The sequence below is a fragment of the Delphinapterus leucas genome, chromosome 13 (assembly GCF_059928025.1).
Source record: "Delphinapterus leucas isolate spDelLeu-1000000601 "Yukka" chromosome 13, BTC_Dleu_Yukka2, whole genome shotgun sequence".
In the NCBI taxonomy this organism is placed as follows: Eukaryota; Metazoa; Chordata; class Mammalia; order Artiodactyla; family Monodontidae; genus Delphinapterus; species Delphinapterus leucas.
In genome coordinates this window covers 29,604,577-29,676,665 of record NC_143141.1, presented here as the reverse complement: position 1 = coordinate 29,676,665, position 72,089 = coordinate 29,604,577, and the positions used below count along the sequence as shown (strand labels likewise).

The window sequence follows — 72,089 nt, the reverse complement described above, 5'->3', positions numbered from 1 at the left end:
TGAGAAAAATATATCAAATAAAATGCAAAGAAAAATTAAGAGAATATGGAAACTGCAGTCAAGTTTAAAACATTTTCCTACTGAGGTAAGTCCAATTACAATTACAAAAGAAAAGAAAAATGGCAAAAGCAAAGTTTCAAACTTACCAGTAGAATAAAGTTTGGAACCTTGCCTATGTACGTTACCTCTAACTTTAATGAGTATGGGTGTTTTCTGACTCATGCGTTCCATGTATTAATAATGGATAAGTGCAAAATTATAAGCAGTACCAAATAAGCAAAAATGCTAGGATACACTTAAATCTCTTAAGTATTTATAAAGGAATTGTTATAGTAATTTCATTAATTGAAAGTCAATTTATCCATACTCCCACCAAATGAATTTTCAACACTATCAAAAGACTATGAGTTTGAATTAGGATTTTTAAACTATTGTGCTATGACAAAGTTAACTCATAGTATGTAATCCAGGAAGCTCATTGTTTCTATGAAATACTTCTTGCCTACAGCTCCCACATTATAATGAGAACTACAATTGCAATATTCCTCTTACTTATCCCTTGTCATCTATACATGCTTATTTTTTCCCTATGAAAGTGATGACTTCTTCTGCTGGCCTAATCTTTTAGTTTGTTTAATTTGATATGAATGTATCTTTCCTTATTAGATTGCTCTAAAAGACGATATTTTATGTTACATTTCCAAATTGTGTGTGTGTGTGTGTGTGTGTGTATGTCCTCAATTATCCACATAATTTCTAAGGCCAGCAAACAAACCCTTGAGTCATCATCTGATCCAAATTCTAGAAACACCTCACTGTCATTTGATGGATCATAATATTTTATACCAATGACTATAGGCTCTTTTGTTGTATATGTTTTATTTGTTATATACATTATGTGAAGTATGATAATGATTATAAGAAGGCATGATAATTTTTTTATTAAATGGACTTTTCCAAATGTCATCATTAATAAATCAATCTAGATTTAACACAATCTAAATTAATACTGCAGAAAAATATTTATTATTTTTGTAGCAATTGACAAGTGATTTTATATATTTTATGAAAATGCAGAGGACCTGGAAAAGCCCAAATGACTTTCAAAGAGAAAAAAAAAGTTGGAACACATGTACTACCTGATTCAGAGATTTACTCTAAACATACTTTATCACATTGGTATGGTATTGGTGTAAGTATAGAAACATAGATTAATGTAACAGAATATCAAGAAATAGATACACTCATACATGGTTAATTAATTTCAACAAAAATGCCAGTGGAGAAAGGGATGCTTTTAGAACAAATCCTTTTGGAACAAGTAGATATCCATATGAAACAATAGGTAAATAACCTCAACTTTTACCTTAATCAAACAGAAAATTAGTTCAGAAGGGATCATAGACCTAAACAGTAAACACTAGGAATAACAAGTAACTTTCTAAACTGGATAAGCTACTGCTAATATTTTATGTAATGGTGAAATTATAAAATTTACTCTTATGTTTGGGCACAGGAAGGTTTTTCCACTCTCACTAATTCTATTCAAAAATAAACTAGAAATACTAGTTGGTGGAATTAGGCAAGGGAAAGAAATAAAGACTGTGTAGATTGGATAGAAAGAAATACAACTCTTCATTCACAGCTGACCTGTTTGTGTACATTGAATACCTTAAGGAATCGATTTAAAAAGCTACTAGAGCTTGCAAATTTGTTTAGCAAGGAAACAGAGTACAATATTAATATACAAAAGTCAATTGTTTTTCTATATACTAGCAAGGAAAAATTAGAGATTGAACATTTTAAAAATACCATTTAGAGTAGCATCAACAAACATGAATACTTTGTGATACATTTGATAAAATATATGTAAGTGCTGAGGACTAGAAATTATAAAACATTGCTGAGATAAACTAGAGAAAACTAAAATAAATGGAGAAACAATATTATGAAGTTATCTCCAAGTTGCTCTATAGACTTAATGTAGTCTTTTTACAAAGAAATAATCAAACTGATTCTAAAATTTATATATAAATACAAAAGATCTAAGTTAGCTAAAACCATTTTGGAAAAGAACATACCCTACATAATTTCAAGATTTATTATAAAGCTACTATAATTAAAATAGTGTAGTATTAGCATAAGGATAAACAAACAGAATAGGGAGTCTAGATATAAACTCATACATATATGGTCAAAAATGCTGAGATTGTTCAGGGAGCAAAAGATGATGCTCTAGCACATGTGATGATGGAAGATAGGAAAATGCAAAACACACATAAAATAGGAACTACTTTGAAGCTGGTAAGATATTAACATACATTTTCGGGAGTGAGCTTTTCAGACCTTTATGTAGGTGTCAATGCGGCAGGCTGGAGGGATTCGTAGGAGGAGAAGCACATGAAGGACATGGAGTAACAGAAGAGTTAGAATAAGCTGCCTTTCAAAAAGGAACAATACTCTGTGTCAGACCAAAGGCACTAAAGGCATGGTTTGATTATTTCACAACTTTGCATAGGATTGATACTCTGTAAAGGTTAACATCTTTAGGAAGAAATCAGATAAGCAGTGTTGCAAATACCACACCAATCTACAATTTACTGACTACAAGCTCTGTGTTTGTGGAAGCGTGTGTGTGTGTGTGTGTGTGTGTGTGTGTGATTGAGAGAGAGAGAGACTATCTCTGATATTCCCTTCTAGCTACTTAGAAGACATCTTAGAAACTTTGGGTCATCTCTTAGGAGTATATATACCGTGGCATTGGCAGCTAGAGGGTAATGTGAAAAAGAGGTCTGAAAGATGAAGCTTTCTCCTGAGAGCTAACTTTTTCAGAACAAATTGGGCAGCTGAGAAATATTCACTCTCCAGACCTCAGAAGATAGTTAAAATCAGTGATCTCAGGGTGGTCAAAGAAAACAAATACCAAAGGCTGACTCAGAGCCCAAACATTTGTTGTGACTCTCTTCAAAGAACTCTTGGGTGATATTTTTATTTAAATCAATGTTTACAGATTTTGTCAAGTTTTCTGAATTTGTCTGCTGAGTACACTCATGTACTTTTTCAATAAATAATTGGAAAATTATTTATTTTCAATGTAAATGAACAAAAATAGTCCAAGATAAAAATAGAAAGAATAAAGCATGATTTGAATCAAATCCATATATTCTTTAGTACCTGGCATGTATAGTATATATAGTTCAGATTGTTTATTCTTACTCATATATTTTGTTTTATTTTATTTCACTGAATTCTTGCAACAACCACTCTGCTCTTTATCAATAATTATTTTCCATTCAATAGGAGAAGGAATGATGAATTTCTAAATATAATCTTATTTATCTGCAAGTTCCCTACTCTTCAAATAAAGGAGTTTGTCATTTTTCCACTCATGTTACGTATTCAGGTTTAAGAACACAACAGAGAGGGTACTGAGAATAAATATTTAAGAATATTTATAAGATTTCTAGTAAGTTTGATACTCTTGGAAAAATAAATTTTTATACCAAATGGCATAGCTTGAATTCATAAGTGGAAGAACAATGAGAATTTGAAGTGTTGTTATATTTGTTCAAGGACATTACTCTTAAAAATTTGAGAAACAGTATTTAGTGTAATTGTTAAGAGCACAGATTTGAGGTCAGACTATTTGGGTAAAATAAATACATCTGCCTTTTATTGGCTGTGTTTACTTGAGCAAGCTATTTAATGTCTCTGGGTCTTTGTTCTTCATCTGTAAAATGGAGATAATATATTCATATCTGTTGTCAAGAATAAATAAATACACGAGAAACACTTCAAATGCAGCCTTATCTACATTAAAGTACTGTGTGTTAGTGATTATATTTAGTCTATTTTCCTATCCAGTGATAAAAATTTTCATTTCACATTTAATTTCCTAGGGGCATTTTATAACAACTAGAAACCACAATAAAAACAAAAAAGTTCTCAACACAATTATTTTCACTTCCGCAACATGCTTTCCGTATGTATGTGTTTCCCCCTTGATTGATCTACATTCTATAGTTGTTTAACCTACTTTACCGAAATTTCTCCCTGATGATATTGTCCTCTCAAATTTCATTTCAGACATTCCCTCCTTCATCCTAAAGCCCAACTAAATCCCCTGATATAAATGATCATCTCTCCACCTTAAGTCCCATAATTATTATCACCTCGGTTGTAGCAAAGATTGTATTCTGCTTTGACGTTTTTTCATCCTCATCCAGATCTTAAATAACTTATCTATGAGCTTTGAGTTGAATCATTCTCCATCACATGTATAACTTGAGCTTTTTCTTTGTTATTTCATAGGTAATTTTTAAGTTATAAAAGTAATGACTTTAGAATATTCAATGTAACTTAATACTTTATATGTATATGTAATACCTTATGTAATGTATAGTTAGAATTAAGATTCAATTATTTTCCAAATGCTTTTATTTGTGGGTATCTATATAAACATTTGCCTTTGCTCTGTTTTCTAATTTTAACTTTAAGAAAAGGTAGTACTTTTCCTCTGTATTTACTAGTGGTTTTACAATATTTTAAAATGTATTTTTCTCACATAGTGCTCATCCATAATATTACAAACATTGGGTATTGCATTAAAATGACTAAGTTGCTGTAACTTAGTTTAACAAGAATATATTTCAAGAAGTATACTGTCCAATTAGTTTTCTATTTGAATAATTTACAAACCTTCTGAAAATGGATAATAGTGAATAATAAAAATGTCATACAAACTAGTAAGACCTCTCTAATTATATAACTATATGATATATTCTAAACCTTTGGGCCTTAAACACAAGATAAATCTAAAAAACCTTATAATTTAGATAAAATACATAATAACAAAAACAATAGCAAAGACAAACATTCCTATAGTTCCTACTATTTATCACACAATTTAAGAACTTTACTAATGCATCTATTTGACGGCAAACAAAAGCTTAACACTGACTATTTCTAGTGCTATTACATGTGATTATTTCTCCTTATACTTTTTTGTTTTGTGCAATAATTTTGTTAACAAATATGTTACTTTGGGGCTGAAAAATTTTGCCTTTTATGCCTTTTCTCTTTATTTTATTTTTAAGAAGTTACTTTCTGTTTTTCCAAATAATTGTACCAGAGTGGGTTTTTCATACATTCTGATATTCAGTGGAAGAGACTCTCATACACAAATGTTTTTTAATGATTTTATCTTAAAAAATCTTATAGGATTTTTAAAAATTTGAAATATAGTTATTTATTTCTAAGTTAATCTCAAGAGAAAGTTAAAATAACTGCAACTATAAGATGTAAGAAATAGGTATACATGAAATGAAAGAGAAAAAGAAATTCTTAAAATCAGCAACTATCAAAAAATCTTATATATTTACTATATACCATTTTCAACATACATATAATCATATGCCTCATTTTATGGAAAAAGTTGGCAATATTATATATAGTAAAAATGTAAAAGCAGCAGCGAGTTCAATGTGAGTCTTCTTTATTTATAGAAAAATTTCAATGAAATGATTTCAATCTCATGATCTATCCCTTTAAAGAGGTTCTCTGGTACCACCTTATCCCCACCTCCATCTGTATAAGTGTGTGTATTTGAAAAAGTTTTAGATTTTTATTTGGAAATAATTAAAATGGCGTGATGTGTCTCTCTAATATGGGTCTCGTTTTTCAGACTTTTGTATACTTCAGTTTGAATGCAAGAATTAAGGTCACTGGTGTTATACTTTAAGGGTTTGAGGGCTTATTTTTGGATAACCGTGAGACTGGGCCCATTTTCACATTAGCAGTGACTTGAAAATTATTCCACTGGGTAACAGACATATTCAAAAGCTACAATCAATAAAATTAATATTTTAGATACGATCATAATAAAATCTTATTAATAAGTGATTAGGTGTGGGGGGCAATATTTTATGTGCATTTTGTTAATAAACAAAATACAACATGCATTCACTTTTAAGTGAATAGCCGATAGCTCAAAGTACTGCCAGTATTGCAGTTTTGAAAGAAGAATTTCCCTTCACCAAATAAATGTTAGTCCTGGTATATTTCCTGAAACAATCTAACTTTTTATTTTCCAAGTTAGGTTTTTAGCCTATGAACTTCAGCATATTTTTGAATGTTTCTTTCTTTTTTTTTTTAATTTTATTTATTTAATTTATTTATTTTTGGCTGCATTGGGTCTTCGTTACCGTGCGCGGGCTTTCTCCAGTTTTGAGGAGCGGGGACTACTCTTCCTTGTGGTGCGCGGGCTTCTCATTGTGGTGGCTTCTCTTGTTGCGGAGCACGGGCTCTAGGCACGCGAGCTTCAGTAGTCGTGGCTCGTGGTCTCTACAGCACAGGCTCAGTAGTTGTGGCCACGGGCTTAGTTGCTCCACGGCATGTGGGATCTTCCCGGACCAGGGCATGAACCCGTGTCTCCTGCATTGGCAGGAAGATTCTTAACCACTGCGCCACCAGGGAAGCCCAAATGTTTCTAATAATGGTGTACCATGAACTAATTCAACACCGATCATTTTTACATACTGGATTTTGTTGTTTAAAGCAACGAAAGCCACTTAACCACAAGGACATCCTTTATTGAGAAATAGGATACCACTTAGAAATGCATCACAATAGTTGCAGAATATATATTATCTAATATTCACTGGGCTCACTGTGAAACAGACTTGAGCTAGCAATAAAACAACCTATTTTATTAATTTTCATTTACTTAAGGGTCATTTAGTCCAAACTAAATATAAATTATCATTAATTCATTCAACAACATTTATGGAGCACTGATTTAGGGGCAGGTCCTTCTCCAAGCTATGGAATTTCTGTAACTTTCCAAAAGACATCAGTCCTAAACTCATGGAGCTCAGTCTTATAAATCTTAATTATATTAAAAAGTCTTTTGTAAAGAACTTTTGTTGTTGTTTCTAAAACAGACTCAATTCAAAGAATTAAAGATAAATTATATACTCATATAAAATTTCAGGTTGATTTAAGTTAAGAAAAAAAAAACAAGAGAGAGAAAGTATATCTTTCAAATTTCAAAAACAAAATTATCCATTTCTCATTAAAGCATTTACCTTGTGTAAAATAAGGATGCTTCAGCTTTTTCTCTCACTTCCATAGGAAGGGATATTTCTTCTTTCAAGAGAGAATTTCCTGGCATTTTCCTTTTTTTACTAAAAAGAAACTATTCTTATATGTTTTACCAGATTTTCATAGCACCAGGACCCGGGGTAATCAAAGTCATTCACCAGAATGACCGTGCATTGTAACAAGGCCTTCTACTGCTGCCGTCTGTCAAGAATGGAATCTTTTTTTTAATGTAGAGAAGCCAGGAAGAAATAAAATGAAATGTCTGCCCTTTAACATTTCAGAACTGGGAAACTGATTCACTCTGCCCTATTCCAGTTAAATGTAATAGATGTATTTTTGTACTTGTTCAAACCACAGAGCTTCTGATGGGCATTCTTTTAAAATACTCCTATAGATAGAATATATTCTTCCTCTCTGTTTATTTTCTTTGGAATGGCAGCTGCCTCAACTTAATGAGATTGAGACCATTTCTCTGAGGATCAGATGCTAGTTCAGTGAGATTAATGAACAGTGTGAAAGCTTAGTTTGATATTTGAAAAACTTATTTGTTTACTTATTTATGACCACTACTCATGGAATTCTGCTCCATAACCAGTGAATTCTAGTTCCTCAGGCCTGATTCAGGGTAACATGTAGACTTTAAAATATGACCAATACTATCCTGATGATATTTTGACATCCTTGACTCTCTAGTAGAATCAGTAGATTTTTAGCAACATTTATTATTTGTTCAGAGATTTAGAGTTCATTCATTTGCATCATCTGTCTTATCACAGTGCCTGAGTGAAGAATGATGGTGATGGTTTCTATAAATACACATTCTCAGTTGAAGGAAACATTTTTCTAATCCTTTCCTATGGTCATTAAAAATATTTTGAAAGTAAATATTAAATATTTTCAATACCAGTTAAAATTAAAGTATTATATCTCTGTGTATCTATTAATATTGTAATTGCATCGTAGTAAGCTGAAATATGTCTCCCCCCAAAATAGTCACAACCTAATCCCTGGAGCCTGTGAATGTTACCTTATATTGCAAAAAAACAGGGGTATTTGCAGATGTGATTAAATTGAGATCTTAAGACAGAAAATTATGTTGGATTATCCTAAATGCCATCACATGTATCCCTATAAAAGGGACTCAGATTTTACACAGATGGGGGAGAAGGCAATGTGAAGATGGAGCAGAGAGATACTTAAAGACACTGGAATGATGGGGCCACATTTGACGGGATGCCTGCAGCCACCAGAAACTGGAAAAGTCAAGGAAAAAATTCTCCTAAGAGCCTCTGGGGGGGCCATGGCCCTGCCGCCACTATGACTCAGATTAAGTAATACTGACAGAACTGTGAGAGAATAAATGGAACACATTTTGCTTGTTTTAAGCCAAGTATCTGCTGAATTGTTACAGAAACTTTTTATGACTTGGAAAAATTATTCTTATGTTATCTTCTTGATTGAGGGCTTAGCTAATTTATTTCTTGGTTTTTAGTTAATTCTTGAAACATCAATGTCTTTCTGAGAACTATTTTTATCATATTATATATTCATCAGCCCATAGTCCATATGGTTGCCATTTAAGCACATTTAGTGAGATTTTTCTTAGTGCCCATATTCTATGTCTGTAAAACATTATCGATGTTTGAATAGATTGAATGTTATTCATATCGTAGACACATATATTATAGGTTAATATATAGAGGGGTATGGATAGATACTTTATAATATCAAGTAAAACAAGTTTTATTATGATATAATCCCTTCTTTGTTTTTTCCTCTTAGTTTTTTGCTTGCTTTGCTATATTTGAACAAAACTGTTTCCTATTGACTTATTACTTACACGTCATACAGTTTGTAATGACTTCCTGTGAATTTAAAATATACATTGTTATATCTTTAATTAGTAGACCTTTAGTTAACCAGTTTCTACCTATAGGTGATATGTTGTTTCACCTGTCATATAAGGTCTTTAAAACTGGCCTTAAAATGCCCTAAGGCCAACATTGTCACTGTTTTTTTAGCTAAAGACTTTTCTCTTGTGGTGGAAATAAAGGGGAAGCATCAGGATGCATATACTTGTCCCACCCACATGGCTGTGTTCCCCTCTCCAATCTGCATCACTAATAAGCATTTCTAGTTGATCTTTCAGACCTTTACTGTGAGAGACCAATGGATTTAATGAAGAAAGAGTCCTCCAGGACATGCAGACTCCCCCAGTTTCTTCAGTGCAGGGTTGTTTCACATGGCATTCCCAGCCTGCAATTAACCTTCCTCAAATGTCTGTCCTTCTAACTAAATTCTTACCAGCTTCCTGCTGTGTCTACCAATTTTGTTTACTTTTGTGTTGTTTTAAGAACTTGTTTTATCTGTATGTAACAGTACTATTGTAACAGTGAAGAGCTAAATTGGACTGCAGGTTAGATCTGTTTCTTTGAATTTAACCTTTGCTTTTCATTGCTTTTATTATTATATCATACATAATGGCCTGCCTCAAGGAACACTGCCCCTCTGCCTGAATGTTAAACTAAACTGCCTTGGTTCAGCTCACAGGGAGCCGATCTGACCCTGCCCACTTGTGAATGGCTGCAGTTAAGAAGAAATTAACACATCTCCTCCTATTTTGCAAGATAAATGGCCTTGTTTACTTTACTTCTTCACCTTCTCTCCCTCTCTGTTCTGTAAAAGAAACTGGCATCCAGACCCCGATAAGATGTTTTTTTGGGAACCCTTGCCTCACCACTTGCTGTCCCGATTTATTGGCCTGTCGTGCGGCGAGCAGAGTGAGCTTGGACTCGGTAACACTATTGCATTATTTGGAACATTAGTTACCTCTTAGATGTCATTTTCTAAGAAAGACAGCATCACATCTGACTCTAACAAATTGTAAATTCTTAAGTATGTCTTAACTGCTAGAATTTTCTATTTCTTATTCCACTTTTTAGAGTATTTCCCTCATTCACATGTGTGTTATATTGTGCAAGTTTTACACACTTGTGATGTTTCTCTGTTCTTGTTTATCATAATTTTTACTGATATAAAGCAAACCCCTTGATTTTTAAAGCATTTTTACCGTAAATTCTATTTTGACTGAGATTTACATTGAAAATCTTGTTTTAATCTTGCTTAAAGTTTCCAGGTCTATAAATGGAGATACTTTTAAATGTCTTAAATTTTGGTTTTGATTTGTCTACTATAAATAATATAGTGATAGAATTTTAAGTAGTCAGTCTAGGAAAATTTGTCTTTTAATGCAAGCTTTATATCAATTCACAATTATTATGATCCATAATATACGTCCTCTTATATCTGGTTTTCATTGAAATTCTTTTGCTTTTTCCCTTGTTTCTGCATTTTCTTGTATTCCAATTTAAAAACTTTTCTAGAAATAGTTTGTATTTTATATTTGTGGTTCTTATTTTTCTCTAACACTTAAAAATGTCTATCCTCTCTTTATAAATGGTACATGTGAAACCGAGCAGGGCCCTTTTGAGGCTCCCGGGCACGGAGGTCTCTTTTTTGTCCCCTGTTTCTTGTCGGCGAGATTCCAGCCTCCTTGACCTTCCCTGAGTTCCAAAGGGCAGATTCAAACAGTTGCTAATCAAGGAAGGAGGAGGCAAAAAACCACTTGAGGCAAGATTAAAGGGAGCAGAGAAGCTCATCTAGATTAGGAGACCCACCACTGAGACCCTGCACACACCCTAATCTTGTCAGCAACCCCACCCTTGGGAAGCATTGTTATAAAACTCCTTATCAAATCCTCCTGGGTGGGGACACACAGTTTTTTGAGGCAGAAGCCCCCTGTGTCCCCCTTTGCCTGGCAAAGTTATAAAGCTATCCTCTTCTATCTCATCCAAAGCTCTGTCTCCGAGGTTCGATTCGGCACTGGTGTACAGAGAAGCTGAGCTTTCGACATCACAGGTAACTGAAATGACCGTATCTAAATGTAAAACAACTTTAACTGCAGCATAAACAACTATGTATATATCCCTGGTAAAACAAACAAATAACAAAAATATCACTATGCATAACTTCTTCTATAACATAGCAATACATTTTGCATGGAATTTCTTGATCCTTCTCCCCTCCCTACCTCTAAACCCAAGGGTTGGTCCTACCATCTAAAATATCTCTTCTTGTTTATAAGTTTTTATATATACAAACAAAAACAGCAAACAACATGAACGTTCTTAAATGGTAAAAATGCTGAATAAATGATAGTACATATAAATACAGAAATATTACCGTTTTTATATGTGACTTGTATGTCCGTCCTCACATGATATCTTGATTGATGTTTAAGTGGGAAATGCGGGTTTCAGAGTACTGTGCATAGTTTGCTTCCGTTCTTTATAGAAGTAAACAGCAAACACATCTACATATGTGTTTGTGTGTATGTATGTTTTCGTATGGGTGCATGGTATTGAAGCCGAATCCAGCCTCTGTACCCTGACACCGAATTGAATCTCAGAGACAGAGTTTTGGGTGAAGTAGAAAAGAATAGCTTTATTACTTTGCCAGGCAAAGGGGGACACAGCGGTATAATGTCCTCAAAACTGTGTGTCCAAAAAGGGAGGGGGGGTTGTGAAGAGTCTTATAGTCAAGGGGGCAGGGTTGCTGATAAGGATCGGGCTGTGCATTCCTTCAATCCAAATATCATCTGGCGTCAGGTGGTGATGGGCAAACTGTTACCTTCTCTGGAATGAAGAGTGCTTCCTCAAGTAGTTAACATCTTCCATTTGGTGAGGGTTTTAGTTCTGCAGAAGAGCTCAAAGGTATTGTTATGAATATCCTTTGCGGGGGTGGGGTGGGGGTGGGGGGGGACCAGGACCCTGCCCTCAAGGCTGTACTATTGTTTCTAGACTGCTCCTCCCTTGTCTCTGCTTCCCCCACCCCCTCTCCTGATTAGCAACTGTTTGAACCTGGCCTTTGGAACTCAGAGAAGGGGATACAGAAAGGCTTTTGTGCCCAGGAGCCCCATAGGGTCCTGCTGGGTTTCAGTATCTTTTTAAATTCATGAGGAAAGATGTAATAAGTTATATATATATATATAAAAAAAAACTCATTGCTTGAAGGAGCTAGAAAATGTTTTATTTCTGTGATTGCATTGAACTTGTATTATTTTGCAATACAAATATTTAGTACTTAAATTGCATTACATTCCAAAGTAGTGTTGTCAAAAAGTATTTATGTTTTCATCAGTTTTCTCCAGAAAAACAGAGCCTGCAGCAGATATAAAGATATGCAGAGAGAATTTTTTTATGAAGGTGACGTGATTATGGAGGCTGAGAAGTTCCGCGATCTGCAGTTGGCTTGCTGGAGGCCCAGAACACTGGTGACGTAGTTCCTCTTCAAACCCAAAGGCTAAGTGGAGGGGAGCCAATGGCGTAGGTCCCAGTCTGAGTCTGAAGGCCTGAGAACCGAAATCATTGATATCTAAGGGCAGAAGAGGGACCTCCTGGCTCCAACAGAGAGTAAATTCACCCTTCCTCTGCCTTCTTGTTCTATTCAGGCCCTCAGTGGATTGCGTGATGCCCCCCTCCATTGGTGAGGGCCATCTTCTTGACTCAGTCTACTGATTCAGATGCTAATCTCTTCCAGAAACACCCTCACAGACATACCCAGAAATAATGTTTCACAAGGTATCTGGGCATCCCTCAGCCCAGTCAAGCAAGTTGACACATAAAATTATCTATCACAATTTAGCATAAGCTGTGTTTTGCTATTTACATATATATGTACATACATATATAGTTTTTTTATATATAAATTTATTATCAGTTTTACTGACCTTATCTATGTGATTAATTTTCTTTTTCTGAAAAAAAATGTATGTACTTTATTTTTTAATTTTTATATTTCTTCAATATATTTGTTTTTTTATACTTGCATAATTAGTTACAGAGTTGTTTTTGCAATATCTTTTTTTTGACCACACTTGCACACGTCGCTATATTGTTTTGGAGAATGGGCTCATCTCTCAATACATGTTTTATTACCTCATCAGATAATAAAGAAAATGTGACTGTTTTAAAGTGTAAATATTCCTTTTCCCTAGGAGTTTGTAGCAATTTATTATTATTTTGTTTGTTCATTAATTTTGTCTGAATGTTTCAGATGAAAGCACCATCAATCTTAACAGGGTTTTTGGGGTTGTTTTTAATTCAGTGATACGTTGTACTATTTATTTATCTAAATACCTTTTGCTCTTATATTCTCTCTATCCCTTAGTAGGATATATGTTACTGAGGTTGCATACGCATTTATTTTAAATTCCTAAGCTCCCTTAAAGAAAAGTTTCATATTTTGCAGGAATGCTACCTTCTCAAACATTACTAAGCATATTTATTAAGTTATTTGTGTTTATTTTTCCATTAATTTCTTTCCTTAATAGATAGTTCTTTCATTAGCTCCAGCCAGTGTTCCTCTTCTATGTTCCCCTCAGATATTTGGTCATTATGGATTTTTCTGTGTAAATTTATAACAGTAGTTAGCATTGATCAATAGTAGTTGTTTAAGTGGCTTCTTTTTATTCACTCAGCACAACACTAAATATTTTTCTTTTCCAAACAGCAGATGCACTTTTACTTTATGTGATTTCTAGCTGTGGTTGTAATTATGAACTTGAGTCTGGTCTGGTTTTTCTGTTGAACAGGAAGAAATAGCCTTTTCTATGGTGATGACCAGAAGTTTTCCTCAGCACACCTCTCAGCTTCTCCTTCCAGCTTCAACACTCTGGGAACCTGCCATACTTGATCTCTTTGGAGAGGTATTCTGGGACAAATCCTCTAGATACAGCAAATGTTAAGAGGTAACTGGCACAGAATTAACAGCTTTCATATTTGGCTACAAGACAGTCTTCTCTAGTTTCCCATATATTTCTTGACCTGATGCATTTAAGGACGTTTGAAATCACATTATTTTGAAGTGTCTTAATTTTGCTTATATTGGGTTGTGGAAGTTTCAGATTAGGTTTATCCTCTCAAGGCAATCTGATCTTATTGGCTCTGTATCCTTCAGAAATAACTGAATAATTGATTCTTACTAGGGACTTCTCTTGGTTTTTCAGGACCTCCAAGTCTTTAACTGTTTATTTACTATATTTTGTGATTTCTATAATCTCAATGGGATTTTTGAAGGAAGAAGAGATTAAAACATGGCCTTAGTCAGCCATTTTGAAACCCCAAGTCTCTCTTTTTTTTTAGGTAATATTATCACAGTGAGGGAACAGAAAAAACAGTTAACAATCAGAGTTTAATACAGAGTACGGTTCTATGAGTTATACATGGACATATAAACAGCAGTTGAAATCTAATCCCTATTAGAAGGAAATGCACATTCTTAAATGTGATTATTTTAACTTCATTATGATTAATTTTAATAAAATTACATACAGTTTTCTGGAATCCAGTTTATCATTAATTAAAATGAAAGGTATGATTAATACATCCACATTAAAAGTGTTTTTAAAAATTAAGCAAGAAAAAATACACTAATAAAGTAAATGTGAATTTTATTAGTAAATAAGGAAAGTTAATTGGTTTGAAATAATTAGAAATAGACATATCCTAGATTTAGATTGGGTGTAGAATAGAAATTCCACAGAGAATGTAACTTTAATTCAAAAGGTAATACAGTGAGTTTTACAAATCATAACTTGAGTGTGGGTGGAAAATCACCTCAGTTTCTTTTTTTGTTTTTGTTCTTTTTTTGCGGTACACGGGCCTCTCACTGTTGTGGCCTCTCCCGTTGCGGAGCACAGGCTCTGGACGTGCAGGCTCAGCGGCCATGGCTCACGGGCCCAGCAGCTCCGCGGCATGTGGGATCTTCCCGGACCGGGGCACGAACCTGTGTCCCCTGCATCGGCAGGCGGGCTCTCAACCACTGCGCCACCAGGGAAGCCCTCGGTTTCTTTTTAAAGTGTGCATTCCTGGTCCTCATTTCCAAATATCCTAATGAGATTCACAAGAAACTAAATTCCTAACAAGAATCCCCAGGTAATTCTAATGAGAGACACTGTTCCAAGAGAGTATGTACTCATTTTACCACTCAATAAAAGAGCTCAACAGGAATAGTTAATCAGATTTGATAATGCTGCAGCAATGCTAACTATGAGAGTAATAGTAATAATAACAATTACAAGAGCAAACAAATTAATAGCTTTATAGGTGTCAGTCTGCTATGAACTTTCTTTTAATGGTTTCCACTAATCCTTATAAAAACCTGAGTTCCTACAAATTAAGTTTATACTTCTGATAAAGAATTTAGTCTAAGAAAAGAGAAGCTATTTGTCTATGTCCTGTAAGTAGCAAGCATCAGCACTCTCTGACAGCAGAGACTTCTCCCATAATCCTCCCTGCTAGACACTTCTATTTAAAATCATAATTTTAATAGTGCAAGTTGAAAACAACATATATTTATATAATTACTATGTACCATGTTAATGTATCACATGACTAATAGAAAGACACCTTTCTGATGTTGATTCTTCCCATACAAGAACAAGGTATTTACTTCCATTAGTCATATCTTTTTTGAAGACTCTCCATAATGCTTCACTATTTTATCTATTGAATTTCTAAAATGTATTGAATGAGTTATTTCTAAATATGTAAATTTTTGTTCTATTGCAACAGAGTTTTTTTTTTTCTTTCTATGATGTTTCTTATCAATTTTTATTAGGAGAAGTAATTTTGGTATATGATTAGATCACCAATTTAACACATTGCTTATTTTAATTTTTTGTTACATTACTAAAATTTTCTAGGTAATGTATCTGTAAATTGTTAAAATTTTATACCACTTATGCCTCTCATATAATCATATGATAATTGAAAAAATGTATATTAATCAAGAGCTGTGTCAAGCACTGCATTGAGTGTTGGAGTGAAAAAAACAAAAAGCAAAACCTTGCTTCATTAAACTTACAATTTACTGGTAATCTCAGGCATTTGCCAAATAATCATACAGAAATATAATTCCAAATTGGATAGGTTCCATTAAGAAAATACAGAAAGATTTTTTTTCAATAAATTTATTATTTTATTTATTTATTTTTGGCTGCATTGGGTATTCGTTGCTGCACACAGGCTTTCTCTAGTTGCACGCAGGCTTTCTGTAGTTGTGGCGAGCGGGGACTACTCTTTGTTGCGGTGCGAGGGCTTCTCATTGCAGTGGCTTCTCTTGTTGTGGAGCACAGGCTCTAGGAACACGGGCTTCAGTAGTTGTGGCTTGCGGGCTCTAGAACGCAGGCCCAGTAGTTGTGGTCCACAGGTTTATTTGCTCCGCATGTGGGATCTTCCCGAACCAGGGCTCAAACCCGTGTCCCCTGTATTGGCAGGCAGACTCTTAACCACTGCGCCACCAGGGAAGCCCAAGAAAATACAGAAAGCTTTTAATGTATGCCACGGGGCATGTGATTAGCAGTTCAGATTTTAGAGAAATGCTGCAGTTAACGAGAAGTGTTACGGAATATTGTTTTACATGGGTGGCACTATTTGAAAGCTCCAGGCATGAGGGAAAACAGGGCACAGTGGAGAGCCTAAGGCCTGGTGACTGAGGCAGAGACCACAAAGGGGAATGAGATAGGAGAGTGTATTATCTACTGCTGTGTAAGAAATTACCTAATTTTAATGGTTTCTAACAATAAAAATGTATTTTCTAACAGTTTTTGGGAGTCAGGGATCAGAGTGTGACTTAGTTAAGTGCCTTTGTCTAACATCAATACTGAAATTATAGTCCATAGGCCACCTGGGGCTCTGGTCACACCTATAGACTCAAAGTGAGGAGGGATAAATCCAGTTACAAGTCCATTCATGTGGTTGTTGGCAAGTCTCTGTCCCTCGACACATGAGCCTCCTACAGGGCTGCTCGACAAGGTGGCCTAACATGGTGATCAAATCCAAGAAAGCATGAGAGAAAGCAGCCAAGATGGAAGCCAGTCTTTTTACAGCCTAATCTTGGAAATGACAAGTCACCCCTTCTGCTATTCTATGTTACAAAGGACTCCATAAGTCCAGCCTCCACCACCCACAGCCCCTCCCTCCGCGACCCACACCACCACACACACACATGCACACTCCATCCTTCCGATCTTCTCCATCTCACTGTCTATGTTCCCAGGGTGACCATAAGCTGTGGCTGAACCATAAAAATCTTCACGTACGCACAAGCTGACAGTGCTTTGCAAAACGCCCATACTGTGCCCCTCTTACTCCCTGTCTGACGACTTCTTTGAGCCGTTACAGGACCTCTTTTGGCACATTCCTTTGCACAACCTGAAAGTATGTGGGAGTTAATGTCCCAAGGGATAAACTTTGAACAGTAGGATTCAGTAATTTGTGGGTAAATTCAGTCCTATTTATCCCTTCCAATAGAAGGACCCAAAATGAAGCTAGTATGGATTTTTGAGAGTAATCATGGTACTCTGCAATTTGTCTTACTTAGTGGTAGGCAGTTCAATAATCTATACTTGTATCATCTCTCCCTTCCTCCTTGCCACTTTGTCTTTCACTTCTGCTCCCTAGAAATGAACATAACTCCTCTGCCTCAGGCTCAGCTTTCTGGGAAGACTAAGCTACCAGTGTGTACTTAGAATGCTAATCTTCAAGGTGGAATTTCGGAACTGAATTTTACCCTCAACTGAAAGCAATAAGAACACCATGTAACAGCACAATCACTAAAGATTTTATGTGTCATTTGGATGAGATATAGGTGGAAGGTGAAGAGTTCAGATTTATAATGGCTAAGGCACTTGAGCAGTATGACAGCAAAAAATAATTATAAGAACTGTGAAGTGGGTTGGCTTTTTATAAACTGCTAACCATAAGAATGTACTGTAAACCGTTGTTATTTTTAACCCAAATTTTAGTATAAAAATATGTGACCTTCAAAAATTAGAAGTTTGCATTCCTATATCCCTTACCTAGAGTTTCCAGGTTTCATTATTTGCTATATATCCTTTATCTGTCACCCTCGGTCTACCTAAACATACACTCACAACAATACACATTTTGATTACATATTTATCAATTATTTAAAACTAAGTTTCTGATACTTCACACAAATATTTTAGCTTGTATTTCATTTTTTTTGAGATATTTTATCTAATTGTAATGTAATTATCACATCCAGAAAATTTAAGCCTGATATACAAAATGTTCTTTAATATTTATGTCACGTGTTCAATATAACAATTTTCTCCAAATATGCCACTGAATATTTTTCTAGTTGTTTTTATTTCTTAGTTCTGATCCAAGATCTAATAAAAGATCACATATTGAATTTTCTGGTCATCTAGAACAACCCATATTCCTTTTATTTTTATAACGACGTTTTCACAGTTGTGACTGAGAATTTTCTTCACTTACTTCCAAATACCAGGAATGAACTTGACTAAGGGCTCCAAATCCACCACTCTGAAATCCAACTCTGTGATAACACTGAGGTCACAGGCTATCTACCGGACTCCTCTTAGAGCCGATGTTGCCAGTAACAATGTCCCTTTATTTTCCATTCTTGATATTGAAATTTTTCATTCTTATAGGAAGCTCTTCTCCCTTTTTTCTTCGTCACTGTAACTAGAAGTTTGTCGATTTTATTGAACTTTTCAAAGAATATGCTTTTATTTGCATTGATTTTTTTTAATTTTTCTATTTTCAATTTCATTAATTTCTTCTCCATTCTTTATTACTTCTTTCTACTTGCTTTGGGTTTAGTTTTCTCTATTTTTCTTTAAAAATTTCTTAAGATGGGGCTTCCCTGGTGGCGCAGTGGTTGAGAGTCTGCCTGCCGATGCAGGGGACACGGGTTCGTGCCCCGGTCCGGGAAGATCCCACATGCCGCGGAGCGGCTGGGCCCGTGAGCCATGGCCACTGAGCCTGCGCGTCCAGAGCCTGTGCTCCGCAACGCGAGAGGCCACAACAGTGAGAGGCCCGCGTAACACACACACACACAAAAAAAATTTCTTAAGATGAAAAATTAAATTATTGATCTGAGTCATTTCTTATTTCCTAATATAAGTATTCAATACTATAAATGACCCTGAAAGCACTGCTATAGCTGTATCCCTCATATTTTGATGTGTTGTATTTTTATCTGTATTTCATACAGACTATTTTTTCATTGGTTTTAGACTTCCCCTTTAACCCTGGGTTATTTAGAAATGGGATGTTTAATATCTAAAGATTTGAGAATTTTTTAGATTTATTCCTGTTTGACTTATAGCTAAATTCTATTATGCTATTAAAATGTAGCTATGATTTCTACTCTTTTAAATTGTTTGAGATATTTTTATTGGCTTATTATATGGTCTATCTTGTTGAATATTCATATGTCTTTGAAAATAATGTGTATTCTACGGTTGGGTGAATTCTATAAATGTCAATTAGGACTATTTGGTTGATAGTGTTCAAATCTTCTATACTCTTACTGTCTTTCTGCCTATTTGTTCTATCAATTACTGGGAAAGGATTTTTGATGTCTCAATTATAATTTTAGAACTGCCAACTTGTTTTACTAACTTCCATTTTTGTCTCATTTATTTTGATGCTCTGTTATCAGTAATATATATATATATTTATGGTCATTATGTCTTATTGGAGAATTGACCCTTAATGATGATATACTGTCCCATTTTATTCTGGATAGTATTCCTTGTTCCGAAGCTGGCTTTTTCTGATATTAACATAGCTATTCAAGGTTTTGGGGGATATTTTCATGGCATATCTTTCTCCATCTTTTTACTTTTAACTTATCTTTATCAGTATATATTAACTGCATTTCTAATAGACACAGTAGAATTGGATCTTGCTGTCTGATCCAATCTGACAATTGCATTCTTAAGAAAGTTATATTTAAGCCATTCATAAGTAACGTGATTATGGATATCGTTGGATAAAAACTTTACTAAATTGCTAGCTGTTTTGTATTTATTTAATTTATTATATACTCTTGCTTTGCCTTCTTTTGCATTAAATAAACATTATATAGTATATCATTTTACCTCCACTATTGACTTATTACTTATACATCTCTTATAAAGTTTGTAGTAATTTCCTGCTAATTTAAAATATACATTGTTATATTTTTAATGAATATACCTTTAATTAATCAGGTTGTACCCTCAAATGATTGTTTCACCTATCATATAAGCTCGTTAAAACTGGCCTTAATATACCCTAAGGCCAGTAGTGTCACTGTTCTTTCTGATTAAAGCTTTTGTCTTGTGGTGGAAATAAGGAGGAAGCATCAGGATGCATATACTTGTCCCACCCACATGACTGTGTTCCCCTCTCCAGTCTGTATCACCATAGGCACTTCTTAGTAGATTTTTCAGACCCTTTGCTGTGAGAGGCCAATGGGGTTCATGAAAGAGTCCTTCAGGGCATGCAGACTCCTCCAGTTTCTTCAGTGCAGTGTTGTTTCACATGGCATTGCCAGCCTGCAATCATCCTTCAAGTGTCTGCTCTTCTAGCATCCTACCAATTCTGTTTTGTTTTGTGTTGTTTTAAGAACGTGTTTTTTTCTGTATATAGCAGTACTATTGTATTATTTGGAACATTAGTCTTCTCTTAGATGTCACTTTCTAAGAAAGACAACTTCACATCTGACTCTGACAAACTGTAAATTCTTAAGTATGTATTTATTACCTGCTTGAATTGTCACATAATAGTAAATGTTACACTGAAAATATTTTATGATGACAGACCTTTGGAATAAAATACCCTTGGAATATTGTAAACAAAGTTTTAACATATTAAACAGGGAACTTTTTAAACAGAAGTACTTAGTAAGTTTCTCACAACTTGACATAACCTTAAATACATACCTTACTTAGAATGATTGCTTCTATCATAGAACAGTCCTATGCTGAGATCTATTCCATTATTGAAATAGCTGAAAATCAATGTGTTATTGGGAGATATATAGCCAGGTGTATATTCACATTGTCAGTATGCTTTATAATAAATGCTCAAGGACTTAAAATTATTATAGCTAAGTGATTTGTCCTTGACATTCAGGGATTACTGTTATGTATTTTGACTCTTGCATTTTATATAATAGTAAGTTCATTTGGCTCAGAGCCCTAAATGTTTCCAAATGACTACAATTTTTTCAATGCCAGCAGTTTGGAAAATAATTGCTTTGAATCTCATTTTTTTTTTATTACCCATCATCTACACTATGCCACCCAGACAAGAGAACAGTGAAGTAAAAAAACATTGTTGATTATTTTGTTACATTACAAAGTCTTCCCATTAACGTATATTGATATGGAGTTTTTTTAAGTGCAAGGACTAAGATCACTGAAAGTACAAAATAACATGCCTTAAATTTTGTTGTTTCTGGTAGATAGGCTCTGCTATAGAAATGCTGATTTGAAGGATAGTCACAAAAAGTCACAAAGCCAGATATGTAAATTTTACATGGATTAGAATATATTAGCTCAAATTTAACTTAATCCTAATTTTAGAAAAGCTACAGAACTTAACAGATAGTCAAGTTAAAAGCTTATTTATTATAATTTGTGATAAGACAAAAGATCATATATTCATACCATTCCACACTTCACAATATATAGGGCATGGAATTTCTAACACTCTTGATATCTTTGGCTTAATCCCATAAAGTTAACATTAAAAACTTCAATAGTTTTTGAGAAAGATTAACAATTTAAACAAATATTACATATGGTTTAGGATTTACTAAATGAAAATTGAAATTCCATTCTGAAATTTAGTGATTATTGATTTCTTCAATCCACATAAAATTAATTTCAGGACACCAAGGCACAGTTCAGTCAGATGAGCACAAATTTCCTTATTTTCTCTGTTCAATGTTAGACAAGAAATATTCAAATATAAACCATGCTATCTTCTGTCTGATGATAGTGTGTCAGATACAATGGTGTTCATCAACCCAGTCTATTCAGCCCCACTGTTTTCCTAGTCTTCTTTCATCTAAGGAAAGCAATGTAGCATGGTTCCAACAATTAGATGGAAACAAGTCACTGAGTTGAGCTTTTGGGAATGTTTTGAAGAATGGTGAGGCTCCATAGGCAGGCAGTTATGCTTTTGCCCTTAGGCACTTTATGTTTTTTCCACCCTTTCTTCTTCTTTATGCTTGGAATAATGGCAGGTTGTTAGAAGATTATCAACCATACTATGAATGGGAGAATGGAATCCACATGTTAAAAATGGCGAAGCAGGAAGATAGAATGTACCTGGGCCTTCAATGGCATTGGTCAGAAGCTGCATGTTTAAGAAAAACTTATAACAGCAACAAAACAACTAAGAGAGAAGAGGAGGATGAGAGAGAATGAGAGAGAGAGAGAGAGAGAGAGAGACTTAGAATGAAGAATGTTCTTTTATGTTTTTCTCCCTTGTTTGTACTCTTTCTTTGAAAAAGAAAACCATCATAGGATAAAGTGCTAAAAAAATGCTCAATATTTACTTAGTTAACTTATTCAATATGCTTTCCAGAAGGAAAAAAAAAATCATTACATGAAGTGGTTGACAGAACTGTAAAAATATCTCCCCAAGATTTTTTGTTTCCTAGCTGTTCAGTAAAGCACTGATACAGATACTGCTGAGAAGAGTCTTTCACATGGAATTAAGGTTACTAATCAGTTGCTTTCTATTAGGAAGGTTATCCTGGATTACCTGAGTGGACCTAATGTAATCATATGAGCCCTTAAAAGCTAAAGAGGAAGACAGAATCATCAGTCAAAGAGATGAAGCTTGAGTGACTTGAGGCATGAAAGGGACTTGACCCACTCTTGTTGGTTTGAAGATGGAGGAATGGGGCCAGGAGCCAAGGAAGGCTAGCAGCCTCTAGAAGCTGAGAAAGATCCCTGATGTCTAGCCAACCGGCAATACCAGCAAGAAAACAGGGACCTTAGCCCTACAACCACAAGGAAGTGAATCCTGCCAATCACTCACACAAGCCAGGATGTGGATTCTGCCTTAAAGCATCAAGAAAGGAACACAGCCATGTAGACACCTTGATTTTAGCCTTCTGAGACCCAAGGAAGCTAGACTTCAGACTGTGAAGGCACTGTGAGATAATGCCTGTGTTAAGTCTCTGAATTTGTGGCAATTTGTTATGGCAACATTATGAAACTAATAATCATAGTAATACAAGAGAACCTGTTTAGAACATTTGCAAAAAGTGTCTTGACATATTAACCTTTCAAAAATTACTTTCATCAAATTATAAGGCACAGATCAGAGATCAAAACCCTGAAAAATTACTACTAAGAACTCAGTGTTTTAGTGGAGGCAGGGAAGTAAGGATCATGAGATGCAATCAGGGTAGATAGTGTGTGGCTCTGTGGATGGTCCTTTGTGATTGAGCTTCCAATTGGAAGTTTGAAAAATAAATGCCAAAAAACTACACTACTTCAGAGTTTTCACTAGTGTCAGTTTCTAAAAAATCTTACATGAATTACTATAATTTCAACAAAACATTGATTTTACTAACATTTTATATTGTTGTAACTCTAAGATTTGAACAATAATGTTTACTGTGAAATATAGGAAATTTATAATTATGTGTTTTTAAATTTTTTGCATGTAAAAAGTAGGTTGATTGAGACTATGCAATCCCATCTATTCACTCTTTTTGTGATTATACTGAAGTGCCATTCTCTTCAGAAAAGAAAAAAATATAGAGAGCTCAACTGAAATGAAAGGATTATAGTAATATGAATTACTCATTCATGTTAGTGATATATTCAATCAATCCAAAATATTAATTGAATAACCATTATATCCAATGATTTTTATACATAAATTTACCTACATTGCCACAACACAATGCATATTTTGAATGCATTTAAATTATTTTACACACGTACACAAAATAAGACTGCTGATGATTAAATTTCACCTCGAAGTATCTTATTAGGTGATTAAATAGTAGGTGGCACAGAGTACAGTGAATAGTACCAACTATTATTTCATCACTCACTTATAATAAGAAAACATTGAATAGAGAGTCAGCGTTGTATTTATCTGAGTTTCCCAAGCAAACAACAAAATACCTAATACGTAGGAAAATAAAAATGCTGTTGGAGTGAACTGTATGTTAATAGTTATACTATTTAAGCAAGAACATGACCAAGGATAAATGTATAACTGAATAGCTATGTTCTGTCATTTTGATAAAAAATTTCAAAATAACACTAAAAAATCAAGTTTTATTCTCAATTATTTGCTATCTTTCATTCTCTAAACAAATATTACATGAGTACTTGCCATGTAGCAAGTATCCAAGACATTTAGGGAATGGAAACGAGCAAAGAGAGTCTCTGGCTTTAAGAATTTCCTGGACATGTTAGAATGTTTGCCACATGCAATACCTGAAGATGTTTATTAGAGCTTTATTCGGCATGCAGCAAAGGGCAGAGGAGAAAGTGTTTAACTCAAGGTAAGTTGTTTATCTGCTGGGGGAAAATCAGTGAAATAGCTGAGAAAAACTGTCATGTGATATTATGGTTTAGTTATTCTGAAATGGGAAATAAAAGAATATTTTATACAGAAATATTAAATTATTTTATGGTGTGCAAATTAAATTCTTTGCATTGAGGTTTTTTAAAATGGCAATGTTAATCATGAACTTAAGAAAAAATATAGGTGAAAAAAGAGAAATGAGTTATATTTTTCAGGACTGGGCTGAGGGGAATATATTCCAGGCAGTGGCAACGGAAGATGCAACTTGCAGGGCTGTGAAAACTCATGGAACTTTTGAATGATGACAGGGAATTCAGAGCCAGAGCAGAGAGGTCTTGTAGGCAGACAGGGATGAGTCTGAGAAGCAAGCAGGAGTAAGATCAAAAAAGTTCTCAAATATATTGCCAACAATTATTTGACTTCAAGCTAGGCTCTGGGAACTCAATGACAGATGTGAATTGCAGAGGAATGACCATATTTCCATTTCAGAACAATCACACTGGCAACAATGTGGAGAGTCAGAAGGGAGGCCAGAATGTGAGCACTCAAATGAAGAAAAAATGAGCATGAGCCCAATGCCAGCAGAAATAGGGTGGAGGAGAGGGCTTCAAGATAGGTTTAGGACGTAGAGTCTGTAAGACTTTCTGATTGATCTGAAATGAAGGGGAGGAACTGCCAAAGGAAGATTCAAGGACCACCCCAATTTACTGGTTAGCAAAACTTAACTTATCACACATACTTGTGATAACTATAAACTGAGATTTAAAAAAATCTTATTTATACTTGAATTTCAGAGTTAACCTAAACATTTCCTAATAAAACTTGCCTATAATTATGATTCCTTCTATTTTTTTCCTAATACTCAAAAGCAGTGATTTTACATTTCATGTAATCATGGTATAAGTGGCATGAGAAATACTAATTGCAGAATATTTACTTCAATAAGCCTTTTTCTCATGTGTTTGAATATTTCAAAACATAGTTTGTGACATTAAAGAAAAAATAAAAAAGATATAGTTAATTCTAAAAGGCACCATGAAATGCAAAAGTGCAACCTATACTTAAAAAAACATTAAAACATTGAGTATTTGTCCACATACATTGCCCATTGATTTGCAGCAGCAGTAATTCATGTAAAAGCTATCATGTAATATACATGAGGCTGCTTTTCTACAACCTTGCAGAAAGGATACTTGGAAGTATCCTTTTGTACCAAAACTGGAATCATTTTTCTGATGATACGGTAAAGTAAGGTGAAGCTTTACATTTCATGAGTAGTCAGTAAATGTAGGTGGGTGAAATCATTTATTCCTTTCAAACAGATCACAAAATGTGTTATTCTTGATGATTTCCAACAATATTATAAGTCCTTGAAGTAGCACATGTATTTGCAGAAAAAAATAATATACACATAAGCAAAGCAGGGTGAAAGAATAAAAATTTACCCATGATCCCAATAGCGATTATATATATATTTGAAAGAGAGAGAGAGAGGATGCTAGCTAACTGACTAGGTAATCAGACTCCCTAAGCAAAGTCTACCATTACAGGGATTCTAGGAATCTAGGGGTGGGCAGGAATATAGTGATTCTAGTACGTCATAGTGCTTAGTCACTGGGGAAGCAGTCTGGCAAGAACACATTGGCCAATCTTGGGGCAGCTGGAGGCTGTCAACCAGCTATCCTTCCTGCAGAAGTCTTCCTTGAATAGAGATGTAAGCAAGACACCTCCCATCCATCCCTTGCTTCATACAGATTCTCTTCTCTGTGCATGAGGTTTGGAAAACAGCTCCTTCATCATTTTCTTTTTAAGCTTTGTATATGCATTTTTCTTTTGAACCAGAATCATTTTTTTAATTAATTTTTTTTTAATTTTTGGCCGTGTCCAGTCTTTGTTGCTGTGTGCAGGCTTTCTCTAGATGCGGCGAGTGGGGGCTGCTCTTCATTGTGATGAGCGGGCTTCTCATTGCAGTGGCTTCTCTTGTTGTGGAGCACAGACTCTAGGCACACAGACTTCAGTAGTTGAGGCATGAGGGCTCAGTAGCTGTCACTCACGGGCTCTAGAGTGCAGGCTCAGTAGTTGTGGCACACGGGCTTAGTTGCTCCGCGGCACGTGGGATCTTTCCGGACCAGGGCTCAAACCCGTTTACCCTGCATTGGCTGGCAGATTCTTAACCACTGTGCCACCAGGGAAGTCCCTCCTCGGTAGTTCTTGTCCGTGTTTCTGAGGAGAAACTTATGAGAGGTTAGTGAGAAGAGGTACAGACACCATTGCTGCAGGTAGGTTCAGGGTACCATTAATACTCATCCTCTCCCTCCTCAAACACCTATACTAACTTCCTCCTACCCTTAATTATTACCACAGGATTTGGTAGCTTACCTGGCTTTATGACCCAGGATTAGCTATATAATTTTCTGTGTTCAGTGCAAAATGAAATGTAGGCCTCCTTGTTCAAAAATTACTAAGAATTTCAAAACAGTGACAGCAGAGCAATAGACCAAGCATGAGGTTCTTTTAAGTATGGGGCCCTTCATTTGACCTGTGGGACTGCCCAGGTCAAATGCCCATGAATCTGGCCCTGTTGTGGCCCAAACTTAAATTTCTAAAGGGACTGAGACCTTGTAATCACCCCTCTGTCTGGCTGGGGTTGCTGCATCCATCCACTCACAGGTACAACTGGGTAAGTTCCAAATTTCATAATGAGAATGCATAATCATTACTGAACTGAGCATGAGGAATTGGATTAATATCAAGATTTTAGGTGTGGAAATGGTAAATAGGAGCTTAGAATTCACTAAATTATAAAACTGAAGAATGTTTCAATGTTTATGCCAGTTGAATGGTATTCTTTTAACAATGTTACTTTGTTTTCATATGTGATGGGAACCTCCTAATTCTTGAAAAGACCTGTGACTTCTGAAAAAAATAAACAATATCTTGAAGTTTTGTGACTTCACACCTACTTTATAAACTAATTGAGCTGAAGATTGGTGTTTAAAATTCTTGTGTTCTCGAGTGGACAGCTTGTGAAAAAAATTGAGGAAAAAATAATACTTACTGGAAAATAAGACATTTATTTGGTAAAGTATAAAAATATTCTATTGGAGAAGTGAATATGGCCTGTGCATTACTTATTAATAATAATAAATATTTACAAAGCACCTTCTAGGCACTAGGAAAAATTCTAATTGCTTTCCATTTTTTTTATTATATGATAAATGCCCCCATTTTATGGATAAGGAAACAGAATAAGTAAATATAGGTAAAAATTTAAGAGTTACAGTCTTAATCAGTTTTTTAAATTAATTACAAATTAATAAAATTCATGTTCTGGTATAAATTAAATTGTGTTTTGAATCATTTACTTTTTAAAATTTTGTTTTAATTTTACTCAAAGAGAAAAAATATACTCCTGAGTTTGATTAGAGAGAAAAGTGGTCACATTTCAGGAACTAGGTAATATACGATCTTTATATACAATGCCAGCACCCAGGAAGAGACTGCCTATTATAAGTTGTTTTTTCTCAAAGTAACAGCTTTATGGAAATATAGTTTACTTACCATACATTTTACCACTTTAAAGTGTGCAATGTTTAGCATTAGTGCTTAAGTGTTCATTGTTTGGTATAGTCACAGAGTTCTGCAAGCATCGCCACTATCTCATTTTGGAATATTTGCATCACCCCAGGAAGAAATCCTTTAGCAATCTCTCCCCTGTCCTTCCTCTTCTTAACTCCTATTAAACTCATAAGTTTTTCAAAATTGAAAAAAGTCACATTGAATCTTAACGTGAGGCCCCATTTTTTGTTTGTTTTTAAGCTGTGAGAGACTTATTTGTTTGAAGTTGATGATAATTTTGTTTTTAAGAGATTTACAATGCCAAATTACTGAGTGTTTGATAATGTTAATTTAAATGTGTTACACTAGATATAACAAAATTCAGATTTTTCCTTATGTAGTATGTTTAAGATGGGTTGCTTGTATATTTTAACCCCTTAACATGACTCTGCATTGAATTTCTATGGTAACCGCATTTCTGCAAAAGCATAAAAACATTCAGAGGCTGTGCCCTCTCTCTCCTTTTCCTGTTGCCTTTCAGATCAGGAGAACATGTCTCTCCAGAAGTCACTGGAATGCCCTACATACATTTATTATTATTGCTATTTCCATCCCCCAAATTAATATCAAAACTACCATGATAGATTTGTAAAGAAACCATTTAGGACTACTCATGAGAAAGAAAATTATCTTGGATAATGACAGAAAAGAAAAAAAAAATACAGTTAGAAGATAGGAAGTCAAATTCAAACTGTTTGGCCTAATCCTGAAGGTATCATTTTCATTATATAGTCAACTTCTGCTGTGACTTTATGGCTTAATGATATGATTATGCCCAGTTGATGATGAGTAGCTCTGGTCATAGGATCACCCGAAATCCTAGTCATGTTTAAATAGAACATAGTGGTATGTGAGAAGCTCTTACTCAAACTAAGAGTAATTTACTGTCACAGCAACCAAGACTTTGTCCCCCAACTTCAATTAGGCTATGATGTTTTATCATAATATTTCATTCCTCTCAGATTTCCTATCTTTGGTTATAGGACCAGATGGTTTCACTGGTGAATTCTACCAGATATTATAAGAAGTCATACCATTCCCTCTCAAACTTCTCCAAAACATAGATGAGGAAAGAACACTTTGAAATTCATCTTACAAGGCCATCATTACCTGATACCAAAGCCAGACAAGGATATACAAAAAAATTAAATTACAGGTCAATATATGTGATGAACATAAATGCAAAATTACCCAATAAAATATTAGTAAATCAAATTCAACAGTACATTAAAAGGATCATACACCATGATGAAGTGGGCTTTGCTTCTGGGATGCAAGGATGGGTCAACACTTGCAAATTAATCAATGTGATTCACCACATTACAAAATAAAGGATAAAATCCTGTGATTATCTTAATAGATGCAGAAAAAGCATTTGACAAATTCAACATCTTTTCCTAATAAAAAACTCTTAACAAAGTGGATATAGAAGAAATTTATCTCAACATAATAAAGGCCCTATATAACAAGCCCACAGCTAACATCACAATCAGTGATGAAAAGCCGAAAGCTATTGCTCTAAGATCAGGAACATGACAAGAATGCCTGTTCTCACTATTATTTAACACAGTACTGGCAGTCCTAGTCAGAGCAATTAGTCAAGAAAAAGAAATAAAAAGCATTCAAATCAGAAAATAATAATTTAAATTGTCTCTGCTTGCAGATGATATGATATAATATTTATAATAGACTTCACCAAAAGACTGTTATAACTAATAAACAGTTTCAGTAAAGTTGCAAGATAACAAAATCAATATACAAAGGTCAGTTGTGTTTCTATACACTAATAATACCTATCAGAAAGAGAAATTAAGAAAACGATCTCATTTACAATTGCATTAAAAAGAATAAAATACTTGGTAATAAGTTTGTTCAAGGAGGTGAAGGATTTGTACACTCAAGAATTGTTCCAGATTGAATGTTGAGCATCTTTTCATGTACCTGTTGGCCACTTGGGTGTCTTCTTAGGAAAATGTCTACTTAGTTCTTCTACCCATTTTTTAGTTGGATTATTTTGTATTGAGTTGTATGAGTTCCTTATATATTTTGGACATTAACCCTTTACTCTGTATATGGTTTGCAAAAATTTTCTCCCATTCTGTAGGTAGCCTTTTCATTTTGTTGATTGTTTCTTTAGCTGTGAAGAAGCTTTTTAGTTTGATATAGTCCCACTTGTTGATTTCTGCTTTTGTTGCTTGTGTTTTTGGTGTCAAATCCAAAAAATCATTGCCAAGATCAATGTTAAGGAGCTTTCCCTACATGTTTTCTTCCAGACGTTTTATAGTCAGGTCATATGTTGAAGTGTTTAATCCATTTTGAGTTAATTTTTATGAGGAGTATAAGATAGAGGTACAATTTCATTTTTCTCCATGTGGTTATCCAGTTTTCCAGACACCATTTGTCGAAGAGAGTATTCTTTTCCCAGCAAAATAAGGTATCAAAGAGGTATCAGCACTTCTGTCATTATTGCAACTTTACTCAGAATAACCAAGATATGAAAAAACTGAAGTGTCCATCAATGGATGAATAAATAAGATGTAAAATATATATGTATGTATATATATATTTATATTATATTATAATTAATATTATAATATATATATATAATTCAGCCATAAAAAAAATGAAATTCTGCCATTTACAACAACATGGATGGACCCTGATTTATTATGCTAAATGAGCTAAGTCAGACAGAGGAAGATTAAATGCTGTATGATATTACTTATTTGTGGATTCTAACAAAGATAAACTTGTAAAAACAGAGAGTAGAATAGTGATTACCAGGGGCTGAAGGTTGGGGGATTGGAGAGATGTTATTTAAGGATACAAACTTAAAACTAGTAGATAAATAAATCCTGAAGTTCTAATGTAGAGCATAGTAATTATAGTCACCAATACTGTATTATGAACTTCAAATTTACCAAGAGACTAGATCTTCATTCTTCTCATCACAAAGAAAGAAGTGATAATTATATGACACATTAAAAGTATTAGGTAACACTATGGTGGTAATCATATTGCAATATATAAATGCATCAAATCAACACATTGTACACCTTAAAATTACACAGTGTTATATGTCAATAGTATCTCAATTTAAAAAAGAAAAAAAAGTAATTGGTTGAATAATTTAGTTATCAGAATTGATGTATGTGTAACTTTACCACCTCAACGTGAAGCCCTGATTTCTGTCTAGTCTAAGCTTCAGAATTCAGTTTTACAATTGTAAATTAGAAATGAGGATTCTGAAAAGTCCTACACATAAATCCATGTAGATACATATAGCATGTGCACACACACACACACACACATCATACTTTGTATATTTATTTTGAATAGAAAATGGAATAAGCAGGTGAGTAGTTTCAAAGTTGAAGATTTATTCATTTTTGGAAATTTTAAGGTAATTTTAGTCAGTTTGATATAAATATCAATATACTATATGTTGGCTGCCATTGGTCTAAAAATCTACCAGATCTTCCAGCTCCATGCTACTAATAATATCTAGTACTGTTGTGAGCTGAATTGTGTCCCCCCAAAAGATATATTGAAGTCCTGAACCCAGGCACCTGTGAATGTGACCTTATTTGGAAACGGGGTCTCTGCGATTTAACCAACTTAAGGTAAGGTCATATTGGACTGAGGTGGGCCCTAAGTCCAATGACTAGTGTCCTTATAAGGAGAAAGAGACACAGAGAGATAGACACGCAGGGTAAAGGGCCATATGATGGTGGAGACAGAGGTTGGAGGGATGAAACTTCGAGTCAAGGCATGCCAAGTATTTGCCAATGATCATCAGAAGTTAGGGAGATGCAATGAAGGATTCTTCCCAAGAGTCTCCAGAGGGAGCCTGGCACTGCTGACACATCAATTCCAGACTTCTAGCCACCAGAACTGTGAGAAAATAAATTTCTGTTGCTTTAAGTCATATACTTGTAGTATTTTGCTATAGCAGCGCTAGGATATTAATACACATACTATATACAGTAGTAGATAGTAGATTGGCCAGTGATATTCCAACTGGGTAAACATTTCTTTGACATGTTCTTACACAGATGGGCATTCACCATACCTTAATGACTTGCAATTTATAATTTTGTTTATGTGACAGACCCATGATATTAACTTTGGAACAACAACAACAAACAAAAAGTACTGGGTGAAAGAACAGTATTGTTTCTCCTGAGAGACAATTAGAAACTGGTTTCAGACAGGCTGGAAGTAGAGAATGCAAATTTTCTGTTAAAAATCAGTGGAATAAAAGCATTTTATTTCAATCTCATCTTTTCGACCCCTGTCAAATGCCTAAAAGAACAAAAGAATAGTAGAAAATTCAAGATTTAATATAATAGAAAAAAAACCTTCAATATACAAATAGAATTATACTAGCTAAAAAATGTGAAATATTAACCTAAACAAGAGTGCATGATATTTATTTTCACAAACTTCCTCAGTCTCCAAGATATTTGTACATTTCCAAAAAAGAAATTAAGTATCTTATTCTGCATAATCTCTACAAAATGACAGTTAAGACATCAAGAGTTATAGGAAGGCTCTGGGTACTGTGGAATATATCCTGTTGGGACCCAGATATTTGCGACAGAAAAGCAGATACCTGGCAAATAAAAAACAAATAAATAATAAAAATAAATAAAACCATCTGTACACTTTCTTTCCTAGCCTGAAAGTTACTTCACTGAGAGCTGAATAGAGGAGAGAAGGAAAAGCATTGCCATAGACTAAATGTTAGTGCCCCCATTCATATGTTAAAACTTAATTTACAGTGGGATGTCATTTGAAGGTGGGGCCTTTGGTTGGTGATCAGGTCATAAGGGCAGATCCCTCATGAATGAATGACACCAAACCTGCTGGCACCTGATCTTGAATTTCCCAGCCTCCAGAAGTGTGAGAAATAAGTTTCTGTTGTTTATAAGTCACCCAGTCTACGGTAATTTGTTATAGCAGCCTGAATGGGCTAAGACAGGAATAGAGGAGGCAATCCATGATTTTATAAGTTGAGGGGTGCTCTGGATACTCTAGCTTTCAACATGATGGGCTCTCAATATTACACTTCCCTTTCTGCACTTTCTTCTGTACTTTTGAGGGATAAACATGCAAGCCACATATTTCAGACAACCTAGCTTTCTGGTTTCTGCCAATTGGAGGCACTAGATGGAATTTAGAAGGAAGAAAGAAGAAACAGAATATTACTTTGCTATTTCAGTTTCTTTCAGCACCTAGGGGCTGTGACAGTAGCAGGACCATAATGACAAAAGAAGGCATCTTGCTCATGGTCTTCTTGGCATGGAACCTCCATTCTAGGAGAAGAGCATGCAGGGGTGGAGGCAAAGAAAGGCAGACCAGCTCTACAATATACAAAAATTTATTGAATTAAATGCTCGCGAAATGGGTGAATTTTATAATATTTAACCTATATTTTATAAAGCCGTTTTTTTAAAGGTGATTTTAGGCAGCAGTGAATGTCAGCAACTTTGAGAGTAATTTAGCAGCAATGGTAGAGTTTTTGCTTAATAGCAAAATACATTTCTAACAGTAGCAGACACAGACAGAGAGCTTACCCCTCATACTGTCAGCAGCTCTGGGGCGAAAATGGTCACATGAGCTGTAGCCTAAGGCAGTGACAGTTTCTTGATCTATGAAGAACAACCCTCCTCTTCCCGTAACACCTTTAGCCATTCCATCACTCTAGTCACCCGTGATCAGCTATAAATTTCCCCATCCTTAAATACTGAATGGTTTTCACATCTGCCAAATGTACGCTGAATACCAAAGAAGATTTTTCTGTCACCCAAGCAATTTGTTGAGGAAAAGTTTGGAGTCAACACCTCTGAATCCACGCCCCAGATAGTCCCAGTTACCATAGTTGTCAACATCTCTGGCAAGCAGCAAAAATAATTCAAAGATGGATCATACTTAGAAAGGAAATGATATGTGCTCTATGCACAAAACATTTTTCTTTAAATCAGTAAACGGTCATTTCTGATAAAAAGATGGTTACAGTAAAACAAAGGAATGAAAGAAATGCTTCTCATTATTCTCACAGAATGTATAGATAATACCATCTTTATAAGTAATAAGTGAAATTTGAACAATGAGAAAAAAGTATTCCAAAGAGACTTTATAGGATGCCCAAAGAATATAGAATTGAGTTGCAAAATGTCACAATATGACAAAAAATGAAAAGCCAGTGTAGAGAATAATGCCCGTTATAGGTGGAAAAAGTTAGATGTTTATAAGTAGTTATGAGGGTGACTCCGAGAGAAAGAAAGAGCGGGAGGGAGGGAGGTGGAGCAGGGAGAGAGAAAGGGGAATGTAAACATGATCACAGATGGAACGCTAGACTTTAAAAAGGTATATCTAACATGCATTATTGATATTTTTAAGAAGAACTAAGCAAATGAAAATATAGAAAGAGTCTAAAGTATAATTTTTTCAACATTTTTCTGAAATAAAAACAAGTTGAATGTGTAGACTGAAGGGGCTCATAGATTTCCAAGAAATAATGAAACCTAACATTCATACCTACCATTCCAAATCAAAGCATATTCTGGTAAGGATGTTAAAATTCAGGTACAAAGAAAGAATCCTAGGAGTAGGAGGGGAAAAAATCACGCCCCCTACTAGTGTGAAATATCAAGATGGATTCGACATCTTCACAGTAATATTCATGCAAGGAGACAGTTTGATCAGTATCTAAAATATACTAAGAGGAAGAATATGTGATGCAAGAATTTTATAATCAGCCAGGTAATCCTTTGATTTTAAAGAAAACTTTTGAGTAAAAAGGAAAAGGGTGCACGAAGTTATGCCATTTATGAATAACAAGGTCTGAAACTCCTAGGGGACAAGGTTAGGCAGTGATAAAGAAAGAAAAGGGAGAAAATGGAGCTGAAATCAACTGATTAGGTGATGAGAACTAAAGGATATTTTTTAAATTGACAGAGTAGACACCCATGCCAACCCACCCCCACTCCTGCCCAAATATGTTAAGATTAATTTTTATTTAATGAAAGTGACAGAAGCGTGAGATGGTCACATGATCAGAGCAAAGGTAGCGGGAATATTCAGCCAGCCTCCTTTGGGTTGCAGAGTCTGTTAATTTTGACTCTGTTCCCATGTGAGGACTCTTGTCAATACGCAAAGCTCATTTTTTCTAAGCTCAAAGCTTTTTCAGAATCAAGTCACCTAACACCATTCAGAAAGAACTTTAAGCAGCATCTATGTCCTTCCTGTGAAATATTTATGAGCAACTTGGATTCTGACTTTCCTGTCAAACCCACCAAAGCCTAGTCTACATTCTCTTTTAAGGACATGATGGATGTTGGAAGTGGAAATCCTGTTTATCCCCAGCCCACACCGATCTTTCTATTTTTTTCTATTTCTATAGATGATAGATAGAGAATAGAGATACAGTTAATTTCTCACCGAGCTTATTAAAAAATCTATGTTCTTACAAGACGTTACTTATATTATTTCATTTGATTTCCCCAATACTGTTAATAGTTGGCATCATAATTCCCATTTTACAGCATAGAGATTTCAATTCCATTAGGTTAAATCAATTTGTTCTAAATTACACAGAAATTCAGTTTTGTGTCTGGTATTAGAAGAATCTCTTTGTACTTCCCCACCACCCCTTACTGTAGTTGTAAAATTCACCTATTGGCAATCACATATGATAAATGATCATATGATTCCAGACAATAAATTACAAGTGTTAAACTTAAAAATAATGGCTTGTTAGTTCCCTATCCCCCCATCTTTAATGACAGAAATCACAGATCTTGTTCATGAGGATCACAGTTTTTGAAGTAAAATACTGGATTTTTATTTCTATTGCTATGACGGTATTATTATAGTAATACCAAAACAAGAAAAACACAATACACAAAAAGAAAACTACACACCAATTTCCATCATAAAATAAATGTAGAAATCCTTAGCAAAATATTAATAATAGAATTAGCAATATATAAAAATAATTATACACCATTACCAATTGATATTCATTCTCAGCATGTAAAGCCTGTTCAATATTCAAGAATTATCAATGTAATTTACCCAATCCTAAAGAAAAAAAAATTGCATGGTCATATAATTCAATGCAGAAAAAGGGTTTGACAAATTTCACAACCATTCATGTTGTAAAAACAACAAACGAACAAAAAGCTCTCAGAAAAATAGGAATAGAGAATAACTTCTTCCACTTGATAAACAGCACCTATGGAAATCAAAAACAAAAAGAAAACCAAAACCAAAAATCCCAAAGTTAACTTATACTTAATGATGAAAGACTGAATTATTTCCCTCCTCAAGATCAGGAACAAGGCAAGGATATTCACTCTCACCGCACTCATTTCACATAGTATGAGGTGTTCTAGCAAGTTCAGTAAGGCAAGAAAAACAATTAAAAGACAGATATGTAGGTAAGAAAGAAATAAAATTGTCTCTATTCGCAGATGATATGATTATATACAAACTGAAGTCTAGGAATACACATATACTCAAAAAATACCCTTTTAGAATTAATAAGTTAAGCAAGGATACAGGATATAAAACAAACATAAAATATTAATTGTAAACCTATTTGCTAGGAATTAACTATGGGCAGTGAGATTTTTATAATCACTCAAAAATGAAATATAGAAATATATCCAAATAATCAAATATTTACAAGACTTGTCATCAAAAACTATAAAATGCTCATGAAAAAAATCAAAGAGGTTCTAAATAAATGGAAGACATTCAGTGTTTATAGATTGGAAGCTTCAGCTTGGTAACTGTTAGTTTTGCAAGGGCCATCATAACAAAATATCAAAGGCTGGGTAGCATAAATAAAATAAATATATTTTCTCACAATCCTGGAGGCTTATTAAAGTCCATGATCAAGATGTCAGCAGGGTTTTATTTTGCCTAAGGCTTCTCTTCTTTTCTCCTAAATGGCCATCTCTTCTCTGTACCTTCAGAGTCTTCCTCTATGTGTGTCTGTCCTAATTGCAAATCAGGTTGGATTAGAGCCCATCTTAATTACCTCATTTTAATTTAAATACCTCTTTAAAGACCATATCCCAAATATAGTCACATTATCATATTGTTAAGTCTGGGGGGTTAAGACTTCTACACATAAATTTTGGGGAGAGTCAATTTAGCTCATAACAGTAAGGATTTCAATTATGCCAAAATTGATATATAACTTTAAAACTATTCTCATCAAAACATCAGCAAGAATTTTTGTATAGACCAGATTATTTAAAAATATATATGGAAAAGAACAAAGGAACTAGAAGAACAAAAAGAATTTGGAAAATGAAGAATATAGTAGAAGAAGCCAGTCTACCCAATTTTAAGCCTTATTTTTTATCTTTATCTTTTTTAAATTACTGCTTTATTTATTTATTTTGGAGTATCGTCACTTTACAATATTTTGTTAGTTTCTACTGTACAGCAAAGTGAATCAGCTATACGTATACATATATCCTCTCTTTTTTGGATTTCCTTCCCATTTAGGTCACCACAGAGCACTGAGTAGAGTTCCCTGTGCTATACAGTAGGTTCTCATTAGTTATCCATTTTATATGTAGTATCAATAGTGTATATATGTCAATCCCAATCTCCCAATTCATCCTTATACTATATTTAGTAATCAAGACTGTGTGGTGTGAGTGGAGGAATAGACACATAGGCCAATAGAAGAGAACAGAAAATTCAGAAATAAACTCACAAATATGCCCAAATGAGTTTTGACAAAAGTGAAAGGAACAATTCAATGGAGAAAAGATAGCCTTTTAAACCAATGGTACTAGAGTAATCTGATAGGTTAAAAAAAACTGGGCCTTGACTTGTCACACATCTTACATAAAAATTAGTATTCTGGTTGTGATATTGTACTATAATCTAAGATGTCGCCATTGAGAGAAACTGGGAAATGAGTACATGAGACCCCTCTGCATTATTTCTTATTACTGCTAATGAATCTACAATTACTTCAAAATGAAACTTTTTTAAAAATTTAAATAAAACATTTAAATCCTAAATAAGATCAATAGTCTGAATGTTGATTCATAGTAAAGCCTTTGTCAGTTTGGTGCTTGTGCTATCAACAGCAAGGCAGACTGCTATGATCAGGTGAAAAAAAGAGATTACTGTGTGTAGCCTCTCATCCTATAATACCCCACTTGAGTTCAGACCTAAATAGAAGAGAGTCCTATTTACCAATCAGCTGGGGGAACACATACTGTCTATATATATGTAAATATTTCATTTTTAGGAGATTAAAGAAATTCCTAAGCTATAAAATCAAAACTATAGTGCTTAGGACTCAGAATGTTATTTGCTAACTTCAGAGTTTATGAAGATCTTTCATTATGAGCTTAAGGGAAGAAAAGAAACTAATATGTAAATTAAGCAAAAGAAAGTTATGATAAAAGAAAAACAAAGAGAAAACCCAACAGAGAAGGTAATAAAATTCCAGTGGAGATCATTACAGGTACTTTTTAGAAATAAAGGTAGTAGAACATAATGATAAGCATGATTTAGAACTGAAAAATGTTGAGAATAAAAGCAGTACATGCAATTTTTAAATGGCCAATATAACCTCCAAAAATGACAGAAACTGAGGATGGAAATTATTTTCCAAATATAATTTTAAATGATTTTTTACCAACTGAGGAAATCCTTTCAGCCTAACATTCTCCCTCAAGGGGCATTTGGATTTGAACTCCTAAAGATGGGAAGATAATTGGTATTTTATTGCTCAATTCCAACCATAATGATGAAAATATTGTTTATTTACTTTCAATTTTGAGTCAATCTTCAGGCCACGGAAAGAAGATGCTATGTTTAAGGATGGAATGAAAATCCAAGAGCTATGATAAAAATGTAACTTACACAAAGCAGATTGTGAAGAATATTGGGTAGAGAAACAAGGGCATTAAAATTGTCATATAAAGTATGAAAACTGAATTAAAGGACTATAGAAAAATGATTGAGTTTAATTACATTGTTTATACTAAAGATAATTGACAGAAAAACCAAAACAATAACATAATTGACTAAAACAGTTGGAGAAGAGGACCTGAGTGAGTTAAATATTTATATTTGATATTGGGGGAATAATAAATGTTATCTGATATTAATAAATTCAGAAAATATATATTGTTTGAGAAGGGAAATAACCAAAATATAAACAATTGTGAAGAACTTGTCTGGAGAGTAGACTTAGAAGTGAAGAAGTGATCTGACTCTGTTGATATTTAATATAAAACATTCTTTAACATGTGATTTTTTTTAATGAGCATATATTACTTGATAAAACCAAATACTTTAAAACTACAACCTACTTACTTATAAGTGATAGTGATTTATATGATACGAAGGTGCTTATTGTTGAATTGATATGAAAAAATTTAGAATAGAAGCAATTACCAAACTAGAATCATGCATGTAAACATTTTTTCTAGCATTTTTTATGTGTTAAAATGTGTTATTTTTCTTTGCTTTATACTGTTGAATTTGAAATATCACCCACCCAAGGCTCTTCGTTTCTCCCTAGTTACTTGGCTAGCAGCTGCTTCTATTTGCAAGGACATATCATGTGAATTACAAGGAAGTAAAATAATTGGCCTTCAACTAGACTAAATTTTCACCAAGTGGATTATTGTGCCCTGATAATGCCCACAGTCTAAATGACAACACTCAAAACTCAAATGTGTTCTTAATTATAATTTCCAAGTTAGGAAAATTGTGTTTTGTATAAAATATTATTTCATTAAATTAGCCACAATAAAAAATAAGAATCACCTTTCATTGGGAATATACAAGAGTAAGTTTCAAATAATTTTATCATGGAAAGTATTATAATAATCATTTCTAATATTTACAGTTAAGAATCTTAAAATCCTTCTGGCTTTACTTTCAAGAAAAGTCATCAGCAACATTTAAAAATGTATGCTTATGAAATAAATCATCCAATTACTCTATTTCTATGTTTAAATTCCCCAGTTCTTCTGGCAATAGAATATAAGTCACTGAAGCTTTGTTTCCAGTGGAAAGTGGCTGGTACCTCCAATCCTACCCCAGAAACCCACATTTATATAATCTGCAATAATTATCCAGGTATTTTTAGATCACTTCCATGGCTTTAATATTTACTTGTCATGTTACTTATTTTCACAGCTAGGCATCCCATCACCCGTCTTTACAAATCAATTTATTACAAATTAAAGGATATAATCCTTCTTCTCTGACTAGTTTTCTACAATTTCTTTTTCCCAGCAACAAATATAATTAAAAATAATAATTGATCATTTGTTTTAACTTGTCAGTAGAACTTACCATTTCCTGGTAAGGACATCTTTGTTAAAATTGGATGATTTTTAAATGTGTCAAAATGATCAAGATAATAAAGGCCTTGAAATATTTGCCTTTTTGAATTTAGAAATGTAAGCTATGACAGAATACAATTTCTTTCTGTAAAACACATACAAAAATGAATAGCACGTTTCAAATAGTTAACTGTTATTTCACAAGGATCATAAAAATTAAATAATTAGATGAGGAACTCTGTTCCATTATTCAACAGGACAATTAGTTCTATCAACATTTACAAGTTTTAAATATAGATTTATAATGCAAATATATTTATAATGTATTTTTATTTTTTTAGTGTATTTTTAAAATCTTCAATTAAAATCAGTAATCAAAAGAATTTAACATTAATGATAATAAAGCATTTATTATAATGTTTCTTTTATTCTTCAGTTATACTATTTCAATACTTTAAATACATGTTCAATTTTATTACCATATTTATGAATTAAAAATCTTAGTTTTGCTTAATGTCCTCCACTAGCAAGAAAACAAAAATTGAATGATACATTTCCATTTACTTATAACTTGAATTCTTTATAAATAATTTTATTTATCAAATATAAATAACTATGATTATAAATATAAGGTTTCAAAAAATGAGAAAAGCGAAGATACAGTTCATGAATTTGTGCTAATGACAGTTAATTATGCTTAAAATTTACTGTCAATTTGAACAAAAAACTATCACAAAAACAAAGTAGGACATTATATAATGATAAAAGGTCAAATCACCAGGAAGATATAACAATTACAAATATATATTCATGCAACATCAGAGCACCTAAATATATAAAACAAACACTGGCAGAATTGACTAGAAAAATAGACAGAAGTGCAATAATAGTAGACGATTTCAACGTCTCACTTTTAAGAATGGAGAGACAGTTACCTTATAGGGAACAATTTTTATGAGTTTTTCTTCTCTCCTTCCCTTATTTATTTTTGCAAATATAAAAAAAAAGCACAAACTGTGAAATAATAAAGAAAAGAAACAGAGATGAAAGAGAGAGAAAGGGGTGGAAGGAAGGATGGAAAGAAGGAAGGAAGGAAGGGAGGGTATCTTACACAAAAGGTGACATACTATACACAGTTTTCTGCAACTTCCTTTTATCACTTAACAATTTATACTCCAAAATATACAATATATAATCCATTTAATCCATTTTGTAGAGATCTTCCCAACTGCTTTGCGCAAGTACATAGTAATCCACTGTGTAGATATATTGCAGTTTATATAACTGTTGGATTTTGGTGTTAGAATTTTGGATTTTGAGGGTGATTTCAATTTTGTTACTAGTACCAATAATGTTACATTGAAGAACATTTGATACATGTCATTTTTTGGATCTTTGGAACAGATTCCTGGAAGAGGGATTGATAGATCAAAGGCCAAATACAGCTATGATTTTGTTAGATATTGATAAAATCTTCTCCATGGATGTTGTCCCATTTTACATTTTGAAAAACAAGATATTAGACTGCTTTTTCCTCCTTAGCCTCACCAACAGAGTGTTATCAAACTTTTCATATATTTCAAATCTTACAGGTGACTAATGGTTTTGGTTTTAATTAGCATTTTTCTCATTATAAAGATTATAATATGAAATATATTTTCTAACAAACATTGTTCCATTGAAAATATGAAACCTACATTTCGATCTGAGTAGCCCAGGGAAGTATCCTGGGTTAATGACATAAGTGGCTATTTAGTTGTAATTAATTAGGTTAATCTGAAACCATCCATTTTACTCAGGACTGCAGTTTAAAGAGATAGGAGAAAGAAAGGCAGAACAGAAGAAAGGGAAGGAAAGATGGAAGGAAGGAAGGAAGGAAGGAAGGAAGGAAGGAAGGAAGGAAGGAAGGAAGGAAGGAAGGAAGGAAGGGAGAGAGGGAGGAAAGGAGGGAGGGAGGGAGGGGTGAATTAAGCTAGGTCTGAATTAAGACAAAAAAATATATGAATAAATGGGAAAGAACTGCTTAAATCAATGTAATTACCCGTTTGCTTGAAATCTGTGTTATAGTTTGAAGTCTGTGCCATACCTACCTTGTTAAAAAAACACTAAATTTACCTATCTTGCTCATATTCATGTTTCTCATAAACTCTGACCAGAAATTACAAATTTTAAAGTTTTACCGCATTTCAACAGTAAACTACGTGCATAACCTCAGAAATGGATTGATGTCTCTTGTTAATACATATTTTGTTCATCATATGCTGGGTAGGAGCTACATATTAGTATATATGCTCAAATTTTTATTGCATTTAACACACCAGAAGGGACATTATACAACTAATAAGAAGTGAAGTCCATATTAAGTTATTTGATCAAATATGTTTCATGAAAACTGCCTAAGAACATCAAAACAATTAGTCAAACCCAAAATTCAATCTGAGTTAGCATTCATATTCAAAGATTTGAATTCAGAAGTAAGTTCAGAGACCAAATATTATATTTTGATTTGTTCTGGAGTGGCCATCTGCCCATATGAAAAAGCTACTGCAACCGTCTGGCAGGCAGTTTAAAGAACCAAAATAACTACTCTGTGCAGGTCAGGTTCACAGGCATCTGGGTGTTGACTTGGAAAGCACAAAAAGTAATAATCACAGCACGTGGTACTTTACCGAGTAGCCAGCCAAAAGTGTCTGTCTAAATAGTCAAAAAATTTAGCTGTCATAAGAATCCTTTGAGGAAACTTTATAAATACCTATCAAATTTCAAATATCAGTGGCCAACATTTTTAAAAACACCATAAAGATCTAATAAAATGTTATAGAAAAGTTATAATAATCCTGAGGTACCCATAATTTATATCCTGGCACATTTAAAAATGTTCCTTTTGTTTAAAAATGGGCTTCAAAGATATCAATAGTTTTATTTGTATATTTTATAAATATTTGTGTGCTAGTCAATAGTCTGATTTTTAATTGTTTAAAGCAAATCCAATGCCACAAAGAGCTACTTTAGTCATGACTTGCAGGAGTTCAAGGGGAATATCCTCTATCTTCACCCCTCTGCCCCTCCCCTACCTTCAAGTCTTCTCCTCACAGGTCTCTGCCTGGGAACTGTGGACTTTTGCTGCTCCTTTTCTTGGAAGAGTGGCTGCTGAAAGGAGTTAAATATGGCTCTTGGATAAGTAAGTCTGGGTTGGAGGGCCATGAAGAAGGGTCAGCAAGAGGACAATCTCCCTTGGCGTCCGGAACTTGTAGAATAGCCTGCAATAGAGTGGACCACCAGCTGAGCTCCTTGAAGTGAGAGCTACAGGCTGGCAGGGAGAAGGGTGACCCCAGTGTCAACCAAGAAAAGTTAGATATGCACACTGATGCACACTAAAGGTTGACGACAACTGAGAACATCTGTCTCAGACTCTCCTGGAGGCATTCACCAAAAATTGAGTTACAGGACCTTACACCTGACCAGCTGGAGAAGGGGTCTAGTAATTGCCCTGGTTATCATGCTTGTCATGATTTTTCAGCACATAAATGTTTGAGAATCACTGCCATTTTGAATGTGTGTTTCACTTGTCTGTTTTTCCAGTGGACTTTACCTCCTTGCAAGGAAGGTTTGTGAAGATTTGTTGCTGTTGTTTGCATTATTAGTTTTATTATGCTAATTCTAGAATCTCTGGTGCATAGTGCAATCTCAGGCAGGAAGTAATGGCTCATTAAAACAGGTATCCCAAAAGTCTTAGTAGAACTTCAAGATTAATTCCTTCAGGAAGAGGTAAAATTGTCATTAGATGCAGATGATATGATTCTATATATAGAGAACCCTAAAGACTCTACATGAAAACTACTACAACTGATAAACGAATTCAGCAAGGTAGCAGAATACAAGATTAACATACAGAAATTGGTGGCATTTCTTTATGGCAACAATGAAATATCGGAAAGGGAACGTAAAAAAACAATGCCTTTTAAAATCACAACCCCCAAAATAAATACTTAGGAATAAACCTCACCAAGAAGGCAAAAGACTTATACGCTGAGAACTGTAAGACATTAATAAAGGAAAGTGAAGATGATTCAAAGAAATGGAAAGACATCTCATGTTCTTGGGTTGGAGGAACTAATATTGTTAAAATGCTCATACTACCCAAAGCAATCTACAGATTTAACGCGATCCCTATCAAATTACCCATGACATTTTTCACACAATTAGAACAAATAATCCTAAAATTCATACAGAACCATAAAAGACCCAGAATTGCCAAAGCAATCCTGAAGAAAAAGAACAACGTTGGAGGCATAGCCACCCCAGACTCAGACAGTACTCCAAAGTCACAGTAATCAAAACAGCGTGGTATTGGCACAAAAACAGACATATGGATCAATGGAACAGAATACAGAGCCCAGAAATAAACCCACACACCTCACTTAATCTTTGACAATTAATCTTTGACAAAGGAGGCAAGAATATATAATGGGAAAGAGACAGTCTCTTCCGCAAGTGGTGTTGGTAAAGTTGGACAGCCTTATATAAACCAGTGAAGTTAGAACACATCCTTTCACAAATGAACCTATCTACACACGAAAATAAACTCAAAATGTCTTAAAGACTTAAACATAAGACATGACACCATAAAACTTCTAGAAGAGAACACAGGCAAAATATTCTCTGACATAAATCATACCGATGTTTTCTTAGGTCAGTCTCCCAAGACAATAGAAATAAAAATGAAAATAAACAAAGGGGACAGAATCAAACTTACAAGCTTTTGCACAGCAAAGGAAACCATAAACAAAATGAAAAGACTACCTACAGAATGGGAGAAAATATTTGCAAATGATGCGACCAGCAAGGGCTTAATTTCCAAAATACACAAACAGCTCATACAACTTGATGACAACAGAAGCAAACAACCCAATCAAAAAAATAGGCAGAAGACTTAAAGAGACATTTCTCCAAAGAAGAAATACAGATGGCCAATAGGCACATGAAAAGATGCTCAACACTGCCAATTATTAAAGAAATGCAAATCAAAACTACCATGAGGTACCACCTCACACCAGTCAGAATGGCCATCATTAAAAAGTCTACAAATAACATATGCTGGAGAGGGTGTGGAGAAAAGGGAACCCTCCTACAACACTGTTGGTGGGAATGTAAGTTGGTGCAGCCACTGTGGAAAACAGTATGGATCCTCAGAAAACTAAAAATAGACCTACCACATGATCCAGCAATCCCACTCCTGGGCGTATATCCAGACCAAACTATAATTCAAAAAGACACATTCACCCTGATCTTCACAGCAGCAATATTCACAATAGCCAAGACATGGAAACAACCTAAATGTCCATCAACAGATGAATGGATAAAGACGATGTGGTACATATATACAATGAAATACTACCCAGCCATAAAAAAAAGAATGAAATAACGCCATTTGCAGCAGCAACATGGATGCAACTAGAGATTATCATACTAAGCAAAGTAAGTCAGAAAGAGAAAGACAAATGCCATGATACCACTTATATGTGGAATCTAAAATATGACACAAATGAACCTATCTATGAAACAGAAACAGAATCAGAGACATAGAGAATAGACTGGTGGCTGCCAAGGGGGAAGCAGGTGGGAGAGGGATGAACTGGGAGTTTGGGATTAGCAGACGCAAACTGGTATATATAGATTGGCTAAACAACAAGGTCCTACTATATAGCACAGGGAACTATATTCAATATCCTGTGATAAACCATAATGGAAAAGAATATGAAAAAGAATGTATATACATATGTATAACAGAGTCACTTTGCTGGACAGCAGTAATTAACACAATGCTGTAAACCAAGTATACTTCAATAAAAAATAAGTTAATTAAATTTTTAAAAAGATTTATTCCTTCAGAAGAACAAGTACTACACATTCACAAAAAAAGCACCCTTTGAAAGTTTAAATTTTTGAATTTCTTTGCCACTTCCTTAGTTTTGATCATCTTGGACAATATACTTTTAATATTGACTTTTAAAAATAATTGTGTTTCAGTGTTTGCTATCCTTAGAGAGACAGAAACAGATAAGTACAACTAAATACTTATTTTTCAAAAGTCTCAAAAGTATAAGGGAAATGAAAGTAATTATATCTTCAAATGATTTTGGGGTATGTTTCTAATTCCATACTTCTGATGCGATTAAAGATTAAAACTGTATTAAGACATTTGAGACATGCCGCATTGGTATTAAATGAATTTAATTTTGCGTAAAGTGGTAGAAATATTTTCTTCAGCAAACATACCTGCAGATATAAAATCACAACCATAAATCTACAAAAAAGCAAGCTATTGAATGAAATCTGATTGGTTATTTCCCTGCAGTATGGATCTGCTAATCATTTAATTTACTACTTGCTAACAGAAGCCAAAATTTAAATATACATATATATATGTGTGTGTATATATATATATCTTCAATTTTAAATCATTCATATATATGAACAAGTATACATACACATATATAACAATTGTTCATATATATATATATATATATATATATATAAACAATTTAAAGTAAAGAAAGTACATCTGGTGGCCTATTTTTTCCCCCCGATTTCTAAAGAACACCATATTCTATTCTAGGCAGTGGAATGTCAATCCACCTTAAGGGCTGTTCAATGAGCATATCTGAGAAAGCACTGGTTTAGCCAATGATGTACTTATTGAGGGAGGCCCTAGTGCCACTGTCAAGAGCTTATCCACAGGAGAGATAAGAAGGTACTTGTTTGGTTTGTGAAAAGAAGTAGTGAGGAATGGCAGGTAGCTGCAGGCTGATGACACGTGATGTCCATATATATGTAGAACCAACACGCCCATAACTGCACCCATTTTCCATACCCAAATCCAAAGCCTTTATATCATTAATCCCAGGCAAAAATGGTAAGATTCATGTGTGTTACTATCCCACGGCTTCAAGATGCCTATAAACTCATATGAGTATGTCTTAGTTATATCAGTGGAGGACAAACCAGGCTTCTATCACCAAGCCCCATTCCATAACAGGCAAACCAGTCCAAGACTTCTCTGAGTGCTGCAGGAGAGTCTATGGAAGGGGCGCTCACTCCACTGTGATGCCTAAAATGCCTTTGCACAGAGCAAACATTCAATACATGCTGAGTGAATGAATGAACTGGTGTCATAAAACAGGCTTATTTCAGGGAAATTCCATTCAACAGGCTGGCATTCCTTCCTACCCATCTTAACTGTTAAGCTTGCCATCAGACAAAAATTTAATTATAAAACGTTAGAGCTGAGGAAATTTTAGAAACTATCTACTCTCCAGAGGTATACAACTTTAATTTAGTGGTAAAAATCACTAGGAGTGATTTAGGAGTCTATCAGACCTGAGTCCAAATTCCACATCTACCATATTTTGGTGAGCAAATAACTACTTCTGAGGCTCTGTTCCATGTATGCATTATGGGATATCATAATAATACATACATTAATTGTATGACTAGCAGGGGATGAAATGACACAATCCATTTGCCATGGTCGGCTAAGTAATTTGCACCAAGTAAGCACTCAAGACATTAGCCAATATTAATAGCGGAGAGATGAAAACAAAACTCTGGGACTGATGCCTACCCTAGGGGCCCCAGTGGTCATAATGACTTTCTTCCATTCAGCCTGCTCTCTTCTCACTAAGACTAAGGAAGAGAAGATGAACAAATTAGGAATAACAATTGGAAAATGGTTTTATACTCCCTGAATGAATGGAATTATAATAAAATGATTCATGAGTTCTGCAGAAATATGATGAGGCTTTAGATCTTTATGTTAGTTCTCTACAAAACCAATTTATGGCCCTAAGATGTACCTTCCCACCCAGCCCCATCCTTACCAGGATCAAATATCATTGTAAATGGAAAAGTCAACAACACATAATCAACAAGCTAAGTTACAAGCCAGTGAAGTCTCGGAGGTTTGATAGAGAAAATTCAGATTTATCATTATATGTAAAAATAAGATGATATGAAGAACTCAATCTAAAAAGTATTACCTGGAGATCTAAAATCTCTACAATAGTGCTATAAAAAGTAAAGAGCTAGAAATCTATTTAGATGGTTTTCCTTATAAGAAAGCACTTTCTGTATAACTTTTAATGTACTATTGATGAGAACAATTCAACAAAATTCAAATAAATACCTGCAGATGTCCTACAAGAAGAAGAGAACAGAGTTAGATGTGACAGGGGATAACTGGACTTCAGGATGAGTAAGACCCTATACTTGACCTCAATAAATTAACATGAAATACAGTGGATGAGTCACGTACAGAATGTCAGAATTCTAAAAGGCCAAGCTAAGTACCAAAAGGAACATGTGGGGACTCTTAAGAAGGAAATAAAATATTGGTTAGTTGATTACGAAAAGGCAGAAGGGAGTAGGTTCCCTTTGGCTGCTCTTTGAAGAGATCACTTCCTTTCCCCCCTAGTCCTGAGGCTAGGGTGGCATGGGCAATAGAGGAATGTGGGGACTGAGAATCATTTCTACTCTCACCAGAGTGGCTGGAAGCAGATTTTCTTACCAGGATGTAGTAGTATGCTAATATTTAAGGGTTCTTGAGGTCAGAGAGAAGGGTTTGAATACTCCGGCTCCATCTCTTGCTGTGGGTCAAGTTTCTTACCTTTCCAACACCTCAGCGTCTTTACCTGAAAACTGGGGATGATGATAATGTCTCCCACCTGAGTGGAGTGTGAGAACTACATAATATAGTGCATACGCAGGGCTAAATTTGGTGCCTGGCAAACAGAAAGTGCTCAGTACGGCAGGCGAGTGTAGTGACAATAAAGGCAAAGATGACGGGGGTAGTGCCGGTGTTGCTTCTGCCCCCAGAACAGGCTCTGACTGGGAGAGAGTTAAAGCACCTTTGGGTTCATGGGGGTTTATATATAAGCAACGGTTGATCAATGTGAGCTGGTTGTCCAAATGATTATGTGCAATCTAAGAAAAAAATGGGCCTCGGATCTGCTCAGCTACTTAATAATATTAGCAGCGGTAGTAGTCAAAGAAGCTAAATTTTATTAAGTGTTTATATGCCAAACAACGTGCTGAACGTTTTAAAAGGATTTACTCACTTATTACAACGAGGCTATACACTAGGTTCTGATAATGTTATTCGTCTCTTTCAGATGTTGACTGAGCCTCAGACGGGTTACAAAAGCACCTAAGATCCCGTTGTCAGTACATGACGGAAATGAGTTCAAATCCAGCCTGTCTGACTTGTTCTTAATCACTAAGGTATGAAATTAAGCATGTTGCCCTTTGCCTGATTCTCCTTCTGAGGCCTGAATATTTCACTTAGCTCTCTGAGTGCAGAAGAGAGAAAATTCTCTCTCCTTGACCCAACTTGGCATCAATATCCAACTCCCCTTCTCAAAATGGGTTGCTTCAACGAGCAGCAATGAATGCCGGGGTCATGGACCAGTCACCTTGATGACTAAGAGTCAGACACTAGGGAAAGAAAATGCTCTGTGACAAACCTACCCTTGTACAGAAACAAGACAGAAATGGGGGAACAGGGCAGAAGATAATGGAATAAGGCATAGGAAAAATAGCACCTGGCATCGTGATAGTAATAATAATAATAGTAGTAGTAGTAATAGTAATAATAATAGACTTTACTATGCTCTAGGCATTGTATTAAGTGCTTGGTGTAAGTGACTTCATTTTAACATTGAAAACAAGTCTATGGGGATGAAATATTATTAACATCATTTTATAGGCAGGAGTATTGAGGTTCAGGTAATCAGGTAAATTGCCCAAGCTCATATGGTTAGCAAGTGGAAAGCAGAGATTGGAACCAGCACCTACACTCCTAACCATTATGCTATAACCATTATGCTGAAGACATAAGAATTCCAATGGTCTTTCCCCATAACCCACTCCTGCACTCCAGACTTAAATACTCCAAGATCAAGAGAGAGCAAGCTTGGAGCTGCCACTCTTCAGTGAGTGTCAATCATTTCAAAACAGTGTATTTGCTAACAAGATGCAGTTCTTGTGATAATCTTCTCAACCAGGTATCAAGAAACAGGAAGCAAAGATTCAAGTAACAGTATGTTCCTACTTACGAGGAAGGTGGGACAGCATAGTTGACACTGGGCTTAACTGTTCTGGAAAACGTGGTCCCAGTAGGCATACACGCTGGTACATTTTCCCCACCTACCAAATACAAAAGAATTATTTCATTTCCATGTTGCTCTTCAAAGTTCCACCTCATTCGTGCCTGTCATTCATCCTCTGGCCTCTTCCTGTCTCCATTTCTGTACAGAAAGGTGCTGAGTCTCTGCTCTCGGATATAAAAAGGGTGTGTTAGGAGAGGGAGCCATGGTACCTGAATGTCTTTTTTTTTTTTCACCTTAATTCTATTATGCCAACTCCACTGAACTTAATTAGAGTGAATACAGAATTACACAATTACCCTCTGTTCTATTCTTCAGATGTTATATTTTGATAAAATTTACGACATGCTGCTCTCCCCTTGAACACCAGATGAACACTAGAAATGGATGTGTGTTGACATAAAATCTGTTATAATTACAATTCAAGTATAGCTTACATAATGATAGTGTTAACATAAAATTATAGATGTGTAGAGACAACGTGGTCATGCATTTTTTAGTATAAGCACATGCTTAGACCAATATCTGTTAGCGGAATGAAGATGGAAGAGAATTTTGGTTAAGCCACAAAGGCTGTTTAAGGACTTGCAGATAGCTAAGGGGAACTCAAAGACCAGTAAGATAGTATTTCCCCTGCATTCAATTGCAAATTCAATTGCAAAGTGAAGGGAAGATGTGTAATTTCCCCTAAGGAAATTACAAGTATTTCCCCTGCCATGTTTTCAATTGCAAAGTGAAGGGAAGATGTGTAATTTCCCCTATGGAAATTACAAGACAAGTACATTTTTTCCCTTGAATACCTGGGTAAATGCTTAAATTCTAATGTATATCAGTGATGCAAATTTTCAACTGAGTTTGATAAATCATAAAATAATAATTATACATATATGTATACAAAACTGCATGGAACTAGAAAGTTCAGAATTACTTCTAATTAAAGAGGTACCCTATGGCAACTAACTTAAACCTTACAAAATATGGTTCCAAGTACCCTATCAGAGTGAAAAGTAGGAGACGGAAAGGTTTCTTGTAAATGTTTGTAGTCATGGTGTCTTAACTAAAACTACTGTGTCACAAATACTATTAAAATAATTGTGACATTTTATTCACTTTTACTGCAAACAACAAAACAAACTATAGGTATTTTTTCATTTCAGGTAATTATTTTAGCTAACAGTTATTCAATGTTTTGAGAAGACAGAGTGCTAATTGCATGACTTCATTTTATCTTTAAAATAGCGCTTCCATGTCATTATTCTTAATATCTCCATTGTATTAAAGTATCTCTAGTTTAGACCTTTCTTCAGAACTGCAGACTTGTGTATCCAACTGTGTACTCAGCATCTCTACTTGGACGTCACGAAAACATCTCAAATCTTATACCTCCAAAACTGGTCTTTAATCCCCCAAACATGCTCTACCCCAAACTTTTTCCATCTTGGGTGACAGTAACCACACCTTTCCAGTTTCCCAGGCCCTAAATCTCGAATTCACCCTTGACTCCCTCTTCCTTTCCATTCTTGCATTCAATCTACCACGAAATGCTGTCACAACCTTCCCAATGTGCCACTTCTGAGAATTACCAGCCGCTAGCAGCCTGGTGCAGGCCACCAGCATAGACCTCGAGGATCCTGTAGTTGCCTCCCGAGATTCTCCCTGACTCCACTCTCTCCCCACATCCTCAAGGCCACAGATAGAGTTATGCTTTTCAAACAAGAGACAGTTCATGCCACACCTCGGCTAAAATCCTGCCCCTGGCTGCCTACATTTAGAGTAAAAGACACAATGCATGTGATGGCCTCCCAGGACTTACCCAATCCAACCCATCACATATCCGACCTCCAGCCCTCCTGCTGTCTCTTCCTCCCCACTGACTAAGTCAGCCAGGGTGGCCTCCTTGATATTCCTCCAAGCTGCCCGGCATATTTCTGCCTTAGAGTTTGGGGACTGGTTATTCTTGCTCCCAGGGAGTGGTCTCCCCATCATACATTCTGACAACTCCCTCACTTCAAGTCTTTGCTCAAATGTCAACTTATAAAATCCACCCTGACTACCCTATTTAAAATCGGAACCTACCTGTACACTCCTCCAGCACTCCCAACCCAAGCCTCTTCAGTGAGCTTCACATCCTTTTCCTTACCCCGTAGCGCCCGTCAACTTGTGACAAAGCACAGAATTTATTTATAACATCCGTTTCCACACGAGAGTGTAAGGAAGGAGAAAGCATGCAAGAAGGAGCACGCAGGCAAAGGCTCTTGTCTGATTTATTCATTGATACGTCCAAGCATAGAGAACAGGAAGATGCTTGATAAATAGTCCTGAAAAAGATACAGATGAGGAAACTAGTAGTGAAGCTCAAAGTTTAAGTAACTTCCTCAAGGTTCTAGAGCTAGAAGAGGGTCACAGTAGAATTCACACCTGGGGATGTCTAACTTCAAATCTCTTAGCCTCTCTGCTATCTTTTTTTTTTTCTTCTTTGCGGTACGCGGGCCTCTCACTGTTGCAGCCTCTCCCGTTGCGGAGCACAGGCTCCGGACGCGCAGGCTCAGCAGCCATGGCTCACAGGCCCAGCCGCTCCGCAGCATGTGGGATCTTCCCGGATCGGGTCACAAACTCTCAACCACTGCGCCACCAGGGAAGCCCCTCTCTGCTATCTTAAGTCCATGCAATTCAGGATTTGTTTTAATCAGTGCCATGGAAATTCTCACTCCACTGAATAGGATCACTAAAGTGTTCTCTGTCTAGATTTATATATATATTTTCCATTTAAACAAAGGAAACAGAAGAGGGGAATTCATCATGGGTTATTGCGGTAGTTTTACAGCAATTTTAGCAATAATGACATTTAAGTAATAGTGATATTTAACGATAGCATAATAATAATAAAATAATAGCTCTTAAATGTATTGAAGACGAATCGCATGCTAAACTCGGTGCTAAAATATATCCATGTATATTTTGTGCAAAATCCTTATGAATATTCTATCAGATGAGCTTTATGTGTAACTCCACCAGGCATACTTCTCTTATTCCGCTTTCAAAGATAAGGAAATTGATGAGAAGTGTGGTAACCGTTTGATCAAGATGAGACTGGTAATAAGTTGTGAGTATGAATTTAAATTCAGGTCTAACTCCAGAATTTGATTCTCAATCCATACATGAAAATTCTGATAATTCCTTTGATAAGGGTATGTTCTCTCCTGGAAAACATCCCCCATTATGTCTGCCTGCGCTCATACCTTCAGAACACAGTCAACTTTGAAACATGATAAAAATGTTTAAATAGTGTGCTTTAATAAATGGAAATATCTTCATCTAAACAATAACACAAAAAGGCAGGCTGAGCCCTTTGAAGTGGCTTCGTTGCTATCTTCCATCCAGAACAAGAGAAGGAATCAACAGCTGCAGAGTAAAGAAAGCATGAAACCCAGAGATGGAGGATTCTGTAAATGACCAATTACAAGACTATTAAGCCACACTTCCACAGCAAGAGGCAAAATATTCCATTAAACTGAAAAGTTTTCTACCGCTAACTCCAAGGCCCACACAAACATTAATGTTGCATTTATTAGGATGTATTTCCCGTGCTCTATCAACTTGACTTTCAGCAACTGTATTAATACAGTCCTTTCGCTTTGCACATATATCTGAATGATGGATTCCATTACTGGAGTTTTGTAGAAAGAGTGGAGTGAATGAAGTAAAGTTTGGGAAGAGCCATCATAATCCATAATGATGGGCACTGAATCAGGACAAGAAGAAACCTCTCTTCTCATTTATTTGAATGAAAATTCTACTATATATTTATTGCCTCTGTACAGGGCCATCTGTTGAATAGTGGAAAACAAGCATCTTTCATTTGGAGGTAGGATTTGTGTGCTCAAGTTTCTATGGGCCTGCAGAATTAATCTTGTTTTAGAAATGAAATAAAATGTAATTTCTTACTGTAAGTAGATGTGGTTAAGCAACTGGCAACTTTGATGTCTTTAAATCACTGCAGTTTCAGGGTAGGCAAATCTATAATTATTTCAAGCACTTCTTTATTGGTGCAACAATTGAGCAGTGTACATAGTGGTCAACAACCTGGGCATTGTCAGACGACTCTAAGTTTGAATCTAGACTTTGCCACTCACCAGCTATGTGACTTTCAGCTATGAGAATCACTTTCTTCAGCTTTGCAGTGTGGATTATTATATGCCCTTTGCAGAACTACTGTAAGAACTAAATGCATATGGGCACAGTGGCTCATAGTAAGGGCTCAAATTAGTACTGTGGTCACTACTAGTAGTATTGAAAAGAAATTAGAACTTCTATTCTCATAAAGTGGGATATGTGTCCCTTTATCATTGTAATTTCGTATCATTTTACTTTTGACCTTATAATTTAATAGCTTGATCCAAGAAACATTTAGCAGTAAATATAATTGAAAGAAGATTACCTGTCAAACATGAAATACTGTAGCATCAAGTGTGCTGGCACAATACTCTTCTCAGATAATTAACCTGTAAAAATATGTTATTGTCTTCTTTTTAATTAAGCACATTGAACATATATATTTACTGTGCCAATTGGCAAAAGGTCCATTAATTAATCAGTCTAACTATGTGTTGCATAAACGTCTTCTAAACATAATCGTATATGTATTTTATTTGTTGGGAAAATGTGTTTGAGATTGTTCTTTTCTGCCTATTTAAAGTAAAAGAGGGTGAGAAGTAGAGTTAGGCTTAATGTACTTTGTACTCCATTATGCCATGAAAATGCTTCTGTGCCCTGGAGACAACAACAAAAGATTTGCTTTAATGACAAGAATCAAGTATGTTCTAAAGCTTCCAGGTAGGAGGCATATAGGTTGCAGTTTACATCACAAGTCTTTGCTCTCTCTCTCAACTGCGTCTAGATGGGAAAGATGTGGTCACAAATGCTTCAAGGTGATATAGTAAATGTTGGAAAAGAGGGGGGTAGGAGGCAGAGTTTTGAATATCTCAAACCTGAGCTAGAAGGATTTTATTTAAAGAAAATAGCGGATATTATTTTTCACTTAAGGAATGCCACTCAGCAAACCTGACATTAATGTAGGAAATTAGCTCTTTTAGCTATGATGCTTTCAAATGCACATTACTGAAAACAAATTCAAAATAGTCAAAGGAAATTTAAAAACAAAAACCAAACAACAACAACCACCTCAACAAACAAGTACTAGAAATTCAGGGATGCAGCCATATTCAGATACAGTTGGATCTGCAAGTTCCAGAGTATCAGCAGGGTTCCAGCTCTCTCTCCATCGCTCAGCCCTGCTTACCTCTGCAAGACTTTATTTTACAGAAAGTCTCTTCTTGTGCTGGATGGTCACTGGGAGTCCCAGAGTCATATCTCCCCAGCTTAGAAATTCCAGAGAGAAAAGACAATTCTTCCATTTTTCTCTGAGAGAAAAGTCCTGGGGAGGAGTCTGATAGACTCAGCCGAGGTCAGATGCCTACCCATGAGCCAATCACCTGCTTTACTGGAGTTCAGTCCCTGGGCGACTCATCCCCGGGGCCCGGGAGGAGGCAGGATGGCATTATCTGGCAGTTCTCCAAGAAAAGCCTGCTGTTTTTGTAAGATGAAAGGGGAGAGGACATGGATAATGAAACCTGTATCTGCTTCTGTAAAATCCACAGAATCTTACTCCCTGCCCTGTGTCGATGACCATGCAGTAAGCTGACCCAGGAGGTCATTTTGCGCACAACAGTCTTTATATATATGACTAAGGAACACACTGGTAAAAGAATATGGACGAAAGTCTGAGTATGACAAGTCAGCTAGACTGGTATTAACTAAAAAAGCTGTGTGAAAATATCCTGAAAAAGTTGCCCCCAACTCACTCAAAGTCCAAAGTTGGAGCTGGAAATACAATGTCATGGAGTTTGGATAAGAACAGGTTTTCTCCAAGCTGAACTATGACACAGAGATTAGAGACTTCTAGAAACTATACTTTTTCAAAGAAAAAACATCACACGAGAAAAATGAGGCCTAGAAAAATTAAATGACTTAAGCTAATTAATGGCAGGACTGAGACTAGAGTATACTTTGTGTAATTGGCTATGGTCTTTTTGTTTGTTTGTTTGTTATCACTTCAGAACGAGACAAACTTAAAGAAAGGAAACACAACCAAAACTCAGTGGTTGGAAAAGAGACGGATGTGAACGCCATCTTGTTTCTTACGTATAAAAAGTTACCCCTCACAGTGTTTTGGAGGAGAAAACGCTGGCTCTTCCCAACGTTGGTTACATACACAAAGATTCCAAAGACAAGACAAGTGCTTTGCAAACAAAGTAACTAGAACCAGCTCAGGCTTCCCCGCGCCAGGTCCTCCGTTCCACGGTCAGAACCACCAACTGTATCCCCCCGGGTAACAAGGTGATTCAGAAAAGCTGGCGCCTTCAGAGAAGGGAGAAAACTTAGCCGGGAAGAGAGTCAAGAGGAAACTTGCTCAGCTTCTTGCTGGGGTCTGAAACGATCCCAATAGAGTCCTTAAACCCCTCAGGTTTCCCCAATCAAGCACCCTCGCCTCCAACCTGGGCCACCCCAGATCTGACTATCAGACGACAGAAGTCTGCGGACGCACGGAGAGCTGACCACCCCACGAGAGGGACCTACGCGCGGCCGCGCCCACTCACCTGCCGCTCCGCGGGAGACGGGAGACCTGCCCCGGGTCCAAGTCCTGGGCGTGGCAGACTCGCCCCTCTCCGGGCCCGACTCCAGCTCACCTCGGCGCCGCCCGCCTGGGCGCCGCCATCTTGACCACAAAGGGGGCCTCGCGCCGGAGGCCCCTGAGCGGGCCCCCTGAGCGGAGCCGGAGCGCCGGGGAGGCCCAGGTCGGCGCCCTACGTCCCCCGCGCGCTCGCGCCCCGTCCACGAGCGACGAGAGTCCCGCATGCAGCGCCCGACCCAGGCTTCCGCGGAACCGGCGCCCCGCGCAGCCCGCACCGCGGCTAAGGCGGCGCCGAGGGCGGCCCGGGCGGAAGAGCGGGCGCGGGGCACGCGCTCGGTAACCTGGCAACGCGGCGCAACCCGGCGTCTTCGGCGAACCCCAGCCCTCCACCGCGAGGAAGCACGGACCCCCGCACCCGCCGCCCAGCCCGCGCCGCCCCTCGGTCGCTCCGCCCGCCGCTGCCCGCTGGCTATGGTCTTTTAAATCCGTGATACAACGTCTATATGTAACAAATCTGTTAAACCCTAAATGTTTATGATATTCAAGTAATCCATTATCTGAATTATTCTTGAAGATAAAACATCCAAAGACTTCTTAATTGTATGGGTATACATACATAAAATACACGTGGAGGTAACTTCAAATACAGTATGTGCCTGTCTCTATTCCTTCCCTCTCCGCTCTTCTAAAAAATGCCCCTTTAAAAATTGCTCACTCACCATCTATTAGGTAAATTTGCTGAAACACAGTAAATGTGGAGACAGAAATTGTTATAGAGACTATTCCAAATGGCACTGACACCTGTATTTATGAAATTTTTAAAAGGGTAAGTTAGAGTTGTTTTTTTTTAAAAAAAAAAATCCCACTATAGTAACACCACATCATCCTAGGTGCCCAGTTCTATCCAATTACATAAGATGGAGAAAGAGAGAGAGATAGAAACAGAGAGAGAGAGAGAGAGAGAGGAGAAAGAGAAAGAAGAAAGGAAGAAAACCAACTACTTATGTATAAAATGTTGCTCCCAAAGTTTGAGATTATACTCAAGCATCAATGAACAGAAAGAAAACACTTACAAATTTACAAATGTATTTCATTTATGGTATGAGGGACACAGGTTTAGATTTGCAACACGCTCCCACAAGGGTCAAATTGACCACTTTTTTCTATCTAGTTGCTCTTGAGAGAACAAAACAATTGAAACAGATGCCATTCAATTCCAAGTCTATAGCTTAGACCATGTCACTGCACATGAAATATTGTTCATTCAGAGTCAGCACATAGCAAGAGTAATTTATACTCTCAGAGTATTTGCTCTCAAGTCAATAGCAGCGAAGCCTTGACTAAAAACGTTCCCATTACTTTCCATTGTAATATATCTTACTTATAGCCCATGAAACAGTGGTCAGGGGAGATTTATTCTTTGGACACCATATTATATAATCTCTCCACTTTAAGCCATCCCCCACTCGGCGATTATTTTTTAAATATGTTACTCGTAGTCAATATTAATTTACATTTAATCTTTCTTAGCATTATGAGTATTATTTTGTACAGGCTCAGAAACAAATCTCCCGAAATTCCTCCCTGATGCTCCCTTCAGGCTGAAAATGCATTGCAGTGTGGCTGCAGTGACTTAATTCTAGTTGGCAGAGCCCTGGCCACACACTAATTTCATTAGCCTCAAACTCCTGGATTTGAAAGATCCACTGAATATGATTCCTGTCCTCTGACACGTCACTTACTAACCAATTCAGTGTGCATACAGAGGAGAGAAAGGACTTGCTCAGCTCTGGCCCACCGGCAGGCAGATGAGAATTCCCAGTCAGAGACACTGTTTACATCTGAGTGGTCGTTCTTGCCCGGGTCCTCATTTTCAGGAAGGAACTTCAATCCAGGCTTTGCCGGCAGCTGCAGCATTTGTTACATCCATTACTAGCTCCTTCTTCCTTCCTGCCCCCCAGTGCTTAGCATCCCCCATTTCAGTCACTAAGTCTTCCTTCCCCCAGCCTAGAAGCTTACCTCACCATAACTTTTTATCTCAAATGATAGGTTTGGCACATTCCCCACAGCAACCCACAGGGACTGGGGAAAAGAAAACTCAGATCTCTGGAGAGCTAAGAATTCAACCATTTAGAGAAGTTTCTTTTATACAGGACAGTCTTCATTGAGCTGAACCCTGCAATCCCAGAGAAGATTCACCTACCCGTTCTTTTCCTCTTTCCCTAAAGTGACTGTGTCTTTGAACAATGGGTCTGTGTTCCACTATTCTCTCTATTCATTTTGCAGGTTTACAGAGGCTGGGAAACTGGGGACTGGACTTACATGCCAGGAGCTTCTAAGATCACACGCAAAAATAAGGCTGCGGGAAGAGATTGTTGGAATCTATCTCTGTATATTTGAACATGGGCAGTGGTTAACCAGGATGCTCACACCAAAGCTTATATCCAGCTTGCAGCACAAGCTACAAGTTGGTGCATCCCTCCTACTACCAGCCTCTTCTCAATAAATGCAGGTGAAAACTGGGGGCTCTTTTCCCTCCGCTGTTCAATCCAACATGAATAGCTGCAATTTGCAAATTAGAGGAAAATGACAGAGTTTTCTCTGAATGGTTTTGGTCCCAACCCACACTGCTAATGCTGGCATTCAGTTCCTTTCCTTCCCAGCCCAGGGAACGGGGGAACTAAGCATAAGGCAAGCGTTCTCTTTTCTTGCAAGTGCCTCAGATCCACACACCAGAGAAGGAATCAGCTCCCCCTGGAATCTTTTTCAGCAAACACAATCCTTCAGCCTAGTCAGCAAGCTCTCTCTTGACTTTAAGATTTCACTCTTTTTTCGACAGGCAGGCCCATCTGCAAGCTCCCAAGCTCCAAGTGAAGGCACCAAAATAATTTTTAAAATGTCAAACAGCAAATGTGCCTTCAACCCCCAGAGCTCCAGTAAAAACACGGTGAGTTGCGCCTGTGGTTCTCAGGTGACTTCTGGCCTCATCCTCCCTGCAGCGCTGCCTCCTCAGGTTCTCTAGGTTAAGCTCAGAGGTAAAGGAAGTGCTTCTGGGTTTTGCTTACAACAGCCCAGGCTCTTCCTGAAAGCATTACCTCAAAGTGAAGGCTGCCCAGAAGCACTTTTGGCCTTGCAAACATCTAGAGGTGACATACTCAACAGGTGCTAGGGATGCTCAGAGGCTCAGAGGGGCCATACCAGGCTGCAGCTTTAGACAGACACCCCTCCTTCTGGCACAAACACAAACTTCATACCCCTGGGTGCTGATGTAGTGACAGCTTGAATCTCACAAGGAGTCCCCTCCAGAAACCCAACATGCTTCAGGAAAGGCACTTGAGAGGGAGCCAACTTTTTAGCTACGGGGAGCATAAGGGTCAGCCAGAACACCTGGAGAAGGGACTAACTGAGCTTGGGTCCTACCAGGCAGGGAGAGAGCTGTGCATTAGGAAAGGATCACTTCAAGACAGAGATGAACAAAAAACTTGGAGATAGGGGTAGAGAAGGAAAAGAGAGGCAGAAATTGAAAGGGAGAACATAAAAACAGAGAGACCAAAAAAAAAAAAAAAAAAGCAGGGAGAAAGAGACACAAGGAGAGAGACACACAGGAAGAAAGACAGAGAAACAAGAGAACCCATAGTCACGCATACCCTGAAACTCAATTTCTTCATACAGAAGCCATCCATCTATACCCAGGGCGGCACAGGAGCCGTGGGGCCGAGGCTGCGGGAGCAGGCGGTGAGAGAGCACTGCAGCACCGCCCACGGCTCAGCTGGCTCGATCCGCCGACCTCGCATCTTCCGCCGTTGCCCGCCTGCACCCGGAGCTAGAGGACCGCCCGGCCTTGCTCAGCGCACCCTACTGCCTCCTTCCAGGCGCCTTCTTGTCTGGCTCTGAGAATCGCCCTCAAAACCCAGGACTGGGGTTGGGGGCTGCGTTAGGGAGGTCGTGGGAAAGGATGGGCACAGGGTGGGTGCAGAAAAAGCGACTGTGTTTCGCAGTTAGCATGAGCTCACCTCCGGGCTCTGAGCTGGCAGGAGTAGAAAGCTGATCGCCCGGCTCCTGCCAGTGGCCGGATCGCAAAGGCAGTTTAGACGGTGCAAACAACTGCCCAGAGCAAATCACCTGGGGGCACGTCTGCGGGTGGCTTCTCCCCGCTTGAGGACAGTCCCCACGCCTTCCGCCCCATGCCCTCGCAGAGACAGGTTACAGGTCGGGAAATCCAACCCGAGCGAAATGGGCAATTCACGTCCAAATGTAGGTGAAGAACTAGCCTTCGGTTTAAGAACTGCCTCCCTAAGCTCTTCTCGAAATTTTCCAAGGGAGCTGCAGCTTGTCGGGCGGCTTGGGGCAGGGAAGCTGGGGAGTTGAGAAATGCCTAGTTTCTAGGCGTCTTCTCATCTTTCATATTCCTTGCGCCTAAGTGGCTCTCATAGGAGTCCGGCACTTTTACAAGCCTGTTTTGGAACCATATTTCACTCTAATGCAAACCCATTTAAATCATCCCCTTGTTTTTCGGAGACTGTTTCTTGTCAATGGGGCCATAAATCCAGAAAGTCAAGCCGGATGGAGTGGAGCGCGGACAGGGGAGAGGTGGAAGGGAAATGAATCAAACAGGGAAAGTACCTCCTCGGGTGAGGTGGGAGGGATTCGGCAGGATCTCCAGGGTGGAAATGAGCGAAGGCTGACCAGACCCCGCACCCCTGGAGTCCAAGCCAGCCTTCAGGAAAAAGAGCGCGGGGAGCTACGGCGCGCTCTGCCCCGGAGGGAGCGCCCCCCTACCTGGAAAAGCCTCAGGATGTTGGCTACCATGATGGAGACCGAACTCCCCGAAGCCCCAATCACTCCAACTACTTTCTCGGACTTGACGAAAACCGGAGGCTCGCCGTTGGTGCAGCGCACTTCGGAGGTGTCCTTCTGGATGAGCGCCTGGACGAAAGTGAGCGACTGTTCGAGCGCATAAGTGTCCCTGGAACAAGTGTCCAGGATCCGCGCTCCCAGCGTCACGTTGGGCAGCAGGTTGGGATCCCTGTTGATCTGGTCCAGGGCGTAGAGCATCGCTTCCAGCCTGTGGATCCCGTTCTCCCTCTTGATGTCGCCACAGGGCACTCCGCTGGGACCCTTCGCGTGCACCGTGAACAGCCCCCCGAGGGTGACGTCCCCCTCGATCCGAATGGAGTGCGGGGCGTACATCTCCTGGCCGCGCGCCGCCGCCGCCAGCGCGCACAGAAGCACCTCCAGCGCGCAGCAGGGAAAGTTCATCAAAGTCAGGGCGCGGAGCAGCTTCCCCAGCTGGACCATGCTGCTCCCGCGGCTGCGGTGGTGGCGGCGGCACTCGAGGGGACGGTGGCGGGCTCGCCGGAGTCCTGGCCCCTTGGGGTGAGCTCCTCCGGGGAAGCCCAGGGTCTCCTGCGGGCGAGGAGGGTAGGGGCACCCGGGGAAGGGCAGCCGGCGAGGGTGGGGGGCCCCGCGGCGCCTGCCAGCTTGGGGCGCCGTGCGCTCTTGGGTTCCCCGGCCAGCGCGCCGCGCTCAAGCTCGCGCTCGGTGGCTTGCAGCTCGAGCTCTCCAACAGCCCAGCACTGGGGAGAGAGCGAGGATGGCTATCGCTTTAAACGCGCGTTCGGCTCCCTCTCCTCCTCGGCCCACTCCCTCCCACCCTCGCTCGCTCTCAGGCTCTCCCCACCCTTCCCAGCGCCCACCCTTCCCACGGTTTTGCATCATCACGCAGGGAGGGGCTGCGTGCTGAGGTAAAGGGGGAGGGAAAGGGTGGGCGGCTGTGGGGGGGGGGGTAGTAACTCCGATTGGGAGTTTCGAGGTCCCCAGGGAATCTGGGGATTGCAGGTCGCAGTCGAAGGCTGAGCTCCTGCTTCGGTCTCACTGTAGAAGCCGCTCGCTCGCCCGCCTGCACCCACACGCACATTCTAGGCACAGGGTGGCATCAGCCCCGGACAGGGCGGTTCTAGCTGGGGCTGACTGCTTCCAACCCTGAGGTCCGGAGCCGGGGCTGTCAGCGCCGGGAGAATGCGAGGTAGTCGAAGGTGATGCCGCCAAGCATGAAGGGTAGTAGGGAGACCCCAGTCTCTACTGCTAATTCGTCTGTGCCAGTTTTTCCTAAGAAAAACACACATACACACAGGAGCCTGATCTATGACCTAAAGAACCTTTACGCAGAGACTTCTCCGGGGCCAGGCACAGGGCTAGCCTGTAGGGAAAGACGCCAACAAGAAATGCTGGGAATGGAAATGCATCTTTGGTCTTCAGGGGTTACTGTGGCCGGAGCCGTATGAAGTAACCCTGGTCTCCAGTAAATCTGTGGCGGATTCGCTCCTTTTCTTCCTTTCATCGCAAGAGATGGAACAACTGAGAACTCTGCAGAGCGCACTTTCTTCTCTGGCGCTGACAGGTGTAAGGCTCCCTCCTACCCATTTCCAGAGGTGCTTTTGGGCTGATGTCAGGTTTCTTCGGGCAGGAAATAGCAAGAAAGAGGTGACAGTAGGAGGAGCAGACAGAAATCTCCCCATCGATCCAGTGATCCATTCTTTTTTTTTTTTTCTGGCTGAAGATTTGGGGGGGGCTGGGGAGTGGAATCAGGATGCCAGAGCAGGTTGTAGTGCAGTTAGGAAGCTGTTTTTCAAAGGTGTCCCCTCCTGCAGGTCCAGCCCAAACTTGGCCCATTAAAGCAACAAGTGGCCCTAGTTCCTACACAAGGAAGGGCAATGTATCTGCCCTTGGTGCCCACGTGTACTGCTTATGGTGGTCTCTACTCTTGCTGAGCCTTTCTGTTGGAGTGCAGCGAAACTGTCTTATACAGAATTGAGGGCGCAGAGAAAACCAAAACAAGACTATACTTTCTGTTGTAATGTTAGTGTACTAAAGAAAAATGTCCTTGCACATAAACAAAACAACACACACACACACACCTAAAACGTCAGAAGTTGGGAAGTTGGTTGTCTCTTCCACCAACCACCTGTATGACCTTGGCACTTCTGTTCCTGTGCCTGAGTTTTACTTTGCCCATCTGTAAAATGATGAAATTGAATTGAATGTTTTACAGGTTAACTTTTAACTTTCAAATCCTCTGTTGAAATAGGCCATGCACCTTTGGCCATGGTGTTCTTTTTAGACCAATATCCTTTGTTGCTTTATGTGTAGGGCACCCGTTTTTTGATACCCAAACAACACTTCAAACATTTCCTGGTACAGAGGATTTTTTTTTTTTTTCTTGTTGACCACCCATTTATCTTCCTTCTAGGGAGAGTCCAGTCCATCATTTTCTTTTCAGACATGCCCCTCCTCCAGGTTTCAATACTTAAGGTTTGAGGAGGAAAAAAACCTTCTGGCTACAGTGTTCAAGGAAGGGAATAGAGGCTAACAAGAGCTAGGCAGGGCTAATCCCTGGACTTCTGCTGGAGTAACGAGGTTGATGACATAGGCTTACCACTGTCCAATAGACAATCCGTGCCGGAGTTAAAAGAAAAAGGAGCCTCCTTCCTCTAAATGCTTTATGTATATCTTTGGACAATGTTACACTATTTGATTTTGTAAACACATACCATTTTACTGCCATCTTCAAGAAAAGTGATGTAAAAGCTATGCGAAGCTACCCCTGTATACAATGTGATCATCCATCACTCATAGATGTGATGCCCTGCTATATAAGTGCACACCTCGTGCAACCTTATGCTGTGATGCGCCCGCCCCTTCCAGCCAGCCCTGGAGCTGCGAGCGTATAAGCCCGCAGCTGTGCCAGAAGCTCCCACATAAACAGGGAAATATTTGAATCCCATAATGAGAGATACCAGAGAGGAGAAAAGGCAGAGAGAAGAAGGGGTGGGGAAGAGAGAAAGGGACCTGGTTAAAACATGTGAACTCCTGGATCCACATGTGCCTGAAAGATTGCCTCTTTTTTTTCAATTATATAGTATTTTATTTCTGTTGTTTGAAGTCAAAATATCCTCTTGTAACTCACCTATTCTGCTATTCAATACATTGGATCAAAAAGGCTGGAACAAGTGAAATAGATATCCTGTTAAGGCAGCATTAGCTAATTTGGAAAGGGGGAAAGAAGCAAAGCAATAGAAAGGCATCCTTGGGAACACAAATACTGTGATCCTAGTATTTAGGCATCAGTACCTCAGGCTATATTTGATAGAGACTGTATCCTTATTTAGTTTTTAATTTAAGGCTGTTTAGTAGGCACTTGGTGCCAAAAAATATATTTGAAGAGCTGTGTTACAAGTAATAACACTTGATTTTTCACCTGCCCACGTGAAGATCTATGTTCTCCTCTTCCATTTCCAGGTCACAGCTTGCAATTGCTCAACAAATAGTTCTTGGCTGACTGTTGAATGTTGCCTTATTCTGTGTTCTCTCTTTGCTCTACTCATTCTCCCCAAACATCTGGCAGCAATCGTTATCTTCTTTTTGTTGCAGTCATCTGTGTGCCTATTTTATTTCCCTTGCTAAGCTGGAAGATCCTTGAGGGTAAGCGGCTAGGTATTATTTATCTTTTTACCTCGGACAATGTTCAGAATGGTGTTTTGTACCTAAGAAGCACTCATGTGTTGAATGAATCAGAAATGGTTTGCCATTCCCCACTGCCTTTATCTCACAATAACAGAAACATAAAGTAGGCAGAGCAGAAACGACGGCAAATAAATTGTCCTCTTAGTCACAGAATGCAGTTTCTAGAACTTAAAGAATAATTAGTAGATTTTGAAATAATTTTGTTTTACAAAAATTTCATAAGATTGAAATACTCTAACCTTAAAGCTCTCGATCAACTCTAAAGGAAGGCTTTAATTGGCTCTTCCTGAGTCAAGTGTTTATTCCTGGGCCGATAACTGGGGCCATTGTCATAATAGAAAGTGTGATTTATTACCAGAGAAAGAGGAAAGTGACGCTGGGCTTGCAAGATATTTATATCTTCAGCCAGAGTGCACAGGATCTGGAACTTAATCGGTGACGCAGTATTTGTTTGAGATTATATGAATGAAAAATCTTTGTGTAAGAGTGATTAATCTAAAACTTGGCCAGTCATTGTCCTAGTGTCATATTAAATTGCAGGAGAATCTAGTTTTAGGCACAAAGATCATAAATATAAAATGTGTTCCCAGGCTTGGTTCTGTGTAGTCAGTAATCTGTACTCAGCCACTCATTAATAAAACTGAAAGTTAAGGACTCAGTCCTAACTTATATGCTTAGCATTGTATTTTGTTAACAATCTCAGTTTTATTTTCTTTGTTCTCCCCGTCCATCATCTTCTGCAGAAAATAATGTCTCCACTTTCAATTCCCTGTCTATTTAAATCCAATTTGTAATTTATAAAGTTGTCCTCCTTAAGGGCTGCTGCTTCTGCCACAGTAATGTACTCTGGCCATTATTATACGCTTCCATCTTTCATGTAGGTCTCCATCCATAGGTTTTGTTTTCATAGCTTTTTTTTTTCTTGGCGGTACGCGGGCCTCTCACTGTTGTGGCCTCTCCCGACGCGGAGCACAGGCTCCGGACGCGCAGGCTCAGCGGCCATGGCTCACGGGCCCAGCCGCTCCGCGGCATGTGGCATCTTCCCGGACTGGGGCACAAACCCGTGTCCCCTGCATTGGCAGGGGGACTTTCAACCACTGCGCCACCACGGAAGCACTATACTTATGATTTTATATTTGCTTATTTACTTTTGTCTCCCCCCTCAGCTCAAGAGAGACTATATTCATCTGTGTTAATCACTGCTGTGTTTCCTGAACATGCCTATTAATCATACTGAAGAATGGTGCCTGAAATTTGGTAAGGGATCCATCAATTTTCTTGGCTGGATGAAGAAATGTGTTCATAAATTAATGAACAGATCTTCGGGGCTTCTGACTTGAGGACTAATGGGAAGAGGATGGCAAGTGGTTGGGACAGGGTACTGCAAGAAGTAGTATGTGGAGTACTCTGATAGCTATCCTAACAGATAAGATTGTGTTCATTTAAGTAGTTTTAATGAGAGAGCTGGGAACTAGGGACACACAGCATTAAGGTTTTTATAATGCATTCTGTAGAGTTCTTTTTAAGTCTGTACAAATATCATTGAAAATATATGCATACATATACACCTCTGTTACTTTACTTAGTGCTTTACAAGAGCCCCTCAAGGAAGGGATAGTAGCAACTCTCAGTATCCTTCCTTTATGATGAGCTTAATTTATTCAAAGTTACATCATAATTTATTTGTAACTGTGAAACTAGACTTAGTTATTGAATAGACCCTCCCTAGAAACGTATGACATTAATAAAACCAACAAAACTTTGTTCAGTTTCCAATGATAGACACACTACAGACTCAATTATGGGCCATCCAGTTTAATGAAGGGAAGAAGTGATTGAACAAATACAGAGCAAACAGAATATGAAGTTTTATCCTCCATTAATATTAGTAACGGATAGTGTGGGCTGCAACGCCTTCAAGATAGCTTGAGACCATCATCTCTGTGTCATGGGCAGGGGGATGTTCAGCCAGGATGTCTTTCACTGTCACTGAGAAAAATTTCCATAATATATAATGATACCTACTGAAACTGATATGGGGCATTTGGGTAATTAGGAATCCATTAGCATATTTTTCCGGAAGCCTTGACTACAAAACGAAGATAGTAGATTTGGACACTTTCAGCCATGAAGAAGTTGTTTGGATATTCATCTTTATGCCTAATGAAATAAGCTTATTTCATCTCTGCAGCTTCCCATATACCATTTTCCTACCTCTGTTTTATGTTTGGAAAGACTTTTAGAAATTGAAAGTCAAGTTAAAAAGTGAGTGACAACTTAAATGATATATGGAATATTTTGCTGACTTACAAGAGCATGCAGAATTAAATATGACCCAGTTCAAATGTTTATTTTAACGTGTCTGTTGAGGTGGAGTTTTCAAGGTGCCAGAAAATGAGAATTCACCTTCCAGTGTGTGTTACCAGTTCTGTTCATTGCACAGAATCATCTTCATAAAACATACGGTTTGCTATGTACCTGGTATATATCTCAATTAGTTTGAAGAATTTCTCAGATACCTCTTAATATGTAGTGCTCCAATTCCAATCTCGCCATGTCCTGTACCAGTGACACAGCACACAGGAGTTTTATTTCTCTTTATTTCTCTGGGTTGTTCAGAACCCAATGAAAGAACGATGGAATGGGATCAAAGAGATCAGGGTTCTTGTCCCAGATTTACCATAAAATAATTGTGTCCTCTTGGGAAAATTATAGTCATTCTAGGTCCCTTTTCTTTACTTTGACAGAGCTGCACTAGATGACCCCAAATAATATAGCACTCTTTCAGTAGTAGCTTAGATGTCATTGGTATTCTGAAACAAATGAAGACAATGACACATGGAGCTGTGCAACATCTCTGTAACTCTGTTGTCTTAGAGTTGCCTCCATTTTACAGATGATAAGATGACTGTGCATAGAAGTAGATGTTCGGAACCAGCGGTTCCAAAGTAAGTGGAGGTCAACCACAAATTTCCTTCCTTCCTGAAGCTCACTTAGCCAAAACATAGGCTTCTGAATAGTAAGCTGTAAAGCATATTATCAGTACATTTTAAAAGAAGCTATTCTTCTAGGATTTCCAATTAATAGCAGGAGGTTTTGAAATTCTTAAAAGATCATCTAATTTTGTGAGATTTACAGCTCTATTTTCCTGTCAAGCAAGTTGTATTAGTGCCAGACAGTCATCTGAGCTTCTGGATGCTTCTCTGAACCTCTTGAAGTTTTCTTCTTGCTATCTGAAATTCATGCCAGAGAAGCCTTTTTCTAGAGCGTATGTACAGACTTGTGTATTTTTATATAGGAAAGCGATGCAGTGAGTCAAGTCGGGGGTTAAGCCCTCATTCTCAGAGTGGTATTGAGCTCCTGGTGAAATGTAATCCTCATTTCCTCAGAATAGAAAAGCAGTTATCTCACGTTTTTAATGCCATTAACTCTTTATACATTTATGTATAATACATATATTTATTGTACCTACGAGGTGTGCTCTCTTTGGGAAGTACAAAGCTATTTGAGACGTAAGTTGTTCATTTTTTTGTTTTCCCACAAATACTGTGACCCTTTGAGCAGGAAGGTCTATGTTTTACTAACATCTAGAACAAGCAGCTAACACGGTGTCTAAGATGTAGTCAATAAATATGAATTAGATAGATGAACAAATTTTTATGTAAGGGCCAGGACATGGACAAATAGAAATTTTTCATTTTCAGTCACAAAGCAACAACAGACATAATAATGATACAGACAACAAGTGCTATGGTCATTCAAAGAAGGCATAAAATAGATAGAAGGATCTCCTCTGTGGCACAGGGAACTATACTCAATATTTTGTAATAACATCTGTATGGGGCACCTGCTCCACACCAGGCCCTATGACAGGTGCTTACATACTTTCCCTCTCCCCCATCCTATGGGGAAAGTACTCTGCTATAGATTTAACATTTGCCTTCCCCAAAATTCATATGTTGAAATCCTAACCCCCAAAGTGATGGTATCAGGAGGTGTGGCATTTGGGAGGTGATAAGGTCATGAGGGTAGAGCCCTCATGAACAAAATTAGTGCCCTCATAAAAGAGACCCCACAGAGGTCCCTCGACTTTTCTGCCATGGGAGGTTACAGAGAAAACACGCCAGCTGTGACCCAGGTAGAGCATACTCACCGGACTGTGAATTTGCTCGCACCCTGACCTTAGACTTCCAACCTCCAGAACTATGAGAAATAAATTTCTGTTGTTCATAAGCTACCCAGGCTCTGGTATTTTGTTATAGCAGCCCAAATGGATTACGATAACCTCTGTCCTTAGGTTTCAGACCCAGAAACTCAACTTTGTAGAGGTTACGAGGACCCTAAAACCACTCAACCAGGCAGAGGCAGATTTGAAATTTAAGTCTCCAATTCCACATGTAAGTCTATCAGACCCTGTCTCCAGACGTGATGTCATGAACAAGAGCTAATGCAACAAAGAGTTTACATGCAGCAAAACAATTAGCAAACAAAGTAAGAATATAGTAGACCGACTGTTTTTGTCACCCAATAGCCATTCACCACTCTTCCAGTTGAACAGAAGCCATGCCCCGTGGGCACATTCAGCCCTGCTGTTTTCACTTCCCAGATTTGAGGGGTAGGAAATTATTATCCCTCCTGGCCATCAGCACCCTGACCTCTACCACCCACCGGGCCAGCTTCAAGAACAGCTGGATCCACCTGTTCAAATGAAACAGGTCTGCTCTCTGTGGTGTTGGCTTCTAGTTCAAGCAGCTCTCCCCACATGATAGCAAAGCTGGCTCCCAGCAGTTGCAAGCATGAATCCTACCAGCCTAGCAGTCCCAACAGATACCTTTTAAGTATTTTTTCCCCAAAGCTCCAGTTAAAAGTCCTAGGCTGATTGCAATTTGACCTGCTCTGGACAAACATTTTCTTTAGAACCAAGAAGGCTGCCAGACAAAATACAGGATGCCCGCCTCGTTAAAGCTGAACTTCAGATAAACAGTAATTTTTTTAGTAGAAGTATGTTGCATGCAATGTTGAAGACACCCTAAGAAGTCGTGGTTTTCATCTGCGGTTCACCTTTAACTGGGCGCCCCGTGTGGGCTTTGCCGGCTGTGGTGGGTGCCGAGCGGGGTCGGCGGGGACGGTGGGGGACTGTGGCCCGAGCCGGGTTGCACACCCAGCCCACAGCGTGCAGGGAGAGAGAGGCAGCCTCGTCTCCGCTGCAGGAGCTGAGACGGGGAGAAGGAGAGCGCCCCAAAAGGAAACCAGCTGTCCCTCCCAGGAGAGAGGAGATGGCTGTTCAGCAGCCAGAAACAGCAGAGGAGCCCGAGCACAGAAGCGGCGGCCTCTGAGGACGCGGCGCACATATTTCTGGTGGGCGAGGGGCACGCGGGCCGGTCCGTGGGAAAGAGGGGAGCCCGCGCCGGCCCCTCCGTCTCCCGAGCCTGTGCGTTTCCCTAAAAGAGCAGCAGCTGTGCAAACTGACGGTTCACAGTTGTGATAAATCTCCTTAGGAAAGCACTTCGATTAAAGTCACATCTAACTAGAACGCAAGAAGTCATCCCTGAACAAATCAATTGGGAGAGGGGCAGCTCTGGGCGCGCACCCACCCCGCTGCTGTTTTGCTTTCCCCGCAGGACGAGGGCCGCTCACTGGGTCGCGGGGACAGCGCGCTGTCTCAGCTGGGGAAGAGGCGCTTCCTCAGGACACATGCAAAACCCAAAGTGTGAAAGGAGGCCTTTATTCCATTCCTTTGGGGGATTTCTTAATGACGTAAAGCCCAACTTGGTTTCAGATCTGCCTGTCGTTTCCGTGACAGAACCTTCCTGGGGGGTCCACCAGCAGCGGGGTGGCCAGGCGCCACAGGGCTGTGCTCTCCTTCCCAAGCCAGTTCATCTCCATCTGTAGCATTTTCAGAGAAACTCTCGGATAGGTTTTCTCCAACAGGTTCTTTTTCCTTCACTTTATAAAGTCATTCTCCTGCACAAAATAAACGGCCTGAAGACATCACTGAGCCTCTTTTTCTCCCAGGGTCAGGGCCAGCACGGCTCCCAGACCACAGGGGCGCAGGACCTCACAATGGGCTTCAGGCCTTCCCCTCTCCTCCCGCCCCTCCCACCCCGCCCTACCCCTCCCCTCCTCCCCTGCAGAAATCACATCCCTTTCTCCAGACAACCCACTTCAGCTTGACTTCCAGCAGATCTTTACCCTGCCA

At 37.7% G+C, this 72,089-nt stretch overlaps 1 protein-coding gene across 1 annotated transcript; it reads right to left on the bottom strand.

Moving 5' to 3' along the window:
• Window positions 1-31,480: 31,480 nt before the first annotated feature.
• LOC149747718 (uncharacterized) lies at window positions 31,481-61,161 on the bottom strand. The gene is made up of 4 exons (XM_089922487.1): window positions 61,057-61,161; window positions 57,333-57,843; window positions 50,626-50,716; window positions 31,481-43,773 (listed from the first exon to the last, which is right to left on the bottom strand). The coding sequence occupies exons 1-4, from the start codon at window positions 61,159-61,161 to the stop codon at window positions 43,674-43,676; spliced, it is 807 nt and encodes a 268-aa protein (XP_089778613.1). The 3' UTR covers window positions 31,481-43,673.
• Between the last annotated feature and the right edge of the window lie 10,928 nt (window positions 61,162-72,089).

Coding starts and splice junctions, on each gene's coding strand:
- LOC149747718 (XM_089922487.1), bottom strand. CDS start 61,161: ATGCGAGGTCGGCGGATCGAGCCAGCTGAGCCGTGGGCGGTGCTGCAG. Junction 57,844..61,056: donor CGGCTCCTGTGCCGCCCTGG/GTATAGATGGAT, acceptor CGGATTTAAAAG/ACCATAGCCAGCGGGCAGCG. Junction 50,717..57,332: donor CGTCTCCCGCGGAGCGGCAG/GTGAGTGGGCGC, acceptor TGTATTTGGTAG/GTGGGGAAAATGTACCAGCG.